We start from the raw sequence: 53,704 nt of genomic DNA, 5'->3' as shown, positions 1-53,704 counted from the left end.
AGTCAAATGGCATTGATGTGAAATAAGGCTTTCAGGTTACCTTTTAAAATGTTCAATAAATCCCGATTGATTGTTTCACTAACCAATTTTCTCACCTCATGAATAGAACTACAAATACAAAAACCATTCTTTTCCTTAATACAAAAACTTTGACTTCCATTTTTCATAGAGAAAACAAAAAAAGAAAATGTTTTTTTCTTGTCTTGGCTTTCTTAGGGAGAGATCTTTTCATAAAGAGGAATAAAAATAAATAACTAAATAAATAATAATGGCAATTTTTGGGTAGTTTTAAAACTCCCAAAAATTGCTCTTCCCATTTTCTTATTTATTAGGTCAAGTTAGGTCAGCCCATTTAGGTTCCTAAATCTAACTCCAACATCTCCCACTTGCACAAGATGAGCTGAAATAGTCCGATCAATAACATCCATTCTATCCCACTTTTGAAAGTCATTTATATAGGCAAATGTGTCATGTGGCCATGCGAACACACCTACAATTTGGGAGTTATAAACTTATGTACCCGTTAGTGACATATAGTAGTTCAACCCCCAAAATTTATGAGCGAATAATAATAATCATGTTTTGTTGTACTCCAAATTTATTTAGTTATGTTTTTAATATGTATACTAACCAACATTATAAATGTGTTCACAATTATATCAGCTATAAAAACAATATAACTGGTCGATCGTAAACACATACTTGTCAATGCAACTCAAAAAGTCTTCCTTTTGAGTCCTTTTGAGTTCATCCCTTTTAGGTTTAAATTAATTATTTGCCCAATATTCCCCATAAAGATAAATTATTTCATTTTTGTCAAAAATATACCAAAGTAGCAACATTGATTTGTCACCTTAGAACATTGTCAAAAGTACAAAGAGTATAATAATAGACTATTATAATTGTAATAAGCCCTAAGGATCTCACACAGTAAGAATGCAAGAATTAATCACCCATTTTCCTTATTAGTCATATTCAAACACATGTAGTATGAAACACATACTATGATGGTTTCTCTCCACTTAGAGAGTGTAAGTCAAACTACCACTATATGAACCTTAACTAAAAGCTTTACACCAATAGCTTGTTCGAGTTTCACATTTATAGTTCTTAAACCTTTAATGCTAAAACTCAAATCCAATTCAAATAAACAAATGTAATTGTAGACAATTACGTTTGGTCAAAATGTCATTTATAATAGCCCTCATCTTGATACTTAATCAAATCGACATTCAATATCTTTATATACTTTTCACTCATTTATTGTCATTAGTATGTTATGTCTCATCCTAACTCATATTGACTGGGGCAATTGCTCGTGTGAGAAAGGTAACCTCTGTCTATTGACATACATTTAAGAGCATATATGTGTAAGTACCAATTACATATTTAATGATATGAATCACAAATCCTCATATCATTTTATCATGTATAGTGTATCTTATACCCAATCAATAATGATCTATGACATTGATCAACATAAATCATAACCTAGATAGTTCTAATGACTTTATATATATATATATATATATATATATATATAAACAATCATTTCACACAGGTAAATATTCAAAATCACCTCTCTTTTTAAAATTGTTCTTGGTATCTATATGTTTAGTTCTTCCATAATATTTTGGATCATTTACATAAAGAATATTCGTAGTTTGACTGTCATTATAAATTGGCATTGACTCAAAAACATCTATGATTATTCCTAACCTTCCCCCCCCCCCCCCCCCCCCCCCCCCCCCCCCCCCCCTAACCATCCAGCTTCCTGTACTATAGTTGAATAAACAATCAATTCAACTTTCATGATTGACAAAGCTATATAAGTTTGTTTTTCCCTTAGTTGGTACTATTATTAAGCAATAATGTATATTCAAATATTGATTTACTCTCATCTAGATCACCTGCCTAATCAACATCTGAATATCTCACCAAATATAATTTTTTGTCTTGATAATAAAGAGAATAGTCCATAGAGCCTTTTAAATACCCAATAATTCTCTTTTTATTCCTTTCCAATGCATCATTCTAGGATTTGCTTGGTAGTATCTAATCATCCTAACAACATAACAGATGTCTAGTATTGCACATATTGTAACATACACTCTCAACAGCACTAAAGTAAGGAACATTAATTATTTTATTTTTTTCTTTTAGAGTCTTTGAACCCATTTATTTGCTTAGATTTTCACCTCTTGCAAATGGATCAGTGTCAATGGGATTGCAAGCTTACATATTAAATCATTCAAGGATATTCTTAATATAGTGCTTTTGTGAAAGAGCCACTATTTTGCAAGAATGATCTTTATGGATCTTTACCCCAAGAGTGCAAGATGTTTCTCCCATATCTTTCACCTCATGAAAATAGATGACAACCATCTTTTAATGGTTTGGATGAACATCAAATCATTTCCAGCTATCAGTATAACATCCACATATAAAGATAATAACATATATTTATCTTTATGTCACTTAATATAAGCATAATGGTCTTCATTAATCATTGTGAAATCATACGAAGTTATTGCATAATGAAATCTCAAGTACCACTACCATTTGGATGATTGTTTAAGGCCATAAATCAATCAATTTAATCTACACACTTTGTGTTTTTGGCCTTAGATAATGAAACCCATTAGTTGATCCAAATAAATTTCTTCATTAAACTCTCCATTAAAGAAAGTTGTCTTAACATCTAGCTCTAAATCCATATAAGCTACTATAGCTAAAATAAGGCGAGTCAAGGCAAACCTAACTACTAAAAAGAAGGCTTCCTCATAATTTATACCTCTTTGTTAAGTATAACCTTTAACAACTAGTCGAATTTTATATATATTTTTCAATGGGTCCATTTGCCTTTCGTTTTATCCCATTTGTTCCCAATAACATTTCAATCCAAAGGCAAATCTACAAAATCTGAGACTTGATTCTTCTGCATTGACTTCAATTCCTCTTCCATTACTTTTCTCCATTCATCCTTAATTGGACAAGTAAGAGCCTTATGAACTGACTTAGGTTCAACATCATCATATTGAGTTACAATATGAACTTCTCCTTTAATTTCAAATCATCATCAAGGAATAATTTTGTGGAAAACTTTTTCTCAATATCAAATCTCTTACTATACTCACTACAAGTACTAGTTCACTCTCATTTGATTCAATTATTGTTTGAGTGTGAATCTTATGTCAAGATCCATTATTTCATATAGATGTAAATTCCTATCAATCTCACATGTACATGGGAAATCATCCTCTAAGAATGTGACATTTTGTGATTCGAATGCAATTATTGTTTCATCTTCATGTTCACTTATGAATACATAAGCTTTGGAGTGTTCAATGTATCTTATAATGATACATTTCCTTTTTTTATGACCTAATTTTTCATATTTATGAGAAGGATTATAAACATAAACCACTAACCCCCAAGGTCGCAAATTGCTAGGATTAGGTTTTCAATTATTCCATAACTCATATGGAGTAGATGCAACAAACTTTAAGGGTACTTAATTAAGTCAATGAGTAGCAGTCAATGATACATCTCTCCATAACGAAATAGGAAGATATGCTTGAGCCATCACTGACCTAACCATATTCAACAACATTCTACTCCTCTTAGCAATATCATTTTATTGTGTAGTCCCAGGAATAGTCAGTTGTCTACTAATACCATTTTCATCACATAAATATCTAAATTGTTCTTATAGATATTCTCCATCCCGATCTGTTCTTAATATTTTAATCATTTTGTTCAACTAAATTAATGTAGTGTCTAAAACAATCTAATGCTTCTAACTTATGAGAAATCAAATAAACATGACTGTAACGAGTAAAGTCATATATAAATATGATGAAGTAGAAGACATCATATATAAATATAAATTGCACGATTATGTGTTATAAGAAGACCAAGGGTATGGTCACAATTATTGTAATCATAAGAGAGAGAAGAAGAGCAAAGGAAAAAAAATAGCAAACTAAGGGTGCGATTGCAATGACAATAATCCTAGGAATGAGAAAATATTAAGAAATTTGAGAGTATGGTCATGATTATTGTAATCTTGGGAATAGAAGATAGAATATCAACAGATAGAGATAGAAAATTAAAGGAAAGAAATAGAAAATCAAGAATCAATTATGACTATTAAAATCTAAAGAATAAGACCTACATTAAACTAATAAGGTATGGTTACAATGATTAGAAACACAATCTCAATTATTGAAGACTAGGCAAGATTGAAACTATAGCCATGATGATCAAAACTAGGAAAGACTAAAGATATAGTTGTGATCATTGAAACTGATAAGATGCAAATGTAATGATCGAAGGCTAATAAAATGTGGTTATAATGACCAAAGTGCATGTGATAAGGCATGGTTGCAATGACCAGAACTAATAGAAATGACTAACAATAAACCAACTATTGAAAAAACAAAGATAACAAGAAAAAACAATAAAAACATATTATGAATTACTTCAAACCCATTAAGCACTTTGGGATATGTTTACCATCAAAAGGAAAACGAGTCCCATCCCCGTTATGAGAAAAGGAAAATTACACCAACACTTGCTAAGGTATATGATAATTACAGCAAGTGTATATGATAATTACAGTTCAAGTACCTTAAGGGTAGTGTAAATCCCAAGGAAGCATGTAGAGTCAAATATCAAGAATGAACAAAACAAAATTACTAACTTAAATTAAGGTTATATTGGTTCCAGAAAATTTGATCGAAAATATAAGGGAAAAAATAAATAGGAAAAGTATGGAAAAAAATAAAGTAAAGAAAAATAAAAAATAAAAAATAAATTTAAAATTAATAAATTATGTTTATATACTTTTTCAAACTAATAATGAAAATTTCCATATATATGGCCGACTTTGATATATTGAATAGGAGAAATTTCAGAAAACGTCGCCATATTTAGCCGATATATTGGTATTTGCTGATTTTTGGATGATATTTCACAGATTTTTCGACGATATTTATGGAAAAATCGCCAACTATTTCCTTTTCTTTTTTTGGTTCAAAAATCATAAACTGGGCTCAGCCCAGAAGCCCACATAGACGAACTGTCAGCCCAGCACGCTTTCCGTGCTTGGGAGTGTCCCATGACTCACGCTCACAAATACCCCCACTACCTGTCGACCAACCAACGCTGTATGTTATAATCTGAAAATTTTTTATACATATTTACATTATAAACCATATATATATATATTATAAATTAATTAGAATAAAATAATTATAAATTAATTAATTTTGGTTTTTGTGTTTTTTAGATAATAATTAAATACAAAATAAATATAAATTTATAAATAAAATTATCAAAATTTTAAAATAAAAATTATTTAAATAAATTATTATCATTTATTTTAAATCATTAAATATATCCAAATTATATGAATACGCATAAAGTATATATTCAAGTTACGAACATTATTGTTAAATATCACCACTTGTATTTTACATATATCAATTTTTTTAATAAAACAACCTTTATATTATTATTTTTTATATCATTTTTTTTGTTTTTCACAATATTTTGATCAATTTTTTATTCATCCATATTTTATATCAAAATATTCACCGATATATCCGTGTAAAATCAAAGTACTGATATATTCGTGATTATCGATATTTTCATCTCTACTTCAAACACATTTCACTTTTTTTTTTCTATTATATAAAGATTAAATAATTTTAAAATAAGGAAATTTCTAACTTATTAATTATATTGATTTTCTTTTGTATTTTTCATAGTAAAACTAAACATTAAAAAACCAATTTTCTTAATATATTTTTTTTCCTTATTACTTTCCAACCAAACATAGCCTAATTTACTAAGAATACGAAGATGCAATAACTGATCTTCCTGCATTCAAGACTGCATTTCTTTATTACCCTGATTCGAATTTCACATTTTACATTGTTTTGCAACCATAAAATGAGTTCAAAACTTCACTCCCAAAGCATTTCATTGCGACTTCAAATGGAGATACTGTATGGAACTCCCTTTCCTGTCACACCAGCTCCAGAAAATGGCTTCAGAAGCTCATATGGAACCACTCCAGCTCCGTGTCTGTTCTTCAAATTCTTGTCTTCATTCCTAGCATCAATGATTCCTTCAATTTCTTTCAACCTTCCAGAAAACCGTTCAAATGCTGCCTTTATTAAGGGATCTGCACCCCATGCTGGCTCCAAATGCTCCCCTAGGTATTCCTCATCTGGAGAATGACTTGATAACACATCTAAAACAGTCAAAACTTTTGCTGCTTGAAGCTGTGTAGGCAGGCATGCCAAGAGTTCATCCTCAGGTTTGTGCAAAAACCGGCGCCATGCTTCTTCAGTTGGGTCCTCAGAAGGGAGGTTGGTCCTGGCAATAGTAGGCCTATTGGGGAAGTAACCAGCATAAGCATATTGTCCAAAGTTGACGGCAGCATGGTGCCCAGACGTTACCCATACCATAGTTGTGACAATCCCAATTAGGTCTTGGGGTGTTTTGAGGTCTGGCCACCATGTTTCATCTTTCTTGTCCTCATGGCCTCTTGTTCGGATTTCGGTCCACCATGCTTGAAGCTCTGCATCAGACTTCACCATGCTCGCATCCTTGTAGAAGAAATTGACATAATCGGTAACCCATTCTTTTATGGCATCCCACAGGAGGAGACCATCATTGGCAAAAGGATAATCTGGGATTGCTAGCTTTAGGCCATGTGGAGAACTTGGGTCCTCAACAGCAATTCCCCTGGCATTACCAAAACAAAATTGTTAATTAGCAACGAGACTCGGTAGGAATCTGTTTTAGCCCTCTATTCCTCACAAATAGACCATTAGTTTATCATCTAGGAAACGGCCAACAATGTAAATCAACTAGTATTAGTACTCTAATGACCAAAAGAGAGCATAATGACAAAAAATTTATATTTGCCATAAGTTGGATAACTTAAGGGATTCTGGCTTAATATGTACCTGCTTATTAGGTCTGCTGGCAGTCCCTGTGTATCAAAGCGCCACTGCAGGCCATAGGCAGCAGAGCTGATCTCAGTGGAATACTTTCCGGGTGTGAATGCGGACTCAATGATCCCATCAGCATTGATGAGAGCTTCTCGAGCAAGAGCATTGATCTCCATTGTGTACCGGAAATGAGGGTGTAACAGTCTATAGATTGGGTGCATTGCACTAAGTTGTCGATTCGTTGCAATTATATAAGGTTCTGTTACACAGTGAGTTCTCAACCTGCAAAAATAAGCAAAGGAGGTCTCATGTTAGCTCACCGCCATTCATGAAGCTTAGTCTGCAAAAAACTTCTCTGAAAATGTTTTCCAAAGAGAAGTGGAAAAAAATGAAGAAATAAATATAAGAAAAAAAATTGATAAGTTTGTTTTAAGTGCAAATAATTCTCCAGGCATTATTTTGAGAAGAAATGAAAGGCAATGGCATTTACCAGTGACTAACAAGCTGGTGATAACCAGCATCATGAGCAAGGAAATGAGTTTTAGCAAGTTTCCAGAGCCAGGAACCTGTGGCTTCCCAGCTAGGCGTAAACACTTGCTTCCACTGCGGCTTCCCATCCATGGGTGGTCGGACGAGTTCGATGGCCAGCGGCTTCAATGTGTTATCAGGGCCTAGGAAGAAAAGTGCCCTTGATCCATACAGCGTTGTCCCTTTGATTTGCCTTACTTCGCTCACGTATGGCAATAAGATGTCATGATAATCTATGATGAACAGCTTCTTTTGTTTTAGTGCCTGCATTCATTCATGTGCTCACTTTTACATAGTTCAACTGGGAGAATGATAAAGAGGAAGAAGAGACAAAAAAGAGAAGTACATACCTCGTCAACGGTCATGAATCCTTTGATCTCTCGCTCGACCATCTCCGTGGTGATTGCAGATTCAGGGGGACCATAGATCTTAGGATCGAGTGTGCTCTTCAATGGCCATTCCTGCATGATTTTATGCAACTCTTTTGTCATACATGGAAACTGGTAAGTTCATTGTAATATACATCAAGCTAGAGTGATTAATATTGATCCTGAAGCAAATTGATCATTTTCATACCTTAACCAATTGTATACTATATGGATTGAGACCGGCAAGAGTCTGGCGTGAGAACTCCTCATCCCTAAACCAAGAAAATTTGTCCCCTGCAAATGCAAAAACACATGAGATTGAGAGAAGTGTTAAAAAGGGAGTATAGATCTTGATGAGTAAAGGTCTTTTTCTTACTGAGCAACAGTTGAGGGGTTTCAAATTGCAGGAGACTATCTGTAGAATTAGTGATGGCCCTCACTAGTCTGGGCAGTATATCTTGCAAAACCTTATGCTTTTTAAGATTAGGAACATTGATTCCTTCATTGTATAACTCATCTATTTTGGTGAAGAGTGGAAATCCAAGACTAGTGTCTGTAATCACTGACTCTATTGCCGGCAACACAGCGTGCAACGCTGAGTATAACGTATTTGTAGAGAATGTTAGCTCCTTCACCTCCGAAAATGCTTCGTCCCTTGGCACATAGACGGTTGAACTCCTTGTCTCTGCTTTCGGGTCTGCATGTATCGATGGCGGTTGCCCATATGAGTAAATTAAGTTTAAATCAAACAATTCTGAATGTACATATTTTGTTGTCAAAGTTTAAGTTAAGTTCTGATTCTCGTACCGATCTTAGACATTGGACGCCCCGTTCTACATCGTCTTGGGTAGGGATACTGCTTGCTACCACCAAGTACCGGTCGAGTCAGTTCAGGACTGCTGTCTGGATCACCCAGATCATCATATACATCATAGTCATAGATTCTATCATATGACTTGCGCTCTCCTTGACCATTACCCCGCAAAGTTACAAGCTCTTTTTCTCTTATTTCCTTGAGTCCACTTGGTGTTTCCAATGGTAAGTATGACTACACAGAACACAGATAAGTAGATTAAATCCTAAAAAGTACGAAACACCGTCATAATAATCATTTTCATAATACTTTAACTGTCGAGTATTTGAAAATCAATTATAAATATCAAATCTTAAAAATCCGGCTTGTAAATATCAAAAATGATTTTAAAAACTTTAACTAGTTTTGTGGTTCCATGAGCAGTGCTGGTTACTTTCGAAAGCATGGTTATAAGATCATGTTTGGTGGTATTAACCGATTTGAGGACTACTTCCATACACTTGTGAGGTATTAGCCATTAGATTGACTTTTGTATCTTCTTATTCTTCTCAGCTATCCAGCTTTTGAAAGCAACCATCACTGCCTGTGGAGCCACACGCCTTGATTTTGTTCCACAGACATATCGCTCTACCTATTGCCTAAGCCTTGACTCCAATATCCGGCTACCTCCACCTTATCCACATCGGTATATATATATATATATAGAAAGAATTAAAAAAAAAAAAAGGCTTCTTGTTTAATTTATATTCTCCAATTAAAAGTGGCTTTTGATATCACATAAAAAAAAAACACACACACACCAAAAAATGGAACATCAAAAGGACTGATTCATTGTGGCTTGTGGTCCTGAGGAGACCCTCTGAGAGAAAATTCTGGGAAAAATAGTGGTTTTGTAAAGCCGGATCCAATCAAATAAACGGACTCCGACTCATCACTGAAAATGAAAAGAAAACGAAGCAAAAGAAGAATCAAAGCTAGATTGAAAAGTAGTAGAAAGGACGAAGCATGTGATAAGTGTCACTTGAGGGCCACCCCAATGGTGAAATTAAAGCCTTGGGACCAGTTTCGCTTTAACCTGTCCTACACAGATTTTTAGGGACCATATGTACGAACCAACAGAGGTATTCGATGGAACTAGAGAACATGAGAGGTTGTGGATCAGATCCGAAAGAAAAAAAACTGAGATTTTTAAAACAATTCATTAAAATCCTTCGATATTTTCAAGGCCTGATTTCTGTTTTTGAAAACTGTTTTAAAAAACTGTTTTTTGAATTTTCTCCAAAAAAAAAAAAAATTGTATTTAGGAACTGGATTTTGGAAAACAGTTTTTATTTTCAAAAACAAAAAATATATATTTAATTGAATTAATTAAAAAAAAATTAGAATAAGTAAAATAAAAAATATATTTAAAAATTATTATTTTTAATTCATAAAGTGTTTTCTTTCATTAACTTGACATTATAAATATATAAATAATCTTCATATGTACAATTCATTTAAATTAAAAAAAATTATTTCATTTTAAAATTTTTACATCAATTATAATTTTCTTAAACAAATAATGACTTTGTTAATATATATAAGTATATTAATTTCAATAATTTAAGAAAGAAGAAAGGATTTGCAGATGGGGGTGTGGTGGTTGGGTGGAACTCACATTTGTAAAAATATAAAAACAACTAAAAAAACACAAAAAGAAATAAGAGAAAATATTAAAAACAATCTATTTTTTTAATAATGAAAACATCTTTTTATTATTTTCAAAAAAGTGATTTTTGATAACACAAAAAACAAAAACACATCCCCTTCTCCAAACAAGTTTTTTATGTTTTTTGTTTTTAAAAACAGAAAACAATTCTTGAAAACAAGAACCAAACCGACCCTTTTATTCTTAAAAAAAATATATATTATTTTAAAAGAATGTCTTTTAACATTGTTTAGTTTATTTCATTTATTTTTTGAGATCGATTTTAAAAAATAAGTATATACACATATAAAATTATTAAAAATAAAATATTAAATATAAAAAATATTTTTAAATTATTAAAAAACATTTCAAGTTTTTAAATAAATTTTTATTTTATAAAATATCAAAAAATTGTTGTAAAAAATTATTTTTCAAAACCCTTTCCGTTTTAATTAATCTGGAGTCGTGTAGCACCATGAAACATAGGGTAAAAAAAATTATTAATGCAAGTAATGAAGATGGTTGATGGCTAATTACCTTGTTGGTGAAGAAGACCCTCTTCTGAGGGTCATCAAACTTGGAAGCAACCCATGAACTACAGTTGAATTCAATGGGGCCATTTGGGAAGCCATCAAGGACTATGTACCTCAGGTACATCTCCTTGTGGTGCTCATTCTGAACAAGAACCGCACCAATCTCCCCAAAATCATCAGGAATCACGAAGTCTGATTCATATGTTACTTCCCCGTCCTTTTCGGCAGCCCGATGAGCATATGCGCCGACGGGTTTCTTCTCTAAGCCCGTCTCTTCACAAAAATCATTAACGAAAATATCAGTACTTAATCAGTGGATTTTACAGTTCTAACAAACAGGCGAAAGAGCATTTGATGGAGAAAAGAATATGTGGAAAAGTGTTTTGTCTTTTCAGCATTATCAATTGCTCTGAAAATGGAGGTATGAAATCAACACCAGCCTATAGTATAGAATTGAGGTATGGTGAAATACTTACTGGGGTCAACCTCTGAACTGACGACCTCCAAGAGGAGTGTTTTACCGAGCAAGTCCGATACATCATCGAGCCCATGGCTCAACCCTATCAGGCTAGACAAGAACCCTCCAACCGTTAATTTCACAGTAACAGTGGCCTTAACAGATACGGACTTCTGGGTATCAGTATCACTAGCAACTGCTTTAATGTTGGCAGGGACGTAGCCAACCCTAACATTCCTGTACTTTTTTCGGAATTCCGGCCTCGGCCTGACGGAAAATGAAGCAGTTCCGGGGCCGGGGATGCACGGTTTGTTCAACAGGAAGAAGGTCGGGGCAGTGTGTGACTGGTGGACCTGAGTCTTGAACATATCTCCAGCAGGGAGAATGGTAGATGAAAGGCTTAATTCGCTTTAGGTATGAAATCTCTGGGGGCTAATATCTCTTTATATAGTGGAAATCGGTGAGGAAAAGCCATGGCTTTCAGGAGATGTTCCACATGTTCAACGATGGAAAATAAAAACTTAGATGAAGGGTATTACTAGATGAATTTTGTCCTCATATGCAATAATTCGATCCAAGATACCACATCAACATTATTGTTCACATTTGGATAAGGATTTCTGAAGTATGAGTCTCCGGTTTCTTTGTGAACATAAAATTTTTAGGACATTAGCATATTTTCATTCAGACTATCAATTTTTATAAGATTTGGGTTCAATATACATATCATGCTCCCTTACATCCTCGCAGAGGATTTGAATATAAATATACATATCATGCTTGAACACAAAACTTCCTATCAAACTAAACTCTAACACCATATTAAATTATCAATTTTTCTAAAAAATTAAGTTTATAAAATTTGGGTTCAATATAAAAATTATACTCCTCAACAATTTTAACAATTGTATTGATCTAGTACAACGATTTTGTCACAATAGGGATGCAATGTAGATTAGCCATTGGATTTGGGCATGTTATGAAGGTTCATCTCAATATGTTTTGTTATTTTTTATAGTATGTTTGGAACATTGGGAAAGCATGGAATTAGAAATTGAATTTATTTTTCATTTATTACAACCAATTTTGAATCATAATTATAAATGACAGTATAAATTAAATATTTACTTAGACTATATTTGGTTCCCAAAAAATATTTATGAAGGAAAAAAATGTTAAGAAAAATAGTTTTCTCATATTTAATTTTATCATGAAAAATTCGAAAAAAAAATCAAATATAATTAAAATTAATTAAAATATTATATAAGTAAAATAAGTAAAATGAATTTTTTAAAAAAACATATAAAATAATTTATAAACTTTGAATCTATTTTTTATTTCTTTTCTTTTCTTCTCATGTGTTTTTTAATTTTCTTTCCCTCCTATTTTCCCTTAAATTTTCGACTGTGATTCATTTTCATTTTGATTTCTATTCCAATTTTTGTAAACAAAAAATCTCCAACAATGATGCTGTAGTCCATCTCTTTCATGGCGTGTGATTTCCGCATGATATTCTCATCTTTTGGAAAAGTCTATGTCTTTTAAGAGTGGCCGAAACATTATTTGTGAATGCTGCATTCTGCACTTTGATGGAAATTGCCCGGATGAGGGAAAAAAACATTTATCTGTCATTAAGCTGAAAATTAAGCTCTTGGTTAGCATAAATGACTTTGTATTCATTTAAGGCAATTTTTCCTTTTTTTGTTTGAATGCGTAGAAAATAAAATTAGAATGAAAGCTAAACAAACCAAATCTTTCATAAACTTAGAAATTAGGAGTAAACTGATTGTTTTTGTAAAACATAAAAGTAGGCAAAAATGTGAAAAAAAAGCTTATTAGAATCAAACTTCCATTTCCTTTTTTTGTCCCGAATTGAAAATTAATTATCAAAATCATGCACTGATTAGTATTCAAGATTTTTTCTCCTCATTATAATCTTACAATTTGTTTGAGAACAATTCGTCAATTATTTTTTAATCTTGTTAAGGGAACGAGAGTTCAAATTTTATATGTACGGTGTTGAATGGATTTCATCTGTCTTTTTATATATCGATATAGAACTAGCGGTATTAAAGAGTATGATATATATATTAACTCAAATATTAAAAAAATATGGTACGCCGATTGACCCGAATATTAAGGAGGAGGATATGCATATTATAAAAATAATTTTTAAAAAAAATTTATTTTATGAATATTTTTAAAATTGTTCCTTCCCTCTATTTTTTAACATCATCACTTAAAATCGTAACATTGATAACAATAACAATAATAATAATTTCGGTGACGTGTTCCTTACCTGAACCACACATCGAAGTTGGGTGAAAAAACAGTAGGTTGCCTTCATAATGGCGCCAGCGGGTCATCAGTACAGCCTCTGAGGCTATGCCAGATATGCCATCTGAAACCTGCCATATAGGACTGTCCCTCAGGGCCCCATCCTCATGCCAGCCTTATCTATTCAAAGTTAATAATAATACAGTCACTGTTTTGTACGCCAGCATGCGTGTCAAGATGATAGAGAAATTTTCCATCAAGCCCTCCACCGAAATTGAAATCTTAATTTGGTCAGACACGGAGGGCTTTAGTGCCACTCTTGTCTGTTCATTTTCATCGGTTCGGTATGATTAGTCATTTCTTCCACGTGTCTTTTAACGGGAGCAACTTAATTATTGAAGTTGTTCATCGTATCGTCTGAAAATCAATTTATTAATAGGCTTTTTTTTTTTTTTTTTTGTATGGTTGAAGTCGCTGAAACTTAAAATAATTTCAAGGTTATGTTTGGTGAGTAGAAATTACTAAGAAAAGAAAAAAATATTAAAAAAAATTATGTTGTATGAAAAATATAAAAATATCAAATATAATTAAAATTAGTTACAAAATTATATATATTTTAAATTATTTAATTTTTATATTAATAAGTTAAATAAGTTTGAAGTAACAAAAAAACTTTAAAATCTCTTTTTTTCCCTCAATTTATTCTTTTCTTCTATTTTTTTTTCTCTGTATTTTTTTTTTTCATTTTCTCTTAAATTTTCTAAGAACCAAACATGACCTAATGGTTTACTTTTTGGAGTTGGCACCAAATCCTAAACTAGTAAAGTCTTAGCCTTGTTTTATAAAATAATATCAATCCCGAAGTAACATAATCTTAGCTTACTTTTTGAAGTCAATACAAAGCACACCAATTTTGTATCGTTGTAAATCTAACAAATCTCCCACTCTCTACAAGAGGTCTTAAGGCGACTTAGTTTTAACAACTAATTAACCATTAATAAGGTTAGTATAAGTGAACCCATGTCTTAGTACCAATACCACATGCTTTGATAAAAGCATTATGACCTAGTTTTGATGTCATTTGTTATGATAAAAGTGTTAATCATTAAAAGTTACTTCTTATGATAAACATATTAATCATCTTATCTAATAATCAATTGGCTAAAAACGTGATCAAATTAAACCTCTTTATGTGATTCAACTTACACCAAATCGTCGAACTTTAAATCTAAGTCACGTCGAATCTCAAGTTTTGCACCAAATCTTGAGCTTGTTCTTTGAATCGTCATTACTTAAAGAATAGCATAGTTATAAAACATAACTAATCTCTCCCTTAACATAGTTCTCCCATAAGTTGAATCTGTCACTTATTATGACTCCAAAGTAGAAAATTTTAAACAAATCACTTCCAATATGATCACTGCTAGAATTTTTTTCATTTCATCATAGTTAATAAGATTATTATTAGAAATTTTCACTTTGATCATTGTCAGCAAGATCACTGTCCTCACTACTAAATTTTTTCCTTTTGATTGACCAATCTCCCATAATTGCTTAATCATGGACTCAACAATGGTGGTTTGTTGATGCTTTGCTCATAGGGATGATGATTGAGGAGGAACAAGGCATAACAGTTGGAAGGCAAACCTCAACTACTCACAAATAACTTATGCCTTACATATCTCTAGAAATCATGTCTCCCATGCTAGAAAAAAAAAACATCTTAAGCTTAATTATCACTTCATGTGAGAAAATATAACAAACAGATTGCTCATAGACATATTCCTTTTATTTCTCAAATTGTTAACATATTCACTAAGTCTCTTCCATGCCACTCAACTCTTTTTTTTAAGTTCAACTTAAGAGGTCATTGCATTCCTCTCTCCAGTTTGAGAGTGCATGATAAGACACAAAAATAGAAAGTTAAAACAAATCATTATTAGAATAGAGCATTAAAAAGCATAACATGATATAACATATTTTGATTTTATTAATAAATTTTGTTTGTTTATGATTTTGGTTCACTTTACTATCCTACTTGCTAATTGATTATTTTGAACATCACGTCTCTATCACTTGAATTGTACATGACTTGGTTACATTGGAAATTGTAAAAAAAAAAAAAAAATTAAAGTCATAGATTCCTTACAAGATGATAAAAAGTTTATAATCGGTTCATTGGTATGAGCAATCTAGTAGAGACTAATGCATTACCTCTTAGTTGAAGAGATTATTTATCTTGATCATTAAAATAGTTTTCCCATGGTAAGTACACTAGTGTGTATGGTTACACATTAGATAGAATTTACAGTAAATCATAATATTAATTATCAAGTAGTCATAATTCCCTAAACTATTATACTACATAAACTCTCAACCTTAAAGAATATTAAGCATCTGTTGAAATCAATAAGATACTTTGATCTATTGGTAAAATCTTAAAGTGATTATATATTTCATACAGATTTAATCATTGTTAATGGAAGTTGGTTGCAATATGTATTCTTGATAGAGACACTATGACATCATATGAGATTGAGGTAATATATCCCCTTAAGTAACCATAAGTATATATGATTAGGAAAACTATGATTGTAGTAATTCTTTAAGTAGAATTTGACACATGTCTTTTGTGAGTTAAAGTATATCAATTGATTAGAGAATCTGTAACTCAAATAATGAAAAGATAATCTTAAAAGGTTGATAGCACATACCTCATTAGATTACAAACACCAGTTCATATGGAATTTGCATGTAGCGGATAATAAATCACAGACACAAGCTTAATTTGTCTCTTCGTAATATCATAAGATACAAAAATGAGGTTAACTCTATTTAGTAGAATATTGAGTCAACTTTAGAATTAGATTCTAAAAGAGTCATTATTTTCCTATAGATCTTAATGATCCTTGTCTAAGTTCCCGATTTAAGGTGGTATGTTTATTTGAGGTTATTTTAGGTTTGTAATTCACAATTTTAAAGATATTTTGATAAAAAGGCAAGTTTACATATGATCTTATTAATGAAAGTTCTAGATTGAGCTAATTAATTAATGAAACTCAATAAACTAATTAATTAATTAGAACTTAAGTGGACTAGATTAAATAGTTCAAGCCCAAGTTCAGCTAAAGTTACTTAAGTTTATAGAAAAGCCTATATAAACTCTTAGAGGTTTAGAGCTTCAACTTTTACCATTGTCTTACAAACTCCAAAGAGCAAACCCTAACCTCTCTTCTAAAGAGAAATCCACCCTTCTTTTATGTCAAGATTTGTGAAATGAGTAGAAAATTAATCAACTTATGAGATCTATAATGCCTAAGGAATATCTTCATCAAATTAAATTTGATATGGAAACATCTAAATTGCAAGTATAAGTTTTTATCTCTAGATTTATGTCATATTATGGTTTTGATTGCTATAGGTTTTCGTTATGTTAAATTTAAAGAACCTAATATTAGATATGCACACATCCTACAAGATTCAAGGTCAAAGAATGAAGTAATTTGAAATTCTTAGTAATCATTGCTAACAAGGTTACTATCATCATTGCCAAAAATATTCCCTTTGATCATTGTCAACAAGATCACTACCAGAATTTTTCATTTTGATTAACCAATCTTCCTTGTTATTGCTCAATCACTCTAATTTCTAAAATTCCTTCCTGGGCAGCCTTCCTTAAACAGCCTTCCGACGTCTATTTTGATGCACTTGTATATATTGCCATGATTGAAATAACTCTAAGTTGGAATACTTCTTAGTCCATTCTCTTATGTTTATATTGTTCTTCTAATATTCATTTACAAATTCGTCATCACTTGCCTTTAATTTGTCAAAAAAAGTCTTAACCATCTTATTTGAAAATTAATTAACTACTAATGACATCAAGCTAAACTTTTTTATATAATTCAAGTGATCACTTCAAATCCGGCTAAAACAAACACCAACTCTTAACGCAATTTCATAATTCCGTGCTTATTTCTTAAGCCTAATACCATGTCAAGTTAACACAATCTCGAATTTTCTTCTGAAGTCAATACAATATCGAGCTTAGTTTTCAAGTCCAACATCAAATCTCTAACATATTTAATCATAGGGGCTAATACAATCCCAACTTGCTTGTTGCAAACCTACAAGAAAAAATAGCTTTAATTTTATTAAAATCCAAATACAGCTCATGGGATTAAATACCTCAAAAAAATATCTTAGCAAAAATACAACCATCCAACTTATCATCAAAGTGACATTTGAAAGTAATCACAAAAAGAAAGAAAAAAATGTGGTTTATAACTAAATTCCTTTCAACGTAATGATAAAATACAAAGCAACTGTCATGTCTGACTGAGACGTGAGAAGCACAAGCGTGGCCCCAGGACAAAATCCAATCAGCGCAATCTGCTAGATGAAGGATCAATGAGATTAAATATCCAACCGAGTGATCAGTATCATCCAATGAGGTGGGACATATTACTGTTCATCACGTGGTGTTTTGGCCTTCATGATGGACCACCTAACCATGGCTCCATCCCATTTTGAAAGAATATTGGACCACACATGTTGTGATTTCATTTATCATAGAAAATATATGAAAAGAAATATATGGGTTGATTCATCGTATTCAAATTACGTCTTTTTTCTCTGTATGAAATCCAAGAAATGGAATCCACAAGTTCTTCCCATGTTTTAAATTTTCATGCCAAAGCCACACATCTTGGTTGGCATCATCTTCACAAGGAAACAAGAGCAATAAATCCTAGAAAACGTTGTGAAAATATTTTAAAATCCATAACTAAGAAAGAAAGTTTGTCACGTAATTTGATTTGAAGCATTTGAATGGACGATTTTTAAAAGTTATTTTGAGAAAAAAATCCAAACAAAAATCGTTTTTTCAAAGAGATGATTTTTTTTTTCAATTATAGGTAAAAATTGTCTTTTGAAGAATAAATTTCTAAAATTTAAAAAAAAAAATCCAAAAAAGCCATGTTTGAAATAATTTTTTAAATATTAATTATAAATAGCATTTGAAAATTAAACATAATTTTTTAGAGCATTTGATATTTTAAATAAAATTTTGAATCATAAAATTTAAATTTTTTTAATGTGATGTATCCGTCTCGTAAAAAATATGGACACTTGTATTTTTCCTTACATATAAAATTATAGTTGTTTATAAAAATAATTTAAAATACACTTTCTAGATGTAATTTCAAATAATTCCACATTAGTAATTACTTTTAATTTTATTAATAATACAAATTAAGTTTATTTTTGAGACTGTTAAAATATTAAGAATGATATTATGAGGGTATTTGATAAAATTTAATATTTATTACTTAATAATTTAAATTGATTTTAAGTTAAATTATAATTAAGTTATTGATTTAAAATTTATTATTTAATTCTTATTTTAATTATTAAGGTTGTATAATAAAGTTAACTTAAAATTTATTATAAATTATCAAATTTATATATTTATTTTCATAAATTACAACTAAGGAAAAAAGGGTTGAGTAACAATGAAGAACATGAAATAACAAAAAAGATCGTATAGGTAATTAAGATAAATAAGGGTAAAAATATAAAATAAAAACGTTGATTAATTTAAAAACAAAATAATTGTTTTTACTTATTACTTAAAATTATTTTTAATTTTAAGTCATACTATTAAATTATTTTACTATACTTAATTATTTAAATTAAGTTATTGAGTTACTTTAAGGTATTAAATTGATTTTTCAAGCTTCCACTAATTCTAAGGAATAGAGTCATATAATATGATATATTGATATCGAAAGAACTTAAATTGTTAGTCAAAAGACCATCAATGTATATCAAGTGTAAATTTTGTAATAAAATAATATTAGTAAAATTTGTCATCCATAACCTCTCATAAATTAAGGATATTTTTTTTTAAATAATTCTAATTGAGAACCATTCTAAAATAGTTTTGAATTATTCAAGAATTAAATACAAATAATGGTTTATTATATATTTATATACAAAGTAAAAGTTCGATTATTGTTAAGAATACTATATAAAATAATTGAAAATATCCTAAATTAATTTATTCTAAAAAAATAAGTAATCTGTAAAATAAATTATTAATAAAGCTATTTTCCATCAAAAATTTGGAAAATTGTTTTCTAATATAAAAAAATTATTTTTAAAAAGAGTATTCAAACAGACTTTAAGTCCCAATGTTATATTTGTTAAGGGAGCATGATATTCATATTTAACCTATATCATGTAAACTTAAAACCTTAGGAAAATTGGTAGGTCAATATAGTATCAGAACTCTTGACCATTTTTCTATAATTTATATTTCTCAAATTTGTAGGTCGAATGCCGAATTCAAATTCTATTTCTCCTTCAATTTGTAATTTTAAAAATCCGTAAAATACACATGTCTTGTTTGCTGGTCTAGTATTAATTTCATTCATCTTTTATATTTTAGTTAAATACATCTAATTTTTAAAGGTTTAAAATTTCATCATACACTATTTTTAACCTAAATCATGTTAACTTAAAACTTTAAGAAAATTAATAGGTCAATATAGTATCAAAACTCAATTTGATAAGAAGTCTCGAGTTAGACCATTTTTTCATAATTTATATTTCTCATATTTGTAGGTTGGATACCGAATACCAAATTTTCTCCTCCAATTTGTAATTTTGAAAATCCATAAAATATACATGTCTTATTTGCTAATTTAGGATTAATTTCATTCATCTTTTATATTTTAGTTAAATACATCTCATTTTTAAAGGTCTAAAATTTTATCATACACTATTCTTAAAGAATTGAGAGATGAAAAATCAAAATAAATTTTTATTTAATATTATATATAATCGAGATAAAATAAAACCGATTCTAAAAAAATTTCTCAAATTTATCCTAAATTGGGTTACATTTTTCTCAAATTCGTTCTATTAAGGTAAGATGCGGCAAGGGGTGGCCAAAAAAAATAATTGCCTTCCAGAAGGACATGAATTATCTTGGAGGTGGGACCACCTTGCCCTGCCGTCGTTTGTGGATGGTCTCACCGTTTATGGATTGAAAGCAAAGTTACATCACAATATACATATCACGTGCTTTTAGAGAGGGGAATCTTTGTGTCACATCACAATATAACATCTTATCTTACCCACTTTGTTATCCATCGACACGTGTTGTACTATCGGACTTGAAATATGTTTAAAACGTTTTTGATTTTGACAATAAAAAACATAAAAAAAAAAAAAAAGTTTGATAAGGAGTTGAGAAAAAAAAAAAAAAAGGGAGATCTGTGTTTTGATGGGGTGATTTGGTAAATATATATTTTTTAGAACCCAATTTTATAAAATCTGGAAACTAGCTTTTAATGTGAAAATTATATTTTTTTTTGTGCACTCTGAGCCGGCTCAATTTTTTTGTGCCGAGATTGCCCTTTTTTTTTTCTTTTTTTCCTTCCGCGCCTCTCCCTCCCTCTCCAGTGAAACTGGCCGGCCGGCGTCATCACCGGCCGGCAGGCAAAGGTTGTGTTTTTCAACCTGGCTCAAAAATCGTGCATTTAGGGTTCGTGAAATTTAAATCCAAATGCACAAAAGCAAAGAGACCCTAGAACAGATCCAGAAAACACAGGGAGCAAAAAAAAATTCCAAATCGTGGATTTAGGGTTCGTGAAATTTAAATCCAATGGCACAAAAGCAAAGGGACCCCTAGAATAGATCCAGAAAACACAGGGAGCAAAAAAAAAAAAACAATTTTTTTGGTTTTTCTTGGGGGTTTAGTATGGATTTTCTGGGAAATCAAACGAAGATGAATTTTCCCCGAAATCGTGGATTTAGGGTTCGTGAAATTTAAATCTAATGGCACAAAAGCAAAAAGACCCCTAGAACAGATCCAGAAAACACAGGGAGCAAAAAAAAAAAAGGCAATTTTTTTGGTTTTCCATGGGGGTTTTGCTTGGATTTTCTCGGAAATCAAATGAGAATGAATTTTCCCGGAAATCGAATGGGGGTTGGATTTTCTTGGGGATCAAATGGGGATTTTTTTTGCTTCCGCCGCCGCCGCCGTCAATGGCAACCAGCCGCGCCTTCTTCCCTCCGGCCCTGGTTCTCTACCATTGCCACCGCCTTCTTCTCTCTTAGTGATGTCGAAAGAGAAGGAAGAGAGATAAAGAGGGAAGGGAAAAGGAGAGAGGGGGAGATTGCGCAGCCGATGATGATGCCGGCCGGCCGGTTTCACTGCAGAGGGAGGGAGAGGCGCGGGAGGAAAAAAAAAAAAAGGGGCAATTTCGGTACAAAAAAATTGAGCCGGCTCAGAGTGCACAAAAAAAATATAATTTTCACATTAAAAGCTAGTTTCCAGATTTTATAAAATTGGTTTCTGAAAAATATATATTTACCAAATCACCCCATGAAAGCACAAGTTTCCCTTATTTTACAAAACATCGTACAATAGATTTTAAAAATTATTTTTATTTTTAGAAAGAATTTATCGGTCTTAATAATTTTCAAAGAATTAATTTTATTCCTTGATATATAAATATACTAAATCATCATTGATTTTAAATTTCATATCCTTATAAATATAACTTTTTTATATATAATTTAATTAATAAATTTTATTTTCTAAAAAATAAATTTTATAGACAAAATACATATAAAAAGTTACTTATTAATAACATTTGAAACTCACACTAAATCCCGTAATGATATAAATAAAATTAACTCTTATTTATGAAGGAAGGAGTGTATCTTATTTTATATTTATGAATTGAAAAATATGTTTTTGTTTTTGTTTTGTGATCAAACTATTTGAATATTTGGAAACATTTTACCTTCAAATATTGTTTTTAGTATTTAAAGTGCTTTTCAAAATTTGTTGTTAATTAATAATTTCTTTTATTTTTAATAAAAAAACCCTAATATATTGACAATACCCAACAAACAAAAGACACCATTCAAGCTCATGTAAAGGGAGATATGGGAAGACCAACATGATAAGAAAGTGAATAATTTTAGCTGTCCAACCCCACATCATTTATGAAGTCAATAAATATTATGCTTAAATTTCTTGAGTTGTGCTTGCTTTCTTCAATGTATAAAATAATTTTTATTTTGAAAAATATTAGACGGTGTGGTGAATTTGATAGAAAAAGTAAAAATAAAAAATAAAAATAAATAATAATATGGTGATTGAATTCTTTTGTAACAAAAATGTGACACTTTGACATTGTTTAGAATTCCTAGCCTAAACTTGAGTTGGGTCTATTGGGCCCAAACCATAATGCCCACAACCTAAAACTTCAAAACCCAAAGTTGAAACCTCATTTTATAAAACATGTTTTCAAAATTTTAAAATTTTAAAATAAAAGTGCAATCAAAGATATCCCAAATTATCCGGAGGATTCTACATCTACATAAATTTTAGGATTTGGGTTAGTTGGTTGCTGAGAATGGAAATGAAACAAAAGTCAAGAAAACAAATTAAGAGTATGTTTGTCAATTATTTTAAAAAATAATATCAATTTTTCTAAATTCTAAGTATTAAAAATACATTTTAAAACTATTGTCAATTATACTCTAAGTTTTATGTTAGTTTATAATTTGAATGGGTCGATTTGGGTCGATAGCTAACTTAAGCTCAACCAAAACCAAGAAATATTCGGCTCAATTTCAATCCAACTTGTATAGTGTCTAAGTGTTAAGTATAGAGTTGAATCTAATTTTCTATAAAACATGAAAACATTTTCTTTTATCTTATTTTCGTTTATTTTTTTCTGAAAGCATTTTTCAAATTATAAAGTAGAGCCAGCGGTTGCCGCCTTGTTTAACAAGCGTTCCAAAGGGCGTGAGTGTTATTTTCATTTACTTTCTCTGAGGGTATTGTTTGGTTGCTGAGAAAATAGGCGAAAAGGAAAACAAATAGTTGACAAAACAGAAAAACAGAAACCCAAATTTGTGTTGTTATTGTCGGCAATCAATCAGAATTTCAGGAGTAGCTCTTTGAAATGAAAAGATGCTACTCCACCTTCAAAAAACCGTTAAATTCAAACCAGCTACGGCTCTTTTCACTTGAGTCCTGCAAATCAATGAACCAAATCAAACAAACCCATGCGCATTTGATCACCACAGGGCTCATCCTACACCCGATCACAGCAAACAAACTCCTCAAAGTGTTGATAGCTTCGACCTTTGGCTCTCTCTCTTATGCACACCAATTGTTTGATCAAATTCCTAAACCCGATGTCTTTATTTACAACACCATGATCAAGGCTCATGCAGTTATACCCACTTCTTCGCATAATTCCATGAGAATATTCCTATCCATGGTCCGGGTTTCGGGCTTTTTGCCCAATCGATACACGTTTGTTTTTGTTTTCAAGGCGTGTGGTAATGGATTGGGGGTTTTGGAGGGGGAACAAATTCGGGTTCACGCCATTAAAATTGGATTGGAGAGCAATTTATTCGTTACCAATGCGATGATAAGAATGTATGCGAATTGGGGCCTGGTTGATGAGGCTAGAAGGGTGTTTGATTGGAGCTTGGACCAGGATTTATACTCTTGGAATATTATGATTGGTGGGTATGTTGGGTCGGGTGAAATTGGTCGAGCTAAGGAAATGTTTGATGAAATGAGTGAACGGGATGTGGTGTCATGGAGTACTATAATTGCCGGTTATGTTCAGGTATAACACTGGAACCTGGTTTTACCTTTCATTCATTCACTGCCTGAATGTGTCTCTTTTTCACTTTGGCGAATGCTACACAAGTTGGCTTTCCATTTTTTAGGTTATGCGGGAATTTCTTTTCACCATGCCTATTGTTGTGTTACTGATTTTAACCATGCTTTTGATGCATCAACAGAAAGAGCAAGGCTATTCACTTCGAAAATACTCTGTTTGGCTTCTATAAATGCACATGGTGGTTAAATATCTATGATTTTGAATAAAATTTTATCGCTCAATAAGTGTGTCAAAGAAGCAAACCAAACAGCCTCTTTGGTAAAAATCTCATTTTTGTAAAAGGAAATGAGCAGTTGTTGAAGTTTCATAACATGGAATATAGTTACCATTCAACAATGGAGAAGATTTTTTGACAAAACTTTTACCTTTAGGTAGGTTGTTTTATGGAGGCTCTGGATCTCTTCCATGAGATGCTGCAAACAGGTCCCACACCAAATGAATTTACCTTGGCAAGTGCCCTTGCGGCCTGTGCCAATTTAGTGGCATTGGATCAAGGAAGGTGGATACATGTTTACATTGACAAGAGTGAGATCAAGATGAATGAGCGATTGCTTGCTAGTCTCCTAGACATGTATGCAAAGTGTGGAGAGATTGACTTTGCTGCAAAAGTTTTCCATGATGAATATGGTCTGAAACTCAAGGTTTGGCCTTGGAATGCCATGATTGGTGGATATGCTATGCATGGGAAATCCAAAGAAGCAATTGATCTTTTTGAACAAATGAAGGTTGAGAAGGTTTCTCCTAACAAAGTCACATTTGTTGCATTATTGAATGCTTGCAGCCATGGAAAATTGGTTGAGGAGGGAAGAGGTTACTTTAAATCGATGGCAAGTTCTTATGGGATTGAGCCAGAAATAGAGCATTACGGGTGTATGGTGGATCTACTTGGGCGTTCTGGGTTCTTGAAAGAGGCAGAGGAGACTGTATTCAATATGCCAATGGCTCCTGATGCTATTATATGGGGGGCACTACTTGGTGCTTGTAAGATTCACAAAGATATCGAGAGGGGACAAAGAATAGGAAAAATCATTAACGAATTGGATTCTGACCATATTGGTTGTCATGTACTACTGGCTAATTTGTATTCTGCAACTGGGCAATGGGATGAAGCAAAGGCTGTGAGACAGAAAATTGAAGTTAGTGGTAGAAAGAAAACCCCAGGTTGCAGCTCCATTGAGTTGAATGGAGTGTTCCATCAGTTCCTAGTTGGAGATCGGTCTCACCCCCAAACCAAGCAGCTCTATTTGTTCTTAGATGAGATGACTACTAAGTTAAAGAATGCTGGTTATGTTCCTGAATTTGGAGAGGTGTTGCTTGACATTGATGATGAGGAAGATAAGGAGACGGCACTATCAAAGCACAGTGAGAAGTTAGCTATTGCTTTTGGGTTGATCAATACACCACCTGGAACCGCAATACGCATAGTGAAGAACTTGAGAGTCTGTGCAGACTGCCATGAAGCAACAAAGTTCATCTCCAAGGTCTATAAACGGGAAATAATTGTCAGAGACAGGATTAGGTATCACCACTTCAAAGATGGATTCTGTTCTTGTAAAGATTACTGGTAAAGACATGCAAAAGGATGTCAGTGCTCCTCCATATATAACCTGGGAAAGTTTGGTTGAGGACATGACAAGCTAAAAAACACATGTGGTTGCAGAGATGGCTATCTGTTGAGACTGTTTTTGCATTGCCTCTCACTTAAGGAGTTGAATTCAAGTTGGTCATCAGTGAAGCAGATCATTCTATTCAAATTTTAGCCGAGGGAGCTACTTCAAGAAGTTAGGTAGCAGATCCTGAAACCAATAAAGAATAGACCCTGAAGCAGGCAAGCGAGAGCACGGCTATGATCAAGAATTATTTGGTGCATGAAACATACCATATATGTGTTCGATATCATTTATTTTCATGTTGAGTTCCAAATCTTCTCAAGTATTCTTTTTCTTCTTTCAAACAGAGAAGAAACTGGCATCTCTTACCTTTGCCAATTCTGGAATTATGTGTATGTGGGCTTTTCTCCTTGCTGCCCAAATTCTGTGTTCTGGTCTCCAAAATGTTGATGGTTTATTTCACCCTTTGCCTTGCAGTTTGGAGTTCTTGATTCTTAGCATTTTTAATATTTGGTTCATTTTTCTCTGTGTTTTCTTTTCTTTTCTTTTTGGCCAAATGGTCATACTAAAAACCTCTTTCACCTAATTAAATCACCTACAATATACTGAAATGAGCCCATAGACTAGCATCTTCTGAATAACTGCAGCTGATCTCTCTCCTCCTGCTGTTCCCCTGCCCCATCAGTCACCTTTCTGGGTTTAAAACCCCCTTTTCTCCAACTCCAGTAATTTCTATTTATCTTTGAGCCAAAAGTGAACCCATCTTCTTCATGACTGGGGAACCATCTTCTTCCCTCAAATCATCAAAATAAAAAATTGGGTTTCCCATTGAGAAACCAGAGCAAAGAGGGACCCTCTACAATGCTGAATTTGAAGTAGTATATTAAAATAATAATTTATTTAAAATTTATTTATTTATTTTTCTCAATCTTTTTGGAAATAAAAGATAATCTAAACAATTTTTTATTCTAATTTTTTTAATATTCAAAGATATATAAACTCCATTTAATTTTATTTTCCCCACGGCTTTTAATTAAAAATTCAAATAAAATATTCTGTAAAAAATGATATGAAAATTAAATGCATTCATAATTCTAAAAAAAAAAAATGTTTTTTTAACAAATAATTTAAGAATACAGGAGTTAGACACTTTTGTTTTTTAATTACAATTTTTTTTTTTTTTTTTTAAAATCCGCGCCAATCGTCTACGGACGACACCACCGTGGAGCCGAGCTCCAGTTCTGTAGCTTTATTCCTTGTTTGGCAAAACCCCAAAACCCTAAAAGCCCAAAGTCCTAGCTCTTTTTTCTCGGGTGAATTTTCTCGGCATTTCCATGGAAACTGGGGGTAGCAGTGAAAGCCCTACTGAGCCAAAGAAGACCAAATCCAAGACAGCTAGAAAGCCCAAAGAAAATCTTCTCAAGCAGAGTAAGTCTTTTATTCTAATTCTCATTTATTTTGCTTTTGCAGAGTGTTTGGTTCCTGATAAAATAGGGAGGGAAAAAAGGAAACTGTTTATCTAGTTGTAGCTTGCTGGAAATGTTTCAATAGTAAGAAAAATAGAAATCCAAAATAGAAATTTCGCATGTTTTGTTTTTCTCTGTTTTCCCGGCAACCAAACAGAAGTTGTTGTTTCTGTTTGAGTAACTGTTTTTCTTCTTGTAGAATCTCCCGCGGAGTTCTTTGCAGAGAACAAGAACATTGCTGGATTTGACAATGTAAGTTCCATACTCAGATTTGAATTTTATTTTTATTTTTTTAGTTCTATAAATGTTTTAGTTCCAAAATATGTGTTTTGATCTCTGTGTAAGCTTGTTTGTGTAATATCACTTCGAGAATCAAATTTGGGGATTGTATGAGGAATGATGCAAAACTTTTGTTAAAATTCTGCAAGTAATCATGACTGAAAATCATTTGGTGGTATCACAATTATTTGGAGGCGGCTGGGCCAAATCGAGGTCAGATTAGGTTGGAAAACAATTCTTTGTATAAAAAAATGAAGAGTGTGATGTTGGATGGCAGTGATAGAATTAGGCAACTATTTGCCAAATTTGTGTTGTGTATTGAATAATGGAATCACTGTGTTAGCTGATTGTAACCATTCAAACGCGCCCAAACCAAATTCATAAGAAAACTTAGTTGAAAATTTCTGCTGTGAATTTAGTCACAATTCCATAAAGGCAAATAATAGGAAAAAGTCACTAAGTTCATTTGTGTTATTGAGTAAGATAAGAATTTGTTGAAATTTCAGCTAAATATTAGAAAAACTTAGAATGAAGGAACCAAGTTGGAACAGTCAGATTTAAGGGAAAATTTTTGGTCATAGATAAAATGCATGTATAGAAATGGGTTTTTTTTTCCTTCCTTTTGTTTTAATGTTTAATTCACTCATTGTGTTTTTCTGATTCAGCCAGGAAAAAGTCTTTACACAACTGTGAGAGAACTTGTTGAAAATTCGCTTGATTCTGCAGAATCCATCTCTGAGCTTCCTGAAGTTGAAATAACAATGTGAGTTTTTAAGTTTATGCAAAAGGAAATTGTGAAATTCATGTGAATTATGCATGGTAGCTTAGATATATGGAAGACTTCACTATGTATATCTAGCAGTTGTTATCTCTTGATGCTATAAATATTAAATATGCATTATTATTTCTAATGACTTGGTTATTGTAGTGAAGAGATAGGGAAGAGCAAGTTCAATTCCATGATTGGTCTTGTTGATCGAGAACGTATTGATGAGGAGCTGTATGATGATTTTGAGACGGCTAAGGCTCGTGAGGTGTGCATGTTTTTGTGGGTTCATTTTTTTTTTTTGTCAGAGTATTTGGTTGAATTTTGAGATTCCCCTACTGAACTTACATGTCTGGTGAAAAGTCTTGCTTGAATTGCAGTTGTTTCTGGTTCATTGTTGATAATGCATTGCATGTGTAGTTGCTTTATGGGTAACCAGACTTGTTTTACTGGAGGATAGAGTAACCATGTAACATGAGCGGCTGCAGCTGATGTACATTATTTTCATACGCAGTCCTCAAGTTCATTTTGTGGCATTTCTTTTGGTGCCTTGTAGAAACGACTAGCCAAGGAAGCTCGTACTCAAGAATTACAAGCAAAAAATGCTGCCCTTGGGAAGAAAGTTAAAGAGCCCCAGGCTTCCAAGGGCATGAAGGGTCGAGGGGAGGCCTCATTTTACAGGGTGACTTGTAAGGTGTGATTCACTTTCCTTCTCAGCCTTCTTCCAGTGTGCTATTGCTTTATGAGTGTTGCCCTAATTTTTGTGGTTTCATTTATCTATTTATATAACAATTGGACATAAGCCAATTCTGAACTGTTCTCTATAGGTTGAACTCAGGACTGTAATCTCTTTTCAATGTAGGACAATGGAAGAGGAATGCCACATGATGACATCCCAAATATGTTTGGACGAGGTTTTAAAGTGACTTGCTTGATCCAGTTTCTGTTTTGTACACTTTTGTTTACTCATGAGTTTGAATAGTTGTCTTGAACCATAGATATGATACTTCTTTGCAATGTCTGGAATTTATAGTAGTAAATGTTGCAGCTAGGGAATTTCTAAGTTTTAGGGTTGATATAAGAGTGTGCATCCATGCAGTTTTGTCCGGGACAAAATATGGCTTGAAGCAGACACGTGGAAAGTTTGGGCTCGGTGCAAAGATGGTAACACATTGTTTTTACAATTGGTGTAGCTTTGAGTTTGAAATAACCATCATTTCCAATATAGAACTGTTTTCCTCTGGCAATACCCAAGTCTAACTTCCCTTTTCTTGTATCCGGTCATTTTTTATGAAGTGTTGTGCAAATGAAGCTTTTTGAATTGTGTGGTAGAAGCTAGGCATTGAGTTTATTTTCATAATCTGATTCTAGGATTCTTTTTTTGATAACTATATTATAGAATACATGGAAATTTGATGAAACTTGCACTTATGCAGGCATTAATTTGGTCTAAGATGAGTACAGGACTTCCTATAGAGATTTCATCATCAATGAAGGGCCAAAGTTATATTTCATTCTGCCGGCTAGATATAGATATTCATCGGTATGATATGAAATTTAGAAAAATGTAGAAGGCTGTACACTTACAAATGATTAATCATTGTTGCATGCATTCATATATTTATCTATCCATATAGGACTTATAGGGGGATATCTTATGTCAAGAACATATGATCAGCATTATTATATAGTACCCGGGTGAATTCTATGGTTTAATTATTATCTACTTAATATTTCCTTGTTCATGGTTTCTTAATAGTGCTTCTCTCAATCTTTTAGGAATATCCCTCACATTCATTTACATGAAAAACGGGATAACAAGGAGCGATGGCGTGGTGCTGAAATTCAAGTTGTCATTGAGGGAAATTGGACGACTTACCGTGTATGTGATACATGTGTCGCATATCATATGTTCATTAGAGTTTCATATCTTCTCAATTTAACTGTTCTGATTTATTCTGTCTTGTTTGACATGGATGGTTGACAGCAATTTATCAGTATTGTTTTGTTTACCTTAATCTAATGAATTTTCTGTTGGTGTGGGCAGTCCAAGATATTGCATTATATGCGTCAAATGGCTGTTATCACCCCTTATGCTCAATTTCTTTTTAAATTTGTATCGGATACATCTGAGTATGCTCTCTCTCTCACTCACTATTTCTTTTCTTTCTTTCTTTCTTTTCTTATAAATCTAATTGCATTTCCTTCTCCTTGCAGTAAAAATGTCACCATAAGATTTGCACGAAGAACAGATATAATGCCTCCAGTTCCTGCTGAGACAAAGTACCATCCATCAGCTGTTGATTTACTACTCATTAAACGCCTTATTTCAGAAACTTCAAAAGAGAATCTTTTGCAGTTTCTTCAGCATGAATTTGTAAATATAGGAAAATCCTATGCTGAACGTTTGATAGGTAAGAATTGCAGTTGCAAATTTTATCTGTCAATTGGGAGTCAGAAAGAATAGGGGAATTGTGTGACTGTACAATATTTTCATACGAAATTCAAGAAAATTATTTAAAATGCCTCCCCTTGAAAACCTGAAGCTTTATGCTGTCAGATTTTAGGAGGAATAAGGGGAGGGAGTGAATCTGAAATTATTTAGATTTCCTTGGCTCAAGTTTCAAGATTATACTATAAAAATATTTCTAGTTTACGGTCTAGTATGATTTCAGGCTGAGTGTTGAATACTTGTGCAAGTGAAACTTGTCATTGTTATAATATCAGACCATCATACCTCAAGATGACACCAAAACGAATACCTTTTGCCAACAGTATTAGCACTATAAGATATAAAATACAGTTTTTCATCATGTGGCAGTAGATTATAGTTTTGGATGAGAAAAGATTTACAGTATAAAAATCATTGCATATTATCACTTCATCTGTTTTGGATAGCTATTGATAATTTTTTTGAGCCCATCATTCAATCTGCAGATTTGGAATCTAGGATTCCTGATCAATTGAATATTAAGAGTTATAATATAGTATGGATACGCTTTCTAGATTTAACCCTCCATTTCACTAAAATCATTGTCACAAATATTATGAATGCAGACCACCATCTATTCATGATAGTCTTAACACTTCAGATGTTATTTGCATTTCATCCATTGTGTAATACAGGTCAACGTTGGACTGTATCACAGTTGTACAGCTACAGGTAAGATGATTGGGCTGGTCCCTAACTAGATGATGATCTATCATTTTTCAGGAGAAATGGGTCCAGATTTTAGCCCAAAAATGGCAGTTAAATCTCTGACCTCTCAGCAAATTGTTCGCATCCACCAGTTGTTTCGTCAGGCTAAGTTTGATGACCCTAGTGGTGATGTAAGATGCTCTTAGTCCTCAAGCATTTTTTTCCCCGTTTTTTATTTTTTATTTTATTTATTTATTTATATTATTGTTATCATTTCCAATGCTAACAATTTGTGGTGGTTTGTTTTTCCTGAAGTAGTTTGGATAGTAATAAGAAACTATTTGCAGTGTCTCAGTCCTGCAGGGGAATACAATCTTCGTCTTGGAATTATAAAGGAGCTGCATCCAGATATGGTAGCAACTTATTCAGGCAGGTTGTATTTGATATTTTAAATAGCTAGATTTGCTTTTTTCTTATTTTATTCAGGAAATTAGCATGTATATAATGTGGTTATATGATTCTCAGTATCTCACATGCAATCTTTGATGATAACAACTTAAGCATTTTATTTCTCTATTTCTCTTGCTGAAGTATTACCATCACTTCTGATGTTTCTCTTTTTCTTCTGTCACCTCATACAGTGCTCAAGTTTTTGAAGGCCACCCATTCATGGTTGAAGCCGGAGTCAGTATAGGTGGAAAAGATGTTAAGCAAGTGCGTGCTTTTCTTTTAATACTTACAGTGCATATAGTTCTTTGGCAGCCCCAAATTCATCAACATTATTCTCTATTCCTAAGTAGTTTGCTGGAGATACACTCCAGATGGAGAAAAAGAAAGGAAAGCAAGAGGGAACCATCCATCATTTTGGGCTCTATTATATTGCCTTGGAGCTTTTTACTTTTCTTCATTTTTTATTATGCTGTACAAATCTGTACAAATCAAGGATGGCTCTGTATTATAAAACTGCATACTAGGATGTTTCCATGTTTTGACCTCAGATTCAAAGTCGAAAGTTTGTTCTAATGGCTAGTTTTCTCAGAGTTTTTGAAGCATCCTATGCCTACTTACATTGTAGGGTCTAAACATTTTCCGATTTGCAAACCGGATTCCTCTTCTCTTTGAGCAAGGTGCTGATGTTGTTACCAGAACCGCCTTGAAAAGAATCAAGTAAGAAATGCATTAAAAAAAAATGTATTTTTCATTGTTGTTTTTTTTAATTTTAATTTTTTTTTGTTTTTATTTGGTCATCAACTTTCTTTTCTGGATCTTGGATTGGGGAGGAAGGGGAAGGAGTCGTTGCCATGATTTTGGAGGCAACAGGAAAAGTTACCAAGTTTTGAATAAAAAGAAATCTCACTGAATTGTGTTTTCAGCTGGAATAGTTACAAGATCAACCAGGCACAAGATAAAATTGGTGTGTTTGTGAGCATTGTAAGCACAAAAATCCCCTTTAAAGGAACAGGAAAGGAATATATTGGAGATGATATAAGTGAAATTGCTTCTGCTGTTAAGGTGGGTGGTTTCCAGTTCCAATGTAATCTCCATTATGAAAATTATTGGTAATCTGACAACATTCTCCCTTCAGTCTTCTATTCAGCAGTGCTGCATCCAGCTGAAATCCAAAATAGTGAAGAAAATTCAGGCTCGTGTGCAGCAGGAAAGAAAACGAAATTTAAGCAAGTACTGACAACCACTCCCTGATCTTTATTACCAACCAGGCTAGAAAGTGGTTTTCTTGTCAACCCAAAAGACTTGCTCAAATTGAATGCTGTTGATTTGCAGGTATATTCCTGATGCTACAGGTGCTATATATGATGTCTTAAGAGAAATGGCACAGTTGCATGCATCAAAGAAGAAACGTTATGAAGATGAGGATGCAGATGTACTAAGGAAAGTTTCAACTCATTCAATTACAAAACAGACACTGAGTGAAAAACTTGCTAAACACGTTGAACAGGTGAGCTCCTTAATTTTATGTTTCTCTGCCAAAATACTCAAGATTTGCCCCAAACCACCTCCTTGGTTACATAGTTTGGAATAATTTTCTGGGGAGGCCAGACTGCTAAACAGTTTTGAATGGGATTGGGCGAGTGGCCACTGACACTGAACTGAAAAGGATTTGACTTGTTTACTACATGAAGGGGTCCATCTGGTGAAGTTCAGATAGCCTATTGCTTAATTGAAAAAAAAAAAAAAAATGTCCGTTGCATGTGTCATGTGGTTTACTGTCAATGTGATCTTACCACATGGTTGAGACACATACAAGGAAATAGTTCCCGCAACCCAGGATACTCTCCACCTCCATAAAGCTAGCTTATTCAATTCCTGAGTTCGATTTGCTTTATGGGCGTTGACATGTTGTTTGCCAAGTTGTAAAATTGGGCTAGGGGAAACCAGACCAGGTTTAAATTTTCAGGTGGTCATTTGTTTAGTATGTGAAATGTGAAGAAGAATCTACTCAATTTAGAATGTTCTGGCAAGTCCAAATATTTCCCAATGATATCTAGCTTTTTATTTCTACATAGATTCCCATGTCTCCTTCCTGATGCTTCTGCCCTAGGTAAAGTACCTTTTAAATAAAACCATCATGGATGGGCAAGGACAGTATTTGTACAATTTATTAAGGTTTCAATAACTTGGAACAGTGGACTACCTTAACTGAATAGGCATTGCAACAAAAGACTACTAGCTACCTTTGCCATGATATTAGCGTCTGTTGATCCAGACCAGCCTTAGGGTCTGAAACTCCTTGTGCCCTGAAACTCCCAACATTTGCACGTGTACTAATGTGAAAATATGAAATCAAATAGTAACCCTTCAATTTTCCGTTAAAACAAAATACCCACTTTTTTCTTCACTTTTTTTTTGTGAAAAGGGTATTGTACTAATGAAAGACTCACTTCCTCCTATAGATTTTGTTGACTCTTGGTTCAATGGGTCATCATAGTTTTAAAGCGTATCCATATGATTAAGAGGAGTCGGCTACATGTATAATGTCAGAAAAAAATTTTCTTATCTGATGTGGGATGTTATAACTAACTTTCCAGTAGACATGACAATAAATTGAAATATTTCTGTGGTTCGTTTTGGATGTGATGCAGGTAGACTACGAGATGGCGTTGGAGTATGCTACACAGAGTGGAGTAAGCGAGGAACCAAGAGAAGCTATATACGTACAATCACTGGAAGATGGGAAGAACTTCATTGACTTCCATAGCCCTGTCTTTGCCTTCAGACTCTACCAGTAGGACTTTCTTTCTTCCATCAATCCTTCAACCTGTTCTGGTTCCTGTCTGGCTCACTGATAGAAAACAAAGAAAGGTCATTAACTACTTAAATTCCAATTTTTATAATTCAATATTCCTTGTATCCCACAAGGGAAACTGAATGTAAGTCTATAACATAAGCTTGATGCTACAAAGCAGTCCAGAGATCTTCATATTCAATCTGTTGGTTCTGGTTTCACATGATGTAATCGCAGTTTTGTTTATTTATGTGGGAAATTTTTGACAACGTATTAAAAGGAGAAAACTTTCAGAGGAAGCAATGATAAATCATGATATTCATGTGCTTCAATAGGGAATCAATTGATAAGACCAAAAAGAATTGCTTTAATTATCAATTTTGATAAGAAATGAATCAATTAATAAGACAAAAAAATGCTTTAAATATCAATTTTGATAAGAAATGACATTTTCTTAATTATATTTATTCAACAAGCTTGTTCATAATTTGATTATTCCTAAAATGAGATATTTAGGGTTTGTTTTACAATTAATTTCGAGAATAGTTTTTATTTTTTATAATAAAAATATATAAAAAAAGTTTGAAAATCAAATATTGTTTTCTATTTTTAAAAATAAAAAATAAGATGTTTTCTGATAATATTTTTTAAATTGTCTTTTATTGTTTTTACTTATTTTTTAAATGTTATTTTAAAAAATAATCATATAAACATATAGAATGGTTAAAAATAAAACCTAAATACAAAAATTATTTTTAAAATATATTTAAAAATATTAAAAATAAGATAAAAACATTTTAGGTTTTAAAGAGACTTTTATCCTTTAAAAATAAAATTAAATTAAAGAACAGTTTTTTAAAACTATTATAAAAAATAGTATTTTACAATTATTTTCTTAACTAAACAAGCTTTTATTTCTTCTTTTTTAGTAATAAATTAATTAGACATAAAAAAACATCTTCATTATCGGATGAAAGCCTAAATGATTACATTTGAAAGATTTTGGATTTTCTAAGAAAGTTTTTAAAAATAGTTTTATTAACTACTATTATTTTTATTAATAAAATTTTATTTGATAGCTTAAATATAAAAGATTATAGATTTCTAATACAAAAATTTATAAAAAATAATTAAAAACACCTCAAATTTATTCTAAAAAATGAACCATTTTCCCAATATATTCTAAAAAACTATTTTTTCTTAAAGATTTATTAAACATATTTTTAAATGTTTTCAAAATAACTTTGAAATAAATAAATAATTTTTTGGGAGAATTATGTTTTGGGGGTAGATGAGCCCCCAAATTAACAAAAGGTCCATGTAACTCTTCAAATTGAGCCCAAGACCCAATGAAAGTATGGAAATTGAATTGAAGGATATCATCCTTCAATATTTCCAAAAATGCCCTTTGTTGATTTTGAAACAAAAATAAATATTTTTGAAAAATACTTTTATTTAATTTAATATTTTTTATTTAATTTAATATTTAAAAAAAAATACTTTTATGTAATTTAATATTTTTTAAAATACTTTATTTAATTTAATATTTTTTTAAAATAAATTTATTTAATTTAATATTTTTTTAAATACTTTAATTTAATTTAATATTTTTGAAAAAAAAATTAATTTAATATTTTTGAAAAAAAAATTATTTAATTTAATATTTTTGAAAACTACTTTTATTTAATTTAGTATTTTTGAAAAAAAATTATTTAACTTAATTTTATAAAATATTTTATATGTGTTCTTAAAGGATATATTTGTCCGTTACTATTTCATATCCTTCAACTCAATTTGAAGAGTTATATGGACTTTTTGTTAATTTGGGGACCCATCTACCCCAAAAGATAATTCTCCCTAATTTTTTTAAAAGGTTAAAAATATTAATAGAGAAAAAACAAATTTCATTTATTTTTAGTTGTTTCATAGAAAATAAAAATATTATCCGAGAAAACACAAATTTCATTTATTTTATTTGTTTCTTGATTCTATGATAATATTACGTAAGATTTGCACACTCTCACCAGTCACTGCTATCCAAATTTCTGAAAATTCAGATTATTTACAGAACTGATCATTTCACCAATCACAAGAAGTAGCCGAATCTGAGTTTGGTGAAGGTTTTTAGGAATTTGCAGAGATGGAGGACCCACCTCAGATCGCCGTTCTTGGTGGTGGTATCTTTGTAAGGACTCAGTACATTCCCAGATTGGCTGAGATCTCTCATCTCTTTGTTCTCAAAGCTATTTGGAGCCGTTCCCAGGTACCTTTATAGCCTCACCTCTCTGTTTGGTTGCTGAGAAACTGTGAGAAAATTGAGGAAGGAATGGAGAAAACTCGAAATCAACTTGAAATATGACTTGGGTGCTGAAAAAGATTTAGGGAGATGAGGAATGTCGTATGGGGATGTGGACAGAATGAGTAAAACTTGTAATCAAATTGAAATAGAACTGGGGTTCCCAACAAAATTTAGGGAGATGGAGAATGTTATATGGGGGTCGTATGATTTGTTTGGTTGCTAAGAAAGTGTAGGAAATTTAAGGAAGTAACAAAGAAAGATTGAAGTATAAGTTGGGTCCTTTCCGAATTTAGGGAGATGAAGAATATAATATGGGGATAAACAGAGGAAATGAAAGGACATTGGATTACTCATCTGGGTCAGTCTCGTACGATGAATTGGCTAAAATGTGTTAGGGTTTTTGGTTTTCTTTAAGAATTTTACTCTAGAAGATGCAGGTGTTTTTTTTTTCCTAGAAACAAATTTCTCTAATTGAGTTACTAGGGAGATGATAATCTCATTTAAGGATGTGTGATCGCTTTGGCTGCTGAGAAAACTGGGGGAAATGTGACAGATATTGGGTTACTCAATCGGGTCAGTCTTGTACTAGGACTTGGTTGAAATGTATCGGGGTTTTTGGTTTTCTTAGGAAGCAAGCTCCTGAAAAAGAAAGAACTTTCATTTCTTTTTGTTGTCCATCTTCTGGATCTGCATTGTTTAAATTATAAATGTTTGTGTGCAGGAATCTGCCAATATCACTGTTGAGCTTGCCCGGAAAAATTTTCCTGATGTAGAATGTAAGTGGGGTGAAGATGGTCTTGATGAGATTATTAATGATTCTTCTATAACTGGGGTTGCAGTGGTTCTTGCCGGACAGTTTCAGGCATCCCTCTAAAACTCTTTCTCTATAAATTATCAATTGATTTTGTATATGTTTGTATTAGAAATACTCTACGCCTTTCTGTTTGTGGTTACGGATTGGCCTCTTATGTTGATTTGTGTTCACACTTTCAGGTGTAGAAAATTAAGAAAACAGATATTATGGTATTTGAAACTGTGGAATTCTAGAATTGGGTGTAGGAATTGAGCAATTATAAATTTTTGTGCAAGGGTAAAAACTATATTGACTGTTCAATTATTTTTGTATATGGATACAAGACAAGAACACCAATACTAGCGGGAAGTGAGGTATTATTTAGCTTTCTTTTTGTAGTTGAAAGTGCATGGATAATGCAAATGAAAAAGTAGAAGTTGATGGTTATGTGAGATGAACGTACTTTAAAGCTAAAATTCATATCCTTCTTTAGTATACCTTATAAATTTATTTCAACAGAAAAGGTTTTCGCACAAAACTTTCCATCTTCTACACAATGCATGTTCCCTTGACAAATGTGTTTGTATCTTCTAGAATGAAAGTAGTGCTTAAACAAAAAGCTGCTTATGTGTATCCACCATAGTTAAACAAACAACTCACTGCATTGTCCACTAGACTCTGTTCCATTTAAATTGTATGTTGGTTGAGTAACATTTCAAGGCGAGCTTCTCTTTGTGAATGAAATATTTGAAGTAAACCTAGATTCCATTACAAGTAAAATGCAAAGTTAGCTGACCCTAAAAAAGAGAATGAAAGAGGGGACACAATCTTTTCTAATAGAGTGTTCACTTAAAATGTTCATTATACTTAAAAGCATCTTCTTCAACATTCTATAGTCCTCTGTTAGAAATGTTAATATTTGCATATGAACCGATTCATGCAGGTGGAGATGTCACTTAGACTGCTAAAGGCAGGGAAGCATGTTCTTCAAGGTGATTTTGTGTTTGTAAAAAACTATAAACTGAAGTTTGCTCAGTTGTTGCATCTTTTCAACTAGCCTCCAATTAACTTCTCTTCATCCCCTCCCCTCTCCCCCACCCCGCACACTTACACAAGGATTAAAATATCAGAAACTGCAGAAACATTGGTAGTTGGGTTTTACTGAAATATCAAATGGAAATCTGAAAAAAAATTTCAGTGGGTTGGAAATTAATCAAAACTTGAAAAAAATATTGGAAAAAAAATCCAAGAAATGATGAAAATAATAATAATACGTATACTGGAGTTGTTTTGTTGAAATATATACATATATGATAACATTTATTACGTTCAACAAGAATATGCAGAAGTTGAAAACACATTTAATACTAAAATGTGTATCTATTTCATTTGGATGTATTTAAGGATATAAAAGAAATGATGAAACATTAATGATTATTTTTGTAGTTAAAAATGTTTATAATTTATTTACAAGTTTATATATCTTTTTATATTTAATTTCTACACAAAAGATATAAAGACTTATTAAGAAAATTATCATGATGATTTTTATATTTTTCAACTACAAGTCAAATGGAATTTGAGAATAAACTATTTAAAATTAATTTATTTACCAAGGTGGCTTTTGGACACACTTCTTATTTTATTTTTAAAATTAGAAATTCCTATACAAAATATAAGAGCTCTTATTCAAAAATGGAAATTACATTGTATTCTTAAAGACCCTTCTCAAACTTTAGAAATTTGTGGAATTATTTATTTATTTATTTTTTACTTCCTTAAATTTTAAAATATGTTTTCAAGTACACTATGTTTTCAATATGTTTTTACTGAGGAATTTTATATAAAATTTTCAATTTAAAAAAAATAAAAAGTAGGAAATGTATCCAAACATGCGCTACAGCACTGGGATGGTGATGCTAAAAATATCTTGGCGATTAATAGAAAATATCATGATAAATTGCCAAAAAATCGACAATTAATAAAAAAAATTTACAAAAAATTGCAGAAAATCCAGAGAAATTCTGCTGGCCAAATTGCCAGCCATAAAATCATTTTGGTGGAGATTGAAACATGAAATTTTGGTGAAATTTGCTGAAATTTTAATCCTTGCGCGCGCGCACACACACATTATTAGATTTATATGTGGGAAATAATGAAAGAGAGGAGACTCCTAAATGTTATTATGTAATTGTTATTTCATTGTTTCATAACTTTTTCCTATGCAACATACTAAAATGTACTTTTGGTTTGGGCTTGCCATATGTACTGCTTGGATAAAATGGTGAAGAGAAACCGGCAGCAGCTTGTAAGTAGGATATGATTTCAACTTATTTGAATTTATTCATGTTTTTGGAGTAATTTATCCATGGCAATGATGGAGAAGAATTTGTTGTTTCTTGCTTCTCTTTATATTATTGAGTTTGATTTGCACACTTGAGAAACAATGCAATTGCTGTTAGAGTGCAACTCTTTTTCTTTTTCTTTTTTTCCGTTCTTTACATAGGCAGTAAAGAATAAGTAACAAAGTAGAAAAGGAGGTGGCAAGGACCTAGAGGTGTGACAATACTGAGTACAAAAAATGGAATATCACATTCTAAGGAAAGCCAAGGGAGGGATCCCAAAGGTCCTGTGTACAAGAACATCATATTGATGCTTGTTCTAGATGGACTTGTCTGATTGTGTATTTGATAGAAATAAATTCTTACTGTCTTGTGTTCAGGGTTTTAATTTGCACATTATCACTCTCAAGTAATGTGAAAGGAACTTGCAAGTGATTAACACCCGCAAACTAAGCTTGGGGTTTATATATATTGGTCTCTTGGTTTCTTTTTGAAGCTTTCTTTATCATTTCCTGTCGATTTAGCTCTCCATAAATTCATTTTGGGTTGTTTGGACATCACACACAGTAAAATCATTGTGTTCTGCAGAAGATATGGGCATACAATTTAGTAGGCTAATATAAAGATTGGAACTATTACTAGAATCACCAAAAGGCACTGAAGTGATCTATTGAAAGCAGAAAATTTCCTTTTCTTTTACCTTTAATATTCTATTGTATTAAGGGAATTTTCCTTATGGACGCACGCATGAATGCTAAAATACCCACAAAATTGTTTCCAATAGACACATTAAAGGTAAAGCCTTATTAAGTTAAACTTTGCTGACTTTTCCACCACCCTCTTGGATAGAAGTCTAGTATCCATTTTGAATTGTGCTGCATAATTGAAACAAAAGAATATAGTGTGAGTAAAGTGAGTTAAGCAATGTGCATATCATCATTAAATAGAATTTCAAGTGAAGCAACATGCAAGCATTGAAATATTACAAAAAGCAATGATGAACTCATTTCAAATTTTGTACAAAATATGAACAGATTAAAATTTCATAGGACATCCAAGAGTCTTAATGGGAAACAATTTTCTTAATCTCAAGCTAAGAAAGAAGTTTCTGTTCTTAAGTTTCTTTACAGTTTTCTGAGATTCTGTTTCCCACTGTCTGCTGCTGCAGATGCCAACTTTATATTTTCTTTCTTTTATACATACATGTGTGTACTGATATGTATCGGCTCATAAACCACTACAATTGACTTAATTATGGCCTTTTTTCTACTCTTTCGGCTAGAGCTATTATATATCTGTACTTAAGCAACTTTCTAAAATTCAGCATATGTATGATATTCAATAATTACACCATATTCAAGGAGTTTCTTTTCTTAAGCAAATACACTGTGTCCTAATCATGCAGCTATTAGTGAGGCAGAAACTGCACTCTCACACTACAATTCAATTTGTGCCAGCATCCCTGGCCAACCTATTTGGGCTGTTGCAGAGAATTACCGGTTTGAACCTGCTTTTGTTGAGGTAATTCTTTTTAGCATAAGTGATTTAATTCCCACTACCCTGCTTATAAGACAAATCATTATTGATTCCACAGTGCAAGAAACTAATGGAAGAGATTGGAGATATGATGAGCATCCAAGTTATTGTTGAGGGATCAATGAACAGTTCAAACCCTTATTTCTCAAGTTCTTGGAGACGCAATTTTACAGTGAGTATATGTTCCATAGTTAAGCAGATTACTATAAATAATTCAATGATTTACCAGAGAATTTCCATGGCAGATATACTTTTTGGAACAATCAATGACAAAGTTTATTTTCTATGTGATAATTATAATATACATGTGCTCTCATGTACTGAATTGATACATACAATGTTAAATTGCAAGAAACCCATAGTGATTATTCACATTGTTATGGTTTCCTTCTTATTCCTTGTAGTAAGTATATGATAAACTAGTTGAATTCTGAATTTTCAGGGATGTCTCTCCTGTTCTTTGATTGTTTAACCTAACCATCTTCCTCGGACATTATCATACTTAAACTGCCCATTTGTGTCTTATGCTGATAATGATGTATTCAATTTGTCAGGGTGGTTTCATTCTGGATATGGGGGTACATTTCATTGCAGGATTGAGGATGGTGAGCTCAAATATCTATTATACCTAATGGCAAATTAATTATACTTTTGGTTATTTTGGTAAAAAGGTTTACTGATAGGACCGATTCTGTTATTTTTGTTTCAAATTTTGAAAACATTAAAGCTTTCAATTGTCGAAGTTGCTAATGGGTTAAAAATTAGGTATGAGAAAAAAGTTGGCAGTGGTAACATGGTTAACTCTCAACATACTGTCCATCAGTGATTCTGAAATAGCTTGCTTGAGTTTGCAGTCTTGCAAAAAGCTCTTAATATTTCAACATTTGTCTTGAATTGTGAAACTTGTATATTGTCAACTCACCAGCCTTACTATTTCACAATAGTAAAATAAATTTCTTGTATGATTATTGTTTGGACCATTAATCTGATTCTAAATGTGATTTATCTGGTTCACATGAACAGCTTGTTGGATGTGAAATTGCCTCAGTTTCGGCTATCACTTCTCATGTAGATACGATGCTGCCTCCACCGGATAACATATCCTCTGTCTTGTATGTTTCTAGAGCATGAATTTAATTTTCCAATAAATTATTTTCTGATGCAATTGAAAGCCTAAAGGTGACAGTTTGGATTTCCCCTTGCCTCATTAGTCAACTGGAGAATGGATGTTCTGGTGTCTTTGTAATGGTAGTTTCCACGAGGGCTCCTAAGGCATGTGGTGAAATGATACTTTTAGTTCAAATTTCCGTTCTTCACAAATATAAATTATTGTTACTCACTTGTAGTCCTTTATACCTTCAGATATTCTGGCGTGTTGTTGGCTTAAAAGGAACACTGCAACTTGAGCGAGGGAACAAAGAGGGAAGTCATGGTTACCAGGTATATTGAAATCCTTCGAGTCTTATTCCATTAATGGGAATTATATGACAGTTTTGAAGGTCTTTAGTGCTTAATGTGCCTGAGAAGCTTGAGTTTCATTAGGACACAAAAACCATGTACTTAGATTATGAGAAATTACAACCTGCTTTTGATATCTTTCAATCCTATGACAGTTTTCATTTCATGGTGCTGATGGGCAATGCAAAAGCTCCTTCTACCCGTTCAGTGGGGTGACTGAGGAATTAAAAACTTTTATACATGACATTTCACAGGCCACCCTTAAGGTAGTGTAAAATGTTATGGCTGTCATGATGAATGCTTATACATCCATTCACAAGTTGTTTCTAGATTCATCCTTTGAAAGCTGGGCTGGTTTGGTTCACTTCACCCCCAAAAAAGAAAAAAAAAAAAAGCTATCCTCTTTCCTCTCTTCCCTTCTTCAATATGATAATAGCTTGTTCAGATGCTTTCCTGAGAGAGGAGTTCTTCTGAGCTTGATAGCATTTTGTCATCTTATTTTCACAGGCCTTTAACCATTCTGGCCCATTGTGGAAATAGTCAAATTTAATTCAGTCTAATTGCAGTTGATGTCTCTAAAACATTCACTTATTTTAGTGGGAACCAATCCTCTGATCCCATTTGCTACATCTTTACAGAAGGGAAGTAGATATGAAGCCGAAACCCGCCTCTCCTTTGTTGAAGGTGCCCGAGATGTTGCTGTTCTAGATGCAATGCTTGAATCTGGGATGAGGCAGGGAGCCCTTGTTCAGGTGAAAAAGTTTTAGGTTATTGCTGCAGATCCCTCTGTTGCTGACATGGTTATATCAGCTATGAAGATGATTTTTTAGGTGCTTTAGAATCTCCATCCCTTTTAAGATTAATATATGAATTCACCCTTGTTATGGATATTATTTCTTTTGCCCACTCAATCCTATAAAGCAAAGTTGAGTTCTATATCTTTACAATTTCTAGCATGTGATGTTAAGCATGAAGATTGAAGAGATCGTGAAGAAGATTTGAATTGGTGATGAATGATACAGAGAAAGGGAAGGAAATGAGAGGCTTGTGAGGTGAGAGATATGATGAAGGATGCCATTAGAGATGAGGAAGATCTCAAGGGTTCCTCTATGAATGCCATGGATGAACTCTTGAATGCTGCATTTTCTGAGAGATAGATTTCATTACTTTGATTCTAACTTCACTGAGCTCTAGCCTCTAGTAGCTACACGAAAAAAACTGCCATTATTGTCTGCAGAAACTTTACAAGCCGCATAAAATTTCATTACTTTGGCACCCACTAAACCAACAAGAAACAAAAAGCTCAAAAGGACAATCACAACTTGCTACAAAACTATACCCATCTCTACATACAGAATTATACAAAAGGAAAACATGTGAAATCATGATAATTTTTTTTTTTAAATGTTTTACTTTGCTACTGATAGAAAGGAAGAAAACTCTTAATGTTATATAAGTATTGACTTTTCTTAACTTTATAGATACAATTTAAAGTCGAGGGGACTTCTTTAAGCTTAGTGCAAACAATATATAAATGGTTGGGTGTGGGTCATTATATGAATGAATATGGGTTTGACCAAATAGAATTCAGACCGAACCAAATAGAATTCGAGCCACCAAACTTTAACAATATTATATTAATGAATTATTATTTTTATTTAATTATTAAAAAAATGCATGAACCTCGAAACTTGAATTTGAAGATTATTATTCAGATTGAAATACCAACTAACGACATATTTTTTATGTTTTCATACATATTAATTATTTTTTAATTTCTTATTCTATAATCGAATTTATGTTTTATGATTTTAAAATAATTATTTTATTGGTTGGGAGACTAGGAATTTAAAACTAACCCTAGGTGGGGTTTGACATGGATATATTGAACCAATTGATGGAAGGTTTGATACAAACCTGCCTTCTCAAATTTGAAATTTTTTAGGGTTATCTTATTCTTCACCTGCAAAGTGTTGACTCCATGTCAAAAGATGCCTTCTACGGTTCCTCTATATAAGATACGGTTTTAAGTTTCTTTAAGGGGCTTCTTCTTCCATATTATATTTTGTTATACTCTGGTTGTTAAGTCCAGCTATTCAAACTAGACTAGATGCAGAGAAAGAACCATTATCTTTGGATCAGAGTTTGAGTTCCAAAAAAAAAAAAAAAATTGTAGAATCTTTCTCCCATATTTGGTTGGAAGGCCTGTTTGGCCAGTAGCAGAAGAAGTGCATATGCCCACATGCTGATCATCAATAAGACAATACAGTTACAATGACCCCATTTTGTGCCTTGACAAAAGGCCTATTCTTTTCTACAATTTCAGAAGTAGTTGCCTAAAGAAAACAACATCCGTCCAATTTTTCTACAGAAATCAATCATCTGCTAGCCTGTCTCTCACTGTTAATTATTTCGTAAGTTGTTGCCCAGACAGCGACATCCTCCCACCGTGTCGGTGGAACCGGATTCCTCTGCCGACGAACACTGGTGAAAATTCATGCCTTGGTTGCATGGTTTCCATTGTCCAACCATCTTGTGGAAGCTTTTGGTTCAAGCGTTTTGGGGTTGTAATGAAACTTGTCACCAAACAAGGAGTAAGCCCATGTTTGTTGGTTGAAAAATTGATTACTGCATGACTCATGAGGAGGCTAGGCCAACCCTGCCGAGATGGTCCCAAACACCATCTCCTCTCAGGCCCTGGATCAGCTAGCACATCCTTTTCAGGAGTTAGAAAATGGAAGAAAATGAAGTTACCCTCTCAATTTTCTGCTCTCTAGGTGTCTTGTGGCCACTTTTTTCAGACCATCACTACAAGAAATTTACCTAAACCCTATGCTTGGTAGTTCACCAAAGATCTACTAAGACAGTTCCTTACAAAGTTAATCATACTCTCTCTCTCTCTCTCTCTCTCTCTCTCTCTCATAAGTGAAAATAATTAAAATTTAAAAAGTTTGTTGAAAATATCATATTTTCTATTATTAAAAAAAGAAAATGATTTTCTGATTTTTAGTTGTGAATGGTGTTTTTTTGTTTTCTTTAGATAATAAAAAAATGTTTTCAAAAAATAGGAAGAACAATTTTTGGAAACTATCCATTCTTTGATTTTCAAGTCGTTCTATTCTCACTTGAATCATTTCTACAAACAAAAATATTTAAACCCCAGGGTTTTCTGACTTGATTTCTTGTCCCAACACCACACCAGGATCTGGAGCTTGAAGCCCACTTCCAAGACATTAATAACACAGTACTGTGCTTTTATTAGTGGTATATTTTTGGTGCAGTTTCTTTTCCTGGTAGCCAAACAGACATGTAACCCAAACTGTTGCCATCAAGCCAACTGTCATAGAAAAAGGGGAAAAAAAATTACCAACTACTGCATGGAATGATGGACATGTCATGGACCTCATGGCATAGTATTGTCAAAAAAACTTTCAATCGAAATGATTTTAGATGCTGGGATTCGTTTGTGTTTGATTCGATGTCAAAAAACAAAGCTATCAAACCACAATGATAATCTTAATAATCCCAAAAGGGTTTTTTATTTTTATTTTTTTAACAATAAAAATTTTATTTTCCCCACTAATATTTTTTATAAGATTTTTTTTAATTATTAAATTAAATAAATATTTTTTTTGACAAACCTATCACACCTACCACTCATTCTTTCTCATTATTTTCTCAACTGCTACACCAAAGTTAGTTTGGCATTTTCTCACCAAACAATGAGGGAGTTCATTTTGGAACCCTTGAAAGCTACTAATCTTACGACTTTTTGTTTAAGATTATGGACCAAATTAAAAGCACCACTCTACTAGCTTTGTTTCAAAATGGGGCCAAGCCACAATTTTAACTTTCAAAATTAATGTCTAGGATTTTTCTATCTATGAGAAGTCATTTTTGATAACATACCCAAAAATGATGATTAATTAGAATGGATTATTCTCACATTTTTTGTATTTTGATATTGGTGTAGACCCTTTTTTTCGAGTGTCTTAGGCCATGTTTGGTAACTATTTTTTAAAATAATTCTTAAAAACAGTTTTTTAAAATTATTTTATGATATTTTATAAAACAAAAATCTGTCTGAAACCTTAAATGTTTTTAAATATGTTTTAGAAATAAATCTTATGTTTAATGTTTATTTTTAATTATTCTATATGTTTATATAATTATTTTTAAAATTAATCATAAAAAATAAGTAAAAAATAACTAAAATTATTAAAAGATATTTTTTGGAAACATTTTTTTTTTATACAGTTACAAACCTTTATTCTCATTTATTTGTAATAAAGTTTGTTTCACTATTCGCTATACACATTAAAAATGCCCTAATATTTCTATATTTTTATTACTATTTTTACTTTTATTTATTTTATTGATAATATAAAATTTAACATTACAAATATTCCTTAAAATGCAATATTTAAGTATTTTTAAAATAAGACATATTGAATAAAAAAAAAGGCAAAGTCTTAAGTGTAACATTCCCCACACACATTATGAATTAATATATACACAACAACAATATTTCACTAAAATGCTTCTTCAAATAAAAATAAAATATTTGGATAGATTAAAATTTCAATTAAATTCTTATCTAAGTTCATTTTTTAATAACATTCTTGATTTAATAATGATGCCGTAGTGGTTAAATTATATGATTGTAAAAATTTAAAATATCGATCGAAACGACGTATGGCTTTATTATTTAAGCCAATCATTAATTTGTATTTATAGAAACTATCACCTAAACATGTAAAATCTCAATTATTACAAATATGGAATTTAATTCATGATGTGAAGTTTCATTAATGAAGTTACATGAGAGCCATACAACACACTGGATTTCTATTTCAATAATTTTTCTGAGTCCCATCTTTTCTCGATGGTCCGAGTCATGAGGCCCACCATCAATTAATTAAATTCAATCAGCATTTCCTTCACGCGCTTCACAAGCGCATCTACTACTGCGGGGGACTCCCCAGAACGGACGCAACACACTCCATTTCCCTACAATCGGGTAATCTCAAGTATATTGCAATTGGCTAGCTGTCAGCTTTATGAGCCGCCACGTTGGGACTTGCTTAAAATTGACACGTGGCGCAGTTTAATTGGGAGATAGGAATACTCTCCTATTTGACTTTGGCTGAAACAAAGGCTAAAAGCATCGTGCAACGTATTTTTGGCGAGATATCTCTCTATTCGTGGTGGCATTTGATATATTTTTAAAATACTCGTGAAAAAATTATGAGAATTTGTTTTTTTCTTTGGAAAGGGGGTGCGGGGGCTGTAGTGGTAGCGGTCTATTTACTTATAGGGTTATCATGTTTATACTTGTTCGCAACTCTTCTATTTTATACCAATTTTTAATATAATAGATTTTTTTGACGATGCTTAATAATAATATATTTAAGAATATTCCATTAATCCTACATTAAATTATGATTAGCATAATCTAAATTAATTAGTACTACCTAACATTATTGGAACTCGATGCTTTAATGCAAAGTTGTCAAAAATGAATACATTCACTTTGAATATTCATTTTTTACGATTGATTTCGAGGTATGTAAGAAAAATTAAGAACCCAAATCATGATGTTTAAAAGATGGTGGAGGGTTGTTGAGAGGCCCATAATGGCTAAAATCTATATTTGGGATTTCAACAAAATCTTGTTCTACAAAATTAATACTTCTCTCCATTATTTCAATTGAAGGTTAAATTGGCACAACTTTATAACTACCTATTTGAAAATAAATTTACAAGAAGGAACTTAACTTCTCACGACAAATTGTGGGAACAAATCCCAATTTATCATCTCCATTGGGGAGAAGAAATAGTCCGACCAAACCAACTGTCTCCGCACGTGCTAAAACCGACCAGAGTTCTCACATGTGTCTCTCATTTCCTTGTTAATAATAGGAAAGAAGAAATGAGTTACTCAAAATTGGCTGGGCAACCTGGAGTCTGTCTTTGCTCTTCTCTTCTCCACTCTTCTCCTTGCGGATCTCACTCTCATCCCAATACCACACTCTCTTCACCTTCTCCTTCATGAATCTCTCATTTTCAGGTACTGTCATTTCATTAACTTAAATACATCTCTGTGCTTGAGCATGTATAAAACATGTTTGTAGTATAGCATTGAAATTGGGTTGTGAAGATTTTGTTGAAACTTCAGTGTGTTTTGTTCAAAAATGGAAGTCGGGTTTTAGCTAAAAAGTTTGATTCTCCAGTGTACTTGTGCTATGAGCTTACGGTACTTTTCTAGTTTTGGTTTCTTTTTTTTTTTGTACTGGGATCTGCAATTTTTGCCTTTTTTTTTAGGTGAATATTGCTTGTAATGCGTGGAGGGTTGTGGGTGTGTATGGGGTATTTTTTTCACTGTTGTTTTTGCTATTTGGTTGCTGAGAAAGTCTAGGAAAAGAAAAGAAAGGAAAAGGAAGGAGGATTTTGAATCACTATGGGTTTCCAAAAAGTGGCAGGGTAGTTGAAGAGTAAGTGAGAATGGTGTTGGATTAGTTGAGTGGTGTTTCTTGTTTACTTGGTCCCAGATGATGTAAATGGTTTGAAGGGTGTGTTCTCTTTAACTTATTTATTTGTATGTTATGTTCTCATTTTCTCAGCAACCAAACAGAGCATTGGAGTCCTGTTTGCCTGTTGTTTTAAAATTGTAGTGTCTTGTTTCTAACTTATTTTGGTCTCCTTTCATTTCATTTTACAGGTTTTTGCTCAATGTGACCTGAAGCTTTCTGAGAAAAGCTTTTAGCCTCGGAATTTGAACCATTCTAGCTCAAAAGAACTTGAGTTTTTTGGTGATTGACTGTCCAGTTGAGTTCTTGTTTGGGAAATTTAGTTTCCATACCACTCGAAAACCCTTAGATTTTCCTGTTTCAGGGCATTTGTGAAGGCCAATGTCATATTGGGAGTAACAAAAGCTCTGTTTGTTCTAGTTCTTATTTCAAACTTTCTAGATTTTGAAAGTCATTGGCTGCTTCTTCCTGGTTTTCACTTTCCTGGGTGAGTGAAAACAACAAAATGCAGAAGCCTCCACCTTCGGTCGAATTTGCTCTGAAGGAGACAAAGCCCCAACTTGGTGGGGGCAGTGTGATTGGGGACAAGCTCACATGTGCCTATGACCTAGTTGAGCAAATGCACTATCTTTATGTCCGGGTCGTTAAAGCCAAGGATTTACCCCCAAAAGATGTAACTGGCAGTTGTGATCCTTATATAGAAGTGAAACTCGGGAACTATAAGGGGGTTACCAAGCATTTTGAGAAGAAGACGAACCCTGTATGGAATCAGGTTTTTGCTTTCTCAAAAGATCGGCTTCAAGCTTCAGTTCTTGAAGTTGTGGTGAAAGATAAGGATTTTGTGAAAGATGATTTCATGGGTAAGGTTAGTTTCGATCTCCATGAAGTCCCAAGACGTGTGCCACCGGATAGCCCATTGGCTCCACAGTGGTATAGGCTGGAGGATAGGAAGGGGGAGAAGGTTAAGGGAGAGCTCATGTTGGCTGTCTGGATGGGAACTCAAGCAGATGAGGCTTTTCCAGATGCCTGGCATTCAGATGCAGCTACAGTCAGCATTGAAAACATTACCCACATTCGATCCAAGGTATACCTTTCCCCCAAGCTTTGGTATCTTCGGGTCAATATCATCGAAGCCCAGGACTTGGTGCCTAGTGACAAAAGTAGGTACCCTGAAGTTTTTGTGAAGGGTATCCTAGGAAATCAGGCTTTGAGAACCAGAACATCTCAAATCAAGAGTATTAACCCAATGTGGAATGAAGACTTGATTTTTGTAGCTGCTGATCCATTTGAGGAGCCTTTGGTTTTGACTGTGGAAGATAGAGTGGCATCTAATAAAGATGAAGTCTTGGGTAAGTGTGTGATTGCTTTACAGAATGTACAGAGGAGGTTGGACCATAAGCCCATTAATTGGAAGTGGTACAATCTTGAAAAGCATGTTCTTGTGGATGGGGAACTGAAGAAGGAAACCAAATTTGCTAGTAGGCTTTGTATGAGGATCTGTTTGGAAGGTGGGTATCATGTCTTCGATGAATCTACACAGTATAGTAGTGATTTTAGGCCAACGGCAAAGCCATTGTGGAAGCCTAGCATTGGGATTCTGGAAGTGGGGATTCTAAGCGCTCAAGGACTGGCTCCGATGAAGACGAAAGATGGGAGGGGAACAACGGATGCTTACTGTGTTGCTAAATATGGGCGGAAATGGGTTAGGACAAGGACAATCATAGATAACTTCAACCCAAAATGGAATGAGCAGTACATTTTTGAGGTCTTTGATCCATGTACTGTTATTACCTTAGGGGTTTTCGACAATTGTCACTTACATGGGGGCGATAAAATTGGAGGGACAAAGGATCTGATAATCGGTAAGGTCAGAATCCGGCTGTCTATTCTTGAGTCTGAACGGGTTTACACACACTCATATCCTCTTATAGTGCTGCAATCTAAAGGGGTGAAGAAGATGGGTGAAATACAGTTAGCTGTGAGATTCACATGTTCAACTTTGATTAACATGTTGTATCTTTATTCACAGCCACTGCTGCCGAAAATGCACTATATTCATCCACTGTCTGTGATTCAGGTTGATAGTTTAAGGCACCAGGCGACTCAGCTTCTCGCAGTGAGACTGGGCAGGGCTGAGCCACCCCTGAGGAAGGAGGTGGTGGGGTATATGCTGGATGTCGATTCGCATATGTGGAGTATGAGGAGGAGTAAAGCTAATTTCTTCAGAATCATGGGGGTTATAGGTGGGCTGATTGCAGTTGGAAAATGGTTCAACAATATCTGCAATTGGAAGAACCCTTTTACGACCATCCTCATTCACATCCTCTTTGTGATACTGGTCCTTTTTCCTGAGCTCATACTTCCAACGATTCTGCTCTACCTCTTTTTTATTGCTCTCTGGAACTTCCGACGGAGGCCAAGGCACCCTCCTCACATGGATATCCAACTGTCTCATGCTCATGCCGCCCATCCTGATGAATTAGACGAAGAGTTTGATACATTCCCAACTTCAAAACCATCGGATCTTGTTAGGATGAGGTATGATCGGCTGAGGAGCATAGCAGGGAGGATTCAGACTGTGGCTGGCGACATGGCAACTCAAGGGGAGAGGTTTCAGTCTCTTCTGAATTGGAGAGACCCGAGAACTACAACTCTGTTTGCAGGTGCTTGTCTGATTGGTGCCATAGTGCTCTATGTTACACCATTTCAAGTTTTGGCCCTTCTTGCAGGGTTTTATATACTAAGGCACCCCAGGTTTCGCCAAAAGCTTCCTTTTACTCCACTCAACTTCTTTAGGAGATTGCCTTCAAGAGCTGACAGTATGTTATAAGCCCGGTTGCCATCTCTACTTGGCCACTCCCGTTGTTGACTCTGATATGTATTCTATGCAGAAAGTGCAGCAACAAATAAAATTTGTTTCTTTCTCAAGTCTTTGCCGGACATGAAGAACTGGTATGCATTTCAACTTCCATTACTGTTAACTGGTAAAACCGGCAAGTTGCTGCTTGTTTATGTTGTTCATTTTAATTCTGTATCTGTAATTAATGCTTTTTGATTCAGTTTGAATAAATTTCATTGAAGTCTACTGCTAGAACTATGTTCTTTGAATGGACTTCAAAGATGTGCCTCACTTCAACCTAATCAAAAGTAAATTTCAAGTGTTTTGTTTCCCATCAACCAAACAGTGCCTTATTTTTAACAACTAGAGTTTCTTATTGTAAATTGATATGATATCTAGAAGGGATGAACCAGGCAAAAAAAAAATAGTTAAATTTTGTTCGAGCATAATATACATTGTGGATCCAAATCCTAACGGTTCAACCTTTCAGGAAAGTTGGTAACCTAATATGGTATAGTTTTGGTTAATTAGTAGTCTTTGAGTTTATTATGTACTTGCACAGTATAAAAGAAGACTGTCTTAATCCTTGTGACTTAGAGATTTTTCTTGACCTTGTACCATATGCAGAACAAAGCAAAAGTTGGGTTCTCTGTTCTTGTGTTTTGGGTCTTACAGGCATAAGGAGTATAGGATATTCTATGTCGTGAGGAGTAAAAAGTGGAAAATCATGAGACTAGATCTTTGTGTCTCACGAGCATCCGTGTCTAAATCGGTTTCATCCTTCTTTTATTGCATTTTATATTTTGTTTTTGTGTTTTTTTTTTTAAATTAAATATAAAGACAACTTAATAGCGTATTAAGTTTTTTTTTTTTAATTTTAATTTTATAATTATTTTATTTTTATTAAGTATTAATAGGGTGAGGGTCGATATTGTATTTTGATTGTTTCAAAAAGTTATTTTTACCCTTTAATAAAAAATCAAATATTTTGACCTTTTTATTTAGTAAAAAATTTAAAAAATTTAAAATAAATAATTTAACATT

At 32.8% G+C, this 53,704-nt stretch overlaps 5 protein-coding genes across 8 annotated transcripts; 4 read left to right on the top strand and 1 right to left on the bottom strand.

Annotated features, from left to right (window-relative positions):
* Positions 1-5,869: 5,869 nt before the first annotated feature.
* LOC117915616 (linoleate 13S-lipoxygenase 2-1, chloroplastic-like) lies at positions 5,870-11,792 on the bottom strand. Its single transcript, XM_034831221.1, has 9 exons — positions 11,375-11,792; positions 10,903-11,171; positions 8,672-8,912; positions 8,241-8,561; positions 8,073-8,158; positions 7,847-7,957; positions 7,459-7,760; positions 6,984-7,250; positions 5,870-6,759 (listed from the first exon to the last, which is right to left on the bottom strand). The coding sequence occupies exons 1-9, from the start codon at positions 11,721-11,723 to the stop codon at positions 6,000-6,002; spliced, it is 2,706 nt and encodes a 901-aa protein (XP_034687112.1). The 5' UTR covers positions 11,724-11,792; the 3' UTR covers positions 5,870-5,999.
* An 11,634-nt stretch (positions 11,793-23,426) lies between these two features.
* Positions 23,427-26,476, top strand: LOC117915619 (pentatricopeptide repeat-containing protein At5g66520-like). Of its 3 annotated transcripts, none has more exons than XM_034831225.1 (2): positions 23,427-24,302; positions 24,731-26,476. In XM_034831225.1, exons 1-2 carry the CDS (start codon positions 23,625-23,627, stop codon positions 25,925-25,927), a joined length of 1,875 nt encoding a protein of 624 aa, XP_034687116.1. In that variant the 5' UTR covers positions 23,427-23,624; the 3' UTR covers positions 25,928-26,476. The 3 variants fall into 3 exon arrangements, with proteins under 3 accessions (XP_034687116.1, XP_034687117.1, XP_034687120.1); XM_034831226.1 differs by having other exon boundaries at positions 24,181-24,302; positions 24,735-26,476; XM_034831229.1 differs by having other exon boundaries at positions 24,260-24,302; positions 24,481-26,476.
* A 741-nt stretch (positions 26,477-27,217) lies between these two features.
* On the top strand, positions 27,218-35,132 carry LOC117915618 (DNA topoisomerase 6 subunit B). Of its 2 annotated transcripts, XM_034831223.1 has the most exons (19): positions 27,218-27,397; positions 27,635-27,687; positions 28,380-28,477; positions 28,643-28,748; positions 29,037-29,174; positions 29,343-29,394; positions 29,580-29,644; positions 29,917-30,023; positions 30,260-30,362; positions 30,528-30,613; positions 30,698-30,894; positions 31,695-31,810; positions 31,967-32,052; positions 32,261-32,333; positions 32,695-32,786; positions 32,993-33,131; positions 33,205-33,299; positions 33,402-33,576; positions 34,721-35,132. In XM_034831223.1, exons 1-19 carry the CDS (start codon positions 27,304-27,306, stop codon positions 34,865-34,867), a joined length of 2,022 nt encoding a protein of 673 aa, XP_034687114.1. In that variant the 5' UTR covers positions 27,218-27,303; the 3' UTR covers positions 34,868-35,132. The 2 variants fall into 2 exon arrangements, with proteins under 2 accessions (XP_034687114.1, XP_034687115.1); XM_034831224.1 differs by lacking the exon at positions 27,218-27,397 and having other exon boundaries at positions 28,384-28,477.
* A 1,725-nt stretch (positions 35,133-36,857) lies between these two features.
* LOC117915621 (dTDP-3,4-didehydro-2,6-dideoxy-alpha-D-glucose 3-reductase) lies at positions 36,858-44,231 on the top strand. The gene is made up of 12 exons (XM_034831232.1): positions 36,858-37,126; positions 37,884-38,024; positions 38,899-38,947; positions 40,246-40,263; positions 41,703-41,818; positions 41,892-42,005; positions 42,388-42,438; positions 42,857-42,945; positions 43,045-43,105; positions 43,196-43,273; positions 43,447-43,557; positions 43,930-44,231. The coding sequence occupies exons 1-12, from the start codon at positions 37,004-37,006 to the stop codon at positions 44,056-44,058; spliced, it is 1,080 nt and encodes a 359-aa protein (XP_034687123.1). The 5' UTR covers positions 36,858-37,003; the 3' UTR covers positions 44,059-44,231.
* A 4,992-nt stretch (positions 44,232-49,223) lies between these two features.
* On the top strand, positions 49,224-52,998 carry LOC117915617 (FT-interacting protein 3-like). Its single transcript, XM_034831222.1, has 2 exons — positions 49,224-49,361; positions 50,013-52,998. The coding sequence occupies exon 2, from the start codon at positions 50,327-50,329 to the stop codon at positions 52,649-52,651; it is 2,325 nt and encodes a 774-aa protein (XP_034687113.1). The 5' UTR covers positions 49,224-49,361; positions 50,013-50,326; the 3' UTR covers positions 52,652-52,998.
* The last annotated feature ends 706 nt before the right edge of the window (positions 52,999-53,704 follow it).

This window comes from Vitis riparia, chromosome 6 (assembly GCF_004353265.1).
Source record: "Vitis riparia cultivar Riparia Gloire de Montpellier isolate 1030 chromosome 6, EGFV_Vit.rip_1.0, whole genome shotgun sequence".
Lineage (NCBI taxonomy): Eukaryota > Viridiplantae > Streptophyta > Magnoliopsida > Vitales > Vitaceae > Vitis > Vitis riparia.
Note: the sequence above shows the minus strand (reverse complement) of the source record. Positions and strands in the feature narration are given on the sequence as shown.

Coding starts and splice junctions, on each gene's coding strand:
- LOC117915616 (XM_034831221.1), bottom strand. CDS start 11,723: ATGTTCAAGACTCAGGTCCACCAGTCACACACTGCCCCGACCTTCTTC. Junction 8,913..10,902: donor GGGTCTTCTTCACCAACAAG/GTAATTAGCCAT, acceptor TGTTCTGTGTAG/TCATACTTACCATTGGAAAC. Junction 6,760..6,983: donor CCAGCAGACCTAATAAGCAG/GTACATATTAAG, acceptor TGGTAATGCCAG/GGGAATTGCTGTTGAGGACC.
- LOC117915617 (XM_034831222.1), top strand. CDS start 50,327: ATGCAGAAGCCTCCACCTTCGGTCGAATTTGCTCTGAAGGAGACAAAG.
- LOC117915619 (XM_034831225.1), top strand. CDS start 23,625: ATGAAAAGATGCTACTCCACCTTCAAAAAACCGTTAAATTCAAACCAG. Junction 24,303..24,730: donor TAATTGCCGGTTATGTTCAG/GTATAACACTGG, acceptor TTTTACCTTTAG/GTAGGTTGTTTTATGGAGGC.
- LOC117915618 (XM_034831223.1), top strand. CDS start 27,304: ATGGAAACTGGGGGTAGCAGTGAAAGCCCTACTGAGCCAAAGAAGACC. Junction 28,749..29,036: donor AGACGGCTAAGGCTCGTGAG/GTGTGCATGTTT, acceptor GGTGCCTTGTAG/AAACGACTAGCCAAGGAAGC. Junction 31,811..31,966: donor TTGATGACCCTAGTGGTGAT/GTAAGATGCTCT, acceptor AACTATTTGCAG/TGTCTCAGTCCTGCAGGGGA.
- LOC117915621 (XM_034831232.1), top strand. CDS start 37,004: ATGGAGGACCCACCTCAGATCGCCGTTCTTGGTGGTGGTATCTTTGTA. Junction 42,439..42,856: donor TCATTGCAGGATTGAGGATG/GTGAGCTCAAAT, acceptor TCACATGAACAG/CTTGTTGGATGTGAAATTGC. Junction 43,274..43,446: donor AGGGAAGTCATGGTTACCAG/GTATATTGAAAT, acceptor ATCCTATGACAG/TTTTCATTTCATGGTGCTGA.